A 72,089-nucleotide genomic window follows, 5' to 3' on the forward strand; every position below is an offset into this window, starting at 1 on the left:
CCTAAAAATGAGGTATTAGCTAAAAGCAATGAAGCAATGGTTGGAAAGACAAAATGACATACAGTGTAAGATGAAATGCTCCCGCACAGGCCTATCAGTGTCTGTCTCATTTTATGCATTTCTTCTACCCACCCACTCACTTCTGAACCACTCAGCAGTGACGTAACAAAACTTAAGGGGGCTCCCCTGCAAAGTGCGTGGAGGGGCCCCCTTCTGGACTTAACTCCGGAGCTCTGAAGCCATGGTACTGTGCTGAGGGGACCCCTGGAGCTCGGGGGCCTTTGTTATGCCCCTGCCACTCAGGTAGAACTTCACCCATCTACCTTCACCAACTTACCCAAATTCACTCTCCTGTATTAAGCGTTCCTGCTCACATTCACCCACACTTTGTCTCACATCCACTCACCCACTGGCTCGCCCCTTTAAATAGTCACACACACATTCCCCTACTCACCCATCAGGTTGGAAGCACATCCGCAAGGAAAAAGCTACTTATTGGCCTTGACACTGGATGCTTCCGTTATGAAACAAGCTCTGGCAGTCGGATAAGCTGTCTTTACCCAGACCTAAAATCCCAGTGATGGTACTTGCTACCTTGAATTTGAAATTCTACTGTGGCTTTAAATCCGTGTGAATAACATATCAATCCTGCAGGAGTGGATCAAATGCTATAGAAAAGCTTGGCACTGCTTTAATATTCATTAGGTGAAACAAAACATTCCCATGCTCTTTAACCTTCCTCTCCGCCTCCCTGCTGAGAGATCTCAGGAGGTTCGTTCCAGAACAAAGACACAAATGCATGTGTGCTGAATTCCGCATGGGCTACCAGAGACTGACATATCCAGTGCCTGGGGTTTCTGCCTGCACCATTCTCATTATTGTTATATCCGTTGTACCCTTTTATGAGAATATACGGTATATTACCCGATTATCAAGTGTTAAATTTCAGTCTACAGAAATATTGATGGCCAAAATATCGATAAGCTAATCCATAGGTCGGTATCGATATAGCTTATGAGGGTTCTTATATATTATCTTCACAATTAATATATATTCAAAGTACAAAGATGTGGAGTTAACAACGGTAAGTCCATACTTTCCATTGTAATCTTACCACCATCATATTTTGGGTATCGATGTTTGTGTTCAGATATTCTTGTCAGGGTCATCTTAAGGCCATTTGAGGCCCTGTACACCACATGTTTTGGGGGGCCCTGCTTAGAGCAACTTTGGATGTATCTAATTTCTGCTAACTCAAGCCTGCATGATGCAAAACAAGCCTTCCGAAAGGGGTCACACAAACACCGCTTAAATATGTCTTTCCGGGGGTCCCAAAAATCCTTAAAATTATATTGGGCAAAGAGAGACAGGGCGAGAAGACAGGTAAGCACAGGGAAGTAGAGAGTATGAGATATATAAATAGAGGTGGGACAGAGAGAAAGTTCACTCTACCAGGGGACCCCTGGAAGGTTGGGGGCCATGGACAAATGCTCATTTTGGCAATGCCGTAAAAACCTTTCTGATGTCTGCAGCATGATATTTCTGTGGTCAATATTCAGACATGCCAGTGAATGGACAGCTTACCGGTGGAGCCGACTTGATAGTGGGAATGATCTTTGCCCACACGTAGGAATAGCTTGGAGATGAGCATTGTTACACACTTCATCTAGCAGTAATATTCAGGCACTTGGAACCATTTTATTTGCACGTACAGTTGTCCTGTTTCGCGCCCCTGTGCCCCAACCCCAATGAATGACTGGAGGAGGCCTGTATGGGTGTATAGACGCTTCTTTATTCCGGATCGTCAGCGCTGTGCACGTGCCAAGCAGACACCTCCTTCTCCAACTGTGGTCATTGCGCTAGTGTCCTTGCCCCTCTCCCTGACCGGAAGTGGTGCCCGGAGTCCAGTCCCCTCCATATTTGGTGGGTGTGGTCCTAGTATCCACCCGCCCCCGTCGTTCTGACAGTAGTGTCCTCCCCTTCCGTGGGGAAAGATGACTCTTCTCTCCGGAAGTGCCTTTAAATAACTTTATTCAGGTACAAGGGAGAGCGCCGGGGTCACTCCCGCATGTAGAGCCCTCCATGCGGAAATGGCCGCCGCCGCTCCCGGCATGCCTAAGGCAGTCACGTGGTGCGAGCACTAGAGCGCTACACCACATATCTCCCCCCTTTCATAATACCATGACCACATGAACTGTGAACCATATACAAAGTGCCAAGAGGTTCTGGTCCAGGCACTCACAACATAACAAGACTCAATAACTGTGAACAAGGGGGGGGGGCAGGGGAGGAAGGAAAGTGAGGGGGGGGCGGCCCAATCTACACCCAATTACAAATCATATTCTCTACATCGTTGTGGTAGTACCACTGCCCTGCCTGCGCGGGTGCGTGTAGTGGGTCCTTGTGTCGTGTGTGGGTGTCTCTCATGCGTGAACCGGTGTCTTCTGTACTCTTCTGCTGGTTGCTATTGAGAGCTGTGGAGGTTTGTCGCGTGGTGTCTACTTCACGGACATGGTGGCGTTCCTGAGGCCTAAGTTAACGTGTGGCCTCAGGGCTCCTCTGTTCCTGCATGCTGTCATTATCCTCTTCATTTCCTCTTGTTGTGCTGTTTCTCTGTGTGTCTTGCTCTGGTCCGTCCTGCTCGGTATCCGACTCCCAGCTGGTGTTTCCGGTGCTTGTTGATGGAACTTCCTTGTCCCATCCAATCACTTTGTTGCACTTGGCCATTCTGCTGTGGGACTATACTTTGCCGTCGCTTAATAAGGCAGATAATGAGTACGTTTCTTGGACTTGCAAAGGCTCACTGAATTTGCTGTCGCCTTTCCTGCGTAGTTGTGCCAACTTCACTTGGACCCATTCCCCTTTTTCCAATGAGACTTCTTTCACTCTGTGCTTCTTGTTGTAGTGTTCCGTGTATATTTTTTCTGGGCCTTCTCCAAGTTTCTTCGGACCACTGCTGGGGACCACTTGCTCTGTAGTGTCAGGTTCATACAAACCGTGTTGTCTCGTGTGAACGGGTCACGGCCACGAAGAATCTTAAACGGACTGTATCATGTCGTTGTGGGAGTTATGCGATAAACCCATACGGTATGTCTGATTTCCGTCTCCCAGTTCTTTCCCGCGCTGATGGCTGCTTGCACGGACCCCATGATCACGCGGTTGAACCTTCCCGCGAGGCCATTCCTGGCCAGGTGGTACACCGGGTGTGTCTGGTGATAATGCCATTCCGTTTCATTAAAGCTGTCCATTTCTCTGACGTGAACTGGGGGCCATTGTCACACGTGATGGATTTCGGAATTCCCTCTCTTAGAAATGTGGTTGTGAGGAAGGCCAAGATCCTGTCTGTGTCCACTTTCTCACGCAGTTCTACTTCCGGCCACTTCGAGTATCGATCCATTAAAACAATGGCGTAATTGGGTACACCCCACGAGTCTAGAATGGGGCCCAGAATGTCCACTGACAACTCTTCGCATGGGCTGGTGGGAGCGATGAATTTTCCCAGAGGCGGTCGCAGCATAGTCTGTGATTTGTCTGCGTTGCTGCACTGCACGTAGGCCCTCGCATGCTTCTCCACATGGTTGTCGACTGCAGGCCACCAATATGATTGTTTGACGCGACTCTTTGTCTTCACGATTCCTAAGTGGCCCTCGTGTTGGGGAGGAACTACATTGTCCCCTCTTAAGAGGAATATGGCATTCTCACTGATAGACAGTTCCTCCCGCACTTCCCAAAATTTTCGGAGGTCAGCGTCCAAGTGTCTCTTCTCAGGCCACCCTTGCATGACAAAATTTTTCACGCTCACCAGGTGGGGGTCTGTCTCATACGCTGCTTGCCATTCTTGTGCGCTTATGACCTCTTCCTGATCATCTGTGAATGCCATCGCATACTCGTCCCAGTCCGAGTGGGTTGGTGCCTCTTCCATTGCTGACGATCTGCTAAGGTAGTCTGCCACTTTATTCTTGTTGCCTGGTAAGTATTCCACATCATACACGTAATCCAACAATCTGAGGGTCATTTTCGCAATGCGCGGTGTAGCGCTGGCATGGCCACTGGAAGTAAGAACTTTGACTAGCGGCTTGTGGTCCGTCCTGAGGAGGAACTTTGAGCCCCAGAGAAATTGCCGGAATTTTTCCATCGCCCAGATGGCTGCCAGCATCTCTTTTTTTATGACGCTGAACTTCTCCTCATTGGGGGCTAAGGAGTGGGACACGAAACTGATGGTGGTCACTGCGCCTTCCATGGATGTTTGTGACAGGACGGCTTCCAGACCATTGTCGCTGGCGTCTGTGGTGAGGATGGAGAGAGCGGATTGGTCGAAACCGTGTAGAGGCACGGCCTTGCAGATATCATTTTTGATTTGTAAGAATTCCTCATTGGAGTCATCCGACCAGCTGAAAGCGTTTTTGTCTTTAAGTAACTGACGCATGTGGTGTGTCTTGGTGGCAAAGTTTTTTACAAATTTGCTGTAGAACTCAGCCAATCCTAGGAAAGAGCGAACGTCTTCTTTGTTCTGAGGAGTGGGTGCTGCTTTGATTGCCTCAACATTGGCTCTCTTCGGAGAGATCCCTTTTTCGCTTATTTCATGGCCCAAGTATGTGACGGAGTGAAGGCCAAACTTGCATTTTTTTCCACTCTGCCGTGAGGCCGTTCTGCGACAGAATCCATAGTACTGTGGCAAGTTTCTCATCATGGTCCCTCTTGGTTGTTCCCATGATCAGGATGTCGTCCTGGAACTACTGCACTCCACTGATGCCTTTGAATAGTCTGTGCATAAGTTTCTGAAACACGGCCGCTGCGGACGCCAGGCCAAATGACATCCATCGGAACCTGTAGCATCCAAATGGTGTAATGAAGGATGTTAGTTTCCTACTTGAGGGGTGCAGTGCAATCTGGTGATACGCCGCTGTGAGGTCGATGGTCGAAAACAATTTGATTCCCTTGGTCTGGGCCAATATCTCATTAATTTTGGGTAAAGGGAACTTGTCCACTATGATGTTTTTGTTCAGTTCCCTGAGGTCTATGCAGAGGTGCACATTTCCATTTGGCTTGCGTGCGACTACAAAGGGCGCCAACCATTCAGCGCTCGCGACTGGCTCGATCACACCATAATCTTCCAGGCGCTGAAGTTCCATCTGCACTGCCTCCCTGCAGTTAAATAGTATATTCCATACTTTGTGGCAAACTGGTGTGGCCCCTTCCTTGAGGCAAATTTTGTGCATGAATTTTGTGAGCTTGCCTATGGTGCCCCCGAAGACAGATGGGAAGTCATCCTTCAGTATACTTCCCTCTGGTGTTGGTGGGTTGTCTGTCATGAGGACTTGGGTAGCGCCTCCTGGGTTGAGTTGAATCCCTAATGCCCCTTGGTCTGCCCACCCCAAAACAGAGGGTCCCTTTTTCGCTACATACAGTTTCCCAACCAAGGTCCTTCCCTTGAACTCAAAGTGGAGTGGGCGGAACCCTACTATGGGGATCTTCTCCCCCGTGAAGGTGACAGGGTGGACGTCCGTGGGGTGTAGGTGAGAGTCTAGGGTGTGCATGAAGTCCCTCTCCCAAATGTTGCATTGAATTATGGTATAGGGGGACCCTGAATCTGCCACCATGGATACCTGTATTCCGCCTATGGACAATAAGCAGGAGGGTTTCTTAGAACTGTTGCAATCAATACCCACAATCTGGTCATCTATGCATAGAATACTGTCCTCATCTACGTCCCCTTCCACCCCTTCAGTGTCAGAATCCTGCATAACACATTTCACAGAGGTGTTGCTAGGTTTACGTCTACACACTTTCCCAAAATGGCCCATCACCCCACAAAAGGAGCATTTAACACGAAATGCTGGACATCGTCTATGATAGGCTACATGGGCTTGACTACCACATCTGTAGCAACTAATCTTGTGGTCACCAGGTGCTTTGTGGGGTCCAACTTCTTTCGACATGGGCTTCTTGTTGTACTTGGCCCCAACCGGGGTCGGGGTATTGGCATTGTGTGCTTTAGTGTCTTGCACTCTGCATACTGAGGCCTTACTGTCACTGTCCTTTTTCGCCGCAACTGCGCATCTTTTAGAAAGTTCCGCTTTCTTCACCATGGCAATTATCTCATTGAGGGGGGCATCCCCGCTAACCCACAGCTTCTCTTGTATATTCGTGTTGACGGTGTGCATTATGATCTGGTCGCGGACTAGATCATCGTGGAGGTGGGCAAATTTGCACGTGACTGCCAAATGTTTCCGCGCGGCCACGTAATCTTCCACGGACTCGGTGTACATTTGTTTTCGCTGGAAGAAATTATAGCGGTCTATTGCAGTGCAGACCACTGGTTGGTAGTGACTGTCCAAATCATCTAACGCATGTTGAAATATGTCATCGTCGTTGGCGAGCCTAGTATTTTTTACCATGTTTTCATATACCCTCAGACCCTCCAGCCCCAGATTATGCAAAATAATCTTTTTTCTGCATTTACTGGAAAATGCCTCTTCCCCTTCCAGAGCAGACAAATAGTTGAGAAAATAACCCTTCCAGTCTTCCCACTTCATGGCAGGCTCCCCCGGTTTCGGCAAGAATGGGACCGGGTTGGTGAGGGAAAATGTCTGTGCACACATGCTGTTTGGATGACGGGGTAAGGGTCTGCGGGGTGTGTACCTGCAGACGCAGTGCGGAGACTAGCCGGACTGATGAACCGGTCACTCCCAAGGCTGTAGGCCGTCGACTATATGTATACCTTGCCCACAGTTCCAGGAGGCTGGGGTCGGATGGGCGGGGACACATCTCTCCTCAACCCTGCGATGCCCAGGTGGTTTGCAAAACTTGAGTGCGGCTGGGATGGTCCCTGTGGGCGATCTACCCTTCGGACCTGCACTGGAGGACAGTCTGCTATGCTGCACAAGGCTGTGAGGCTTAACGCTGGCAGGATGGGGTCCCTGTGGAGGAGCCACTCTCTACAGGTGGACAAGCACCCACTGGCACTTACTGTGGGTGTGCAGGGCTACCAGAATCCGAATAGCAATGTTGCCAGGCTCAGTACACGCAGTACATGCAGTGCTGCTGGGCTCTGGGTTCACGGTGTGTCACAGGGCTGCTGGCTGCCAGACTCACTGTTCTTGACGCCTGTCAGGCGGGCTGCCAGACTCAGGACCCACGGTGCACTGCAGGACTGCTGGGCTGTGGACTCACTGTGTATCGCAGGACTGCTGGGCTCGAGGTGCACTGTGCTGCAATCACTGGTAGGTGTCCTTCTCCTGGACGTAGGCGCTCTGGGGCCCAGTGAAGCGTCTAGATGTCCCCCTAATCCCTCTGCCACGCTCTCCCTCTACTATGCAGGTCTGCACAAAGCGTAATGGCCCAATGCGCTGAAAAGCGCGACGCGCGCACCAGCCTCGTCGCCAATTTATAGTGTCCCCCCCTTATGTGGGGAAAGATGACTCTTCTCTCTGGAGGTGCCTTTAAAATAACTTTATTCGGGTACAAGGGAGAGCGCCAGAGTCACTCACCGCACGTAGAGCACTCTGTGCGGATATGGCCGCCGCCGCTCCCGGCATGCCTAAGGCAAGTCACGTGGTGCGAGCGCTACACCACAAGTATGATTTTTACTTTTCACATTCAAAAGTACTTCACTTCATATAAAGTAGACATTTTTGTACACGAATAAGGCATTATGCTTAAGTGAATTGAAAAAGCATGCCCTCTCTCAATTATAAAGCACTCTGGCGCCATTGTTAAAAGTCATGATGGAGCTAAACACATAGTAATTCAATACGAAATAGAAATTCTCGCCTTAAAAGTCAGATTTTTCTTTTCATTGGCAACTTGTGCCCACACATGCTGCGTTTTCTATATCGACTCACTCGCCCCACTGCCAACATGAATAGGCTGAGCTCAGTGCCCCCATCCAGCAGAAACTCATTTAGTGAGCAAATGAAAGCCAATCAGCGGCACCAGCCATGAAAGTCATGGCACATTTTATTTTTTATTAACGCATGGCATGGACATCAGGGATAGCTGCGTTTGGGCTCGAGGGAGGCTTTTGATAAACCCGTCCGATTTCTTCAGCACGGCAGGGATGCAGTCACGCACCTGGTTTGCATAATGGTGGTGGCATACGTGCCAGGAGAGCGTCTTATCGCTGTCTTTGGGCCTTAAATGTAAGCTCCTAATGAACTATCTTGAATAGAAACCTTTTTTCATGCACCCACGGGGCTTAAAACCAGGAGGGCGGAAAGCTCTGTGACTAAAACGCGAATTAAGACCGGCGGTAAGCCTGCCTGTGCCTCCTCAGACTCGATTAGCCAATTAACTGTCAGAAAAGTTCTGCTCATGTGTAATAAAATATGCAATACGATCATACTTTTTAAGTATGTTGCTGAAATATTCAGCTTGTGTAGTTGATTGCTACTCTCAGCAGGAGCACAATCCATGAGGGAGGCGTGAAGCCTCTTAATGTAAAGCCAAAAAGCCCCATTGCCTAAAATGTCTTCATCAGAGAACGCTCTGAACGCCAACCCATGCACCCTGCCTGCTATCCATTGTTTTCATTCATCCAAGATTCAAGGCAAGAACCTTTAAACTAAAGCCCTGTGATGTTTGTGACAAAAGGCGTGCTTACTACATTAAACACTATAATACCGAGGGCAATACTTAAATATGAGGCTATCATAAACTGCTTCGAATACCTGCAAATCCTTCATAAAACGAGATGCTGCGCTGTCCCAGAGGAAAGAATATAGGATCGCTTTGAAAATGTATTTATTCTGGATGCCAGTGAGAGAATTGGCATTTAATGTATTGTGCCTTATTCACAATCAAAATGTCTGCTTTTTATGGACTGAAGCACTTCTCACCGTGAGAAGTCAATATCACACTACAGCCACTACATGCAAATAATAATCTAGTCCCAGGAGTTTTGAAACACATTTGTAAAGAAGTCTTAGCTGTGAAATGCACTCAAGGAAAGAACACACTAACGCCGGACTCAGAGTTCCCCTACATTAGTTAGAAGTTGGGGAACAAATAGGTTCCTGATGGCAGAACCTCTGCTGGCTGTGACACATACGCCTGGCCATTGGCCATTCCCTCACAGGACCACTAGCTCAGAATGGCAGTGAAGCAATACTGTTTAGGACATGGTTGTCATTAACTGACCTCTAAATATGGATTCACCATCTGGTAGAAGGGGTAGGAGCTAGTGGAAGAAAACAGTACATCCTTCACATTACATCGTTTGACTTGTAGATGTCAAACGGGGCTCAAAGAATATGCTTTCACTCATTCCCAGGGTCATCCTAGATTCTCTGTCTCCAATCTAGGCAGTGGGGGCAAATCTTGGCCCTGACAGATGTCAGAAACACCATCTAAATAGGAGCGTGGTTTAGGGAGAGCTAGTGCCTCTTTGATCGAGGAGGGGGTAGAAAATTTACATTTGGGGTATCTGGGAATTTTTTTACGATAACGCAAGAGAAGTTGCTGCAAAGCGAGGTGATCATGGGGTGAGAAAATAGACAGCGTTGGGTAGGAAATATTATGCAGTCACTGAGCAGTGTTGAGGATAAGATAGGCAAATTACCACCATCTTGTCACAGCACTTCTTGACCTGGGACTACAACACCTACCGAATGAAGAACCTGCTGGAAACAGGAATCCTAGCTTCTGCTGGCACCCAGAGACTGGAACAACACTTCAAAATTAGAAGGCTGACTTCCTGTTTGGGTGTTCCATGGATGTAAAAAGGAAAGCCTCCTGACTACCAATCTGTTTTTTGTCCAATCTGAGGAATACAAAGTGCCATTATACAGGTTGTAGATGATGTTCTGTCCATAGTGCTAATAATAATCTACAATGTGCTTCACATAAGAAAACAAAACCCCCCATCCTCTAAACTGAATACATCTGATGAATCAAATGTCGAAGTGGGCGGAATCGGAGGGGCATGACGTGTGCATACTTTTTGTGATTTATGAGAAACCTTCCCCCTAATTTTTGTAAGGATACAACTGTCCCTGGACAGTTAATAGCGAAAGTTTAAATGCTTCAGCTGCAGTGTCATTCTGTGAGTCTCCTGTGCTGTGCAACTGAAGCAGCTAAATAAGCCTTCACACCAGGATGCCTGCTTGCTTGAAAGAAACATAAATGTGCACAAGCTAATCTGCAAATGTAAAGGATAATCTGCAAATGTTAAGGATGATTGGGAGCCTACGAAAGAACAATGGGCCGGGACTACAGCTAGATGCCTCACCCTTACTGTTATCTCCCCAAATGAGTGTATAAGTCAAAAAGTCCATTTGTAAATGTGTGCACTTCCTGTAGACACCCTCTGCCCAAAGAGTACCAACGTAAGTAGGGAAAACAGGTAAACATAGAAAACAGTGGTGCACCGCTTTAGCAATTTTTATATGTTCATACAAAGTGTATCAACAAGCTACTAAAGATGATTAGCCAAAGAAAACCAGACAACTTGTTTCTTTCACATACAGGTGGACTTCTTCAGGGCTGTAACAAATATATTAAAAACATATTTTTGCTGAAACAAGAACAGGAAACACAAAAACATGGGCCCGGGTAGAAGGTGTCATAGCTGAGTTGAGTCTGAGGGACTATTTCGAGGAGATAAACTTTCATCAGCTGTTCTCGGTTGTAGTGGGTCAATGGCATTGTAATCCCACTCGAATAGGAAGATAGTAATGGAAAGGAGGAAACCAGCTGAAGATGTTCAGGGTGGATGGAGACAAAGAGTTATATGGTATTGCATGCTTTGTTGGAGAGATAGGTGTTTGGAGGAGCGAAATGGACTTGAGAATCGGAGGCTGACTGTTCAAGTTTGTGTCAGCTGGGGCTGCGGTAATCTTCTCACCCAACGCTCAATCCAGTCACTGACTGCCTGACTGGAACACTCCAAACATAACTCAACCTTTCTTAAGCCTGACTCCCTACTGAGCAATCCTCATTTAATCTCTTCTATCCTTAATCTTCCCTAATACATCTCATCATTCAATATCCAATACTGTGACAATAGGACCCGTCATTCTAGCCCTCCTGCTCTTGTTATCCCTATCCTGCCCAGGTTCCCACCATGTCACACCACCCACATGCATCCTCAGGACACACTACACTGTACTTACGTTGGACTCAAATAATCACACAACACACAACCTCAATAAACTACTGGAGACTGTAGAACTCAAGTAGAAGGGTTAAGGACCCCAAATTCCCCAGGCACCCAACTCATATATACAGCCTGTAATAAAATGCCTCTTTTTTTTAGCATAATTACCCCTATTTCTTTTGGACAGACGCTGCCGGTTTTTATTTTACGTTGGCTCCTGGGACTCTGCTAACAAAGCCTCATTGCATGTGTTCTGACCCCTCTACCATGTCATATCTGGCTATACATTGTTAACCTAACTATAAGTCTCTAGTACATGGTACCAAGTGTACCCAGGGCCTGTAAGTTAAATATCACAAGTCGGCTGCAGCACATATTGTGCCAGCACTACAGTAACAATGCACATCATGACTGCAGTCTTGCAACCTGTAGCCTGGCTGTGTAGGCTTAAACTGAAAATTCAACTTCTCGCTATAACCCCGTTTGACAGGTCTAAGCTCTCCTGTTAAATATTAATAAGACTCCTTTAAGTTAGTGTTAAGTGACCATAGGGCAGAGTGCATGGCATTTAAGAGTAGGGGTAAAAGTTTAAAGTAAATCATATCCTAATAGAGAAAAGGCCTAAAAAGCTATTTTAAATGTAGCAGGGTTAGCTGTGCCAGAGGAAAGCATTGGGAATTAATGGTAAAATTAAACAATGTTCCACCTAGAAATAAGATCAAAAGTAACTTCTTGTACGTTTTAAAAATACTTATTAAAAATTGAATGCATTGCTAAAGTCGGACTAGTAAAGATTTTTACAAAAGGTGCTTTAGAGCCTCCAAACTCCATTTGCCTGAGTTTGCAACTGTTACATATTTACAAAAAAAGATATTAAATATATCGATTTATTTCGAGATACAATCCTATCTCTAATTAAATTGGTGTATTTAAGTCTGGGCTGTCTGTTTCAGGCTGCCTGCCCCGATCTGGAGCAGGAGATGGATGCCAGGCAGTAAATCGACTTTCTGTTTTAAAGCCCTTAATTGCCATTGTGGTCTAGGATTGTATGCACTCTGTAGGCCGGTGAAGCAATCAGCGTCAGGGTTTCAGGCGTCAGAGACTTCATCCCTGCGTGATTTCAGACGTTCGTCATTCAAAGGCATAGATCCCACCCTTTTGTCATACATAAGACTGGATGCAAGCACGTCTGATCTGGTGCCTTGTTGTAAGTGTTAATATTGTGTTATCTATATAGTGTGCTGAGACCCTTCATCACGCTAACCTCTCCACTCTGACACCCCAGACCCTCGCTGCAGATTGTTCGCTCCATTAGAAGTGGCGCTGCTATATTTGCTATATTTGTTCCCCCACTAAATGGATCCAAATGACGAGCAGGATTCTTGTTGCCTTACGAAATTGATCCAAATATCCGAGTCAAGCCCAAAGTGAGAGATATGTGTTTACTGTGGAACCTGTTCTTACAGTGGACAGTTCTCTGATGTGTGACATTAAAACTGGCCCTGTCTTCATGCCTCTAACTTATCCCTGATGCCAAAAACATGCGACTTGCAAAGTGTTAGACCTGGCACCTTGGCGTGGGTCTCCCTTCCATTTTTTGCTGTTGCCTCTTGTGTTTTTACTGGTGTTAGATGCTTTGGGCACTGTGCCACTGCTATCCAGTAGAAAAACAATCTTGGGTTTTGGCTAAATGGCAGCAAGGCCGAGCCACTCACATCAATAAACAAAAAGGTGCCAATGCTGCACTTTGTTCAACAGAAACTTGATCAAAGTGAATTGAATAAAACAATGCCACTGTCAACTACTTTTTCATTTGGATTTAAGCCAGATAATTTTTTGTCAAATTACATTAATTCTTTATCAAAAATATTTACACAAACCTGAAAGCAACCGACATTTTCAAATTAACCTACTGTTTTGGATAACACAACCTACATCCAAGATTTTTCTTTTTTATCATTCTCCATTCTTTATTCACTTACACCACAACCTCATTCGAAACCAACAATCATCCACAGATAAACCACATACTCACTGGTCAAACACACTATTTACACAACATATATATCAAATTGACATTTAGAAAACATCATAGTTAAATTCAACGAATAAACAGAAAGGCCATCAACAAACATCAGTTGATCGTAATTCTGAGAATTACATTCTGTTTTCTATTTTGCGAAATAGATTGGCCTAAGACAAAAAGGTCTACGCGTTTCAAATCCCGCCTCTTGTGGGGATTCTCATCAGGACCAATAATAGCTGAAAAACACAAACAAAACTTTATTTTACTAAATGACCCCGATACACCTTGGCTACAACCGCAGTGAACATGCTTACAATCTTACCTGCAACTAAATGCTTTCAAAGGCTCCCATGGTATTGCAAACATACACTCAACCTGGAAACATAATTATGACAGATTCACCACAACTTGTCTCACTTTGTCTAAGTCATGTCAGTTCTACTATTAGTGTCAAACGTAATCAAAATGGTCTTACTTGGAACCATTCGCGGTAGAAGGTAGATTCTTTTGTTACGCGAATAAATCTAAAACCGATCGAAATGCTTGGGTTAGCATGATTACTTAATAATAATGGCAGTGATTCATCATGGTACAAAAGTATAACATCCAGTGAAGTACCTTTTATGAAGGTTTGTGTTCTTTGAGAAGGCTTAATGGTTGGCCTCAAGGTGGACTTGCCTCGGCAGTCTAGGTGGAAAGAAATGAAAAAAAACGAAAAAAACGAAACCACCATTTTTTAGAATTAAGTGGCGGGTATGTCGCCCTTTTGTCTTCTTCTTAGGTCGATTTTTTTAGAAGAATTTGGTCTTACCTGGAGAGGGATTCAATCGCTCGCGGCACCACGGGCATACAATCAAACGCCCTGCTTGTTTGATTTAGACGACGCCGTGACCGGCGTTATCTATACGCATCACGCATCGTTCGTGCGACTGGAAAAGACTCATGGGAAATGTAGTTGCGGTATGATGTTCTCATTATTCTAGATGGCAGTCATGTTTAAGCCTTTCTTTATGCAGTCTGTACAACACTTGTGACTTACAAGTGTGTACTCTGTGCAGGAGTGCGCATCAATTTTTAAGAAGAATTATAACAATGGTGCGCAGGATTTTACTGCATATAACATGCCGTCTTTGGTATCTTGCAGTGGCATACAGATGGCAAGGATTTCAAACCTTCACCCTACTCATTTCCATCCAACTACATTTATACATTATTCTTAATTTGGTAATGTAGATAGATGATATCACTTCACCATCTACCATTGGCAAAAATGGAATCTGCATTAAAGATTATAGATTTCTGAGAGTTCGTTCAAGCCATTAACTGACGTGTTGAATTTTATGATAAGCTTTGCGTCACGTTTCAGTAATTTCAAATCCAAGTCGCCGCCGCGAGCTTCCTGTTCCACTTTTGAAATAATGGTCCATCTTAATTCGTTTTCTGTATGATTTTTTAGATGCCAATGGTTAACCAATGGTGCATTTTGGACATTTTTTCAAATTCTTGATTTATGTTGTATTCTGAACCGTATTTCCTGATTTGTCTGTCCAATGTATAACTTATTGCACGGACAGAAAATTCCGTAAGCAACAAACTTAGATTTACAATTTGAAAATGTTTCATGTTTCCAATGGATTCCATTGTGTGTAAAGAGATCTCCTTCTAGAGTTGACTCACAACAAACACAGGTCCCACATTTGTGGTGTCCTTTTATTGGAGGAAGGCTAAAAAAGCTTCTAATGGTTGGACCTTTTGTTTTAGGCAAAGCAGCTCTCACAATCTGATTTGCGATGCTTTTATCTTTTTTACACAAAAAGTGGAGCTTCTTTCAGTGTTATATCCAAATTTTTAACCAAATGCCAGTTTTGATTAATTGTCTTTTTTAGCCAATTAGATGTTGGGCCGAAAGTTGACACACAGACAATCCTGTCTGTCTTAGATTTGTCTTTTCTTTCAAGTAGAGTTTCTCGGGGGGTCCACCAGGCTCTCTTAATCGCTTTCTTCAGGAGCTTTTTTGGATATCCTAGAGCAAGAAGATTCTCTTTTAAATTATCTGCACGAAAGAAGTATTCGTCCTTGAATGAGCAATTGCGTCTAATTCGCAGAAATTGTCCATAGGGCAAATTCTCTTTTAGACTTCGCGGGTGGTTACTTGAAAAATGCAAGGCTTTATTTCTATCTGTTTTTTTCTTAAATAGCGTTGTTACTAAGTGGCCATCAGTCGGATAAACTTCCACATCTAGAAATGGCATTTTGGATTTTGAATAATTCAAACTGAATTTAATGTCAGGTGTTCTATTGTTTAACCAAACAAAAAAGGCTTGCAATTTATCCTCTTCCCCTGTCCAAATCATAAAAACATCATCAATGTACCGGACCCAGCTGCCGAGCCAGTCTGCAAAAGGATTGTTGTCATGTACAAATCTATCCTCATATTTTGACATATAAAGGACTGCTAGTTCTGGGGCGAAAGGACAGCCCATCGCTACACCTTTAATTTGGTAGAAGAATTCATCCTTAAAACTGAAATAGTTGTTTTTTAGAGCAAAGGTGGCTAGCTCCATGATGAATTGTGTAGGAACTTTTTCTGGTTTTGGTCTACTGCTAAGGAATGTTTCCAATATCGCCAGGCCTTCATCTTGCGGTATTTGGGTATACAATGATACCACATCTAGCGTCACTAAAAAGTGAGTGTTTTCTTGAAACTCCATTGTTTCTGATTTATTTAGAAAATCTGTGGTGTCTTGCAAGAATGATTTACCCTCTTTCATGAAGGGTTTTAGAAAGAAATCTACGAATTTCGAGGTTGGTTCTGTAAGTGATTCGCAGCCGGAGACAATTGGTCTCCCCGGTGGACAATTTTGATCTTTATGTACTTTAGGTAGTACATAAAAAATTGGAATCCGTGGATGTTTATTTCGGAGGTAATCATATTCCTTTTTGCCTAGGAACCCTTGGTCAAAACCTATCTGTAGGATATTAAAGAGTTTGCCCTGTAATTTCCACGTAGGATCATTGTGTATCATTTTGTAACATTGTTCGTTCCCAAGTTGTTTGTTGACTTCTGCTGTGTATCGTTCTGTTCCCCAGATGACAATAGATCCGCCTTTGTCGGCTTGTTTGATTATTATTGATGGATCATTTTTTAACTCACACAATGCCTCTTTTTGTATTTTTGTAATATTTGGTTTTATGAATCTTTTTTTCAACTTCCGCTATAGCTGACAATATTACTTTCTCAAACATGATTACCTCTTTAGGAGTTTTTCCTGATGGTGGACAAAACGTAGATTTCTTCTTAAGTCCTGTTGTTTCTGTATTTTCTCTTAATGGATTTTCCGTGAGAAAGGTTTTTAAGCATATTTTCCTGCAAAGTTCAATAAATTCCGCCTTTATTTGAACAAAATTGGTATCTCTTGTTGGAACGAAAGAGAGACCCTTTTCCAAAACACTCAATTGAACACTCGTCAAGATTTTATCTGATAAATTGTAGACAGATGATTTGTTTAATTCTTGTAATTGTGTCGTCTTGTCGACATTTCCCACGGCTGATTGTTGTATCTGGTTCTGCCTCGTGGTTTTTGCTGGCCTCTTCCTAAAAAAGACGGCTGTTGTTGGAAATTTTGTTGGAAGTTGCCTCATCTGTTGAAATCTGGATGGCTATTAGTGTTTTCTGTTTCACTTCCGCTGGATGAAGAAGATGTTTCAGAAAAAGTGATGAAATTGTTCCTAGATCTACCTTGGTATTCAGGAAGGAACTTGCGTGCTTCTGGTCTAGAGTAGAAGTCTATTTGAAGATAAGGATACACTTTTTCTAACGAGAAATTCTTTTTATCCTTTTCAAATTTTGTCCCTTTTTGATTAATTGAACAGTCCTTAAATTCTAAAATTTATTTTTCCACTTTTTCTAGGAGTGCCTTTGCGTCCGTAATTAGTTGGTTTGATTTGATTTCTGTTTCTAAGGTCGCAATCTCTTCCAGTTGTTGTTTGGAAAGTCTTTGTGCCGTCTCAACAGTGAGAACCATCAGGTCTCTGCTGCATTTAGTTTCAATCAAGCTGTATCCTTTTTTGTAGATAGGATCATCTGTGAAAATTACTGGTACATTGCGTATCTGGAGGCCACCTGGGATGGTTCCTGCTCTTAAATGTTCGACTAGAAAATGGCCATGAAGATCTGTCCTAATTTGTTTCTTTTTGAGTCTTATAAGTCTGTCAGATTCATTAGTGATTTTTGCTGTTGCACTCAAAGCGGCAGATGCAAACAGTGGGGGGTCATTTATTAGTTTTTGAATATGTTCTTCGCTATATGCAAAAGTGTCACGGTGTGTCATAGTCTTAAAACACAAACACCACAATACCTCACACACTCTCACTTATCTTTCAACCAACAATATGCAAACCAACTTCCAATATAAACTTAGGTTTGTGGCCTGCAACTTAAACCACTGTCCTAAAAAAACAACAACTCATAGAGAAACAATTTCTTCTCTCAAGCAACCTCGCGGGCCTGCACCCGCTAGACAACCAGAAAAATAATCTCGGGTTTTGGCTAAATGGCAACAAGGCCGAGCCACTCCTCACATCAATAAACAAAAAGGTGCCAATGCTGCACTTTGTTCAACAGAAACTTGATCGAAGTGAATTGAATAAAACAATGCCACTGTCAACTACTTTTTCAGTTGGATTTAATCCAGAGACCTTTTTGTCTTAGGCCAAACTATTTCGCAAAATAGAAAACAGAGTGTAATTCTCAGTATTACGATCAACTGACGTTTGTTGATGGCCTTTCTGTTTATTCGTTGAATTTAACTATGATGTTTTCTAAATGTCAATTTGATATATATGTTGTGTAAATAGTGTGTTTGACCAGTGAGTATGTGGTTTATCTGTGGATGATTGTAGGTTTCGAATGAGGTTGTGGTGTAAGTGAAAGAAGAATGGAGAATGTTAAAAAAGAAAAATCTTGGATGTAGGTTGTGTTATCCAAAACAGTAGGTTTATTTGAAAATTTCGGTTGCTTTCAGGTTTGTGTAAATATTTTTGATAAAGAATTAATGTAATTTGACAAAAAATTCTCTGGATTAAATCCAACTGAAAAAGTAGTTGACAGTGGCATTGTTTTATTCAATTCACTTCTGTTGAACAAAGTGCAGCATTGGCACCTTTTTGTTTATTGATGACTGCTATCCAGTGCCACAGTGCAAGTGCTCCCTGTTGGAAATTGATGTATGGATTAGTGATTCCATGACTGACTGATTTAGTTTACCTGTCAGACCCTAGTACGGTGCACCAGGAGTGCCCAGGGCTGTTAATCCAAATGCTGCTAGTGGGCTTGCAGCACTGGTTGTGCCACCCACAGAAGCAGCCTGTAAAAGTGGGTCTAAGGCTTGCCATTGCAGAGCCTGTGTGCAGTCTGGTACTGCCATGCTGACTGGGCAAGTGCACCCACTTGTCAGTCCCTAAACATTCCCTTTTCTTCATATCAGACACCCCTATGGTAGGCCCAAGGGCAGGGTGCATTGTAAGTATAAGGTAGGACATGCCCTGGTGTGTGTTGCATGTCCTAATAGTGAATTACAGCCATTTTCGTGTTTCACTCTTGCAAGGCAACCTGTTCCCCATAGGCCAGAATGGGCAGTTTGATTATTACATCTTATAATCCTAAATGACTCGGGAACATGGTAGAAATTCGAGTTTAGTATGCCTGAACTCAGAATGATAAAATACATCTTTTAGTTAAGTTTAACATTCTGTGTTTGAAAATACCACTTTTAGAAAGTAGGTATTTTCTTGTCTAACCATCCAAACCTGCCTCTGCTAGGCTGTGTATTCCTTGTCTGGAGTTTGAGTGACAGGGGCTGGGGGATTCTAGGAGACAGGGTGAGTCAGCACAGGGCTGAATAGAGAGATCTGCGTCTAGATGGGTGGGAGGAGTTGCACCTGGGACCTGAATAGGGCTGTGCCTTCCCTCCACAATGCTGGCTCCACCTCCTGTGGTGTGTCTGATGTCTGCACTGTGAAAGGAAAGAAGGAGTGATGTAAACAAAGTGCTCCAGCCAGGACTGACCAGAACTGATTTGGACTAGGCAAAGGCCTCTCTGCCTTCAGAGAACAAAGAGAAACTTAGTATAAATATTTTGACCCAAACCCAATAACTTGAGATCACTTTGGGAAACAAGAAGAAATCTTTGCTGAGGAGTGGAACCAGAGAGACTGAGGAGAGACTATCCCTAAGCTTGAGGGATTGGCCTGCAGTGGTTTCCTGACTGCCAAAGAGAGGAGAAGGAACTTTGTGTACTTTATTCAACTTGTGAAGGATCTCCAAGGGCTTGAGAAAAAAGCTTGCCTCCTGCTGAAGTCTCAGGGACAACAGACTTCACCCAGCAGCTCCCCATGAGTTTTTTGGAAGTGCCTGCTGTTTTGCAAGGCTTTCTGAGGGTCTGCACGTCGCAAGGAGCTGGAAGCGGGACTCACGAACAAGAAGCGTGTCGCCGCACTGCCGCTGTCGCTTCACAACGAGAAAGTGCCTCGCATCGCCGGAGAAGAGGATCCACGTCGCATCATGGCACTTCTTAGATTTATCACTCTGAGTACTGGCACTTCTCTAGTGCTGAGGAGAGTACCGGTACTCATGAAAAGGTATGCTCATTGGCTGCGAGTGCTGGTGAGCAGGAGTGGAACGTGTCTCTGGCAGCCAAGGCGCCTCTTCTGTAGCCCGGATCTGAGCTCCAGCTGAGCTATTCAGCAGGGCTCATTTGAGTAAAGTCGAGGTGCTCACCATCATGCCATGTTTGACAAAGCAGGGTCCGTTCAGGCCCTGTGCTGTCAATCACATTTACACTATCCTGTTAATTTATGCAAACACAGGAATCTTAGCAGCCCCCTGACAGTGGCCATTAAAAAAGCCATGATAGGTGAAGAGTATAACATGGCTTTTATCATACCCTAGTCTTTTGTGTGTCTGCTTATGTTTGTGTGTTTTCCTGAATTTGTATGCCTGTTTTTTGTAAATACAAAATGAGAGAAAGAGAGAGAGAATCAAGACACCCTCAGGAGGTATTTTAAAGACAATGGGTGGCACTTTGTGTGTACATGTCTGCACGGCTACAAAGATTCATAAATAATGTAAAAGGGAGGGTTGGTGGGTGGGTGAGTGAGTGAGAGTGGAAGGATGAGTGAGCATGGGTGGATGTATAGATGGATGGATGGATGGATGAATAGATGGATGGATGAGTGAAAGAATGGGTGAAAGAGGATGGATGATTGGATAAAACGGCAGATGATGGGTAGATAAGTGAAAGATTGGATGGATGAATGAAAGGGAGGGAGGATGGATCAAAGGGTGGGTGATGAATGAGTGAAAGGAGGGATTGAGTGAAAGGGTGGATGGAATGAAATGGTGGGTGGATGAATGTGTGAAAGGACTGACAGAAGAGCGAAAAAGTGGATAAAGAGATGGATGAGTGAAAGGATAAATGGATAGGTTTGGAGATGGATGGATGGATAGGTTTGGATATGAAGGGTGGACAGACAGAATGGTGAAAAACTGAATTATGGATGTAAGACTGAATAGACGACAGAATGTAAAGGTTAAATGGAGGACAGCAGCAGGTAAATAGTAGGATGAAAAGATGAATGGATAGATCGATGGAAGAACAAGAGATATCATCTGGGGAGGGTCATGATGATTTGCTTCACTTGCTTGGTGCCATAAGAGCTTTGGTTCGAAGTGGGGGTGTTTTCAGATTCTTCCTACCCACGTGCTTAAAAAAATATAGTACTGCGCCAAACAAAAGCAATTAACAGTATGGCATTAAGAAGGTGCAACTATTGCAAAAAAAAGGAAATGTTAACATATTATCGCATTTCTCTTTCATTTTGTGTAATGAGTTAACCTGCTTTGTTTATATAAACCCATTTCTCATGTGTTTTGGTATGTGCTGTAACTACTATAGAAGTCGTTAAGTATCATCATGTCTTGCCTTTAGCCCCGCCCCCTTACTACACCTCTAGCTCATTTTAATGAGTACCTGCACTTATTTTTTCTCATTTAAAGCACTGCTTATTTCACATGCTTTACTTAATCTTGCATTCCCCAAGAGTTAGCTATTTTATAATGTTGTTGTTTATCTGTATTTTTTTCTGTGCACACATTGAGCCATGCCAGGTGTTTATGAGGGGCTCTGATTGAGCGTGCCGGCACTAAGGCTGAAGCCAAACAAAGTGCCTGTCAGTGGGTTGGCCTCACTGCAGAGCACACAGAACAATGTTTATGTATTCCATTTGCAACTGAAATGCTATGGATATATGTGTGAAGGGGGTATACAGATGTCAAAATATTTGCAAGGCAAAAGTAAGAGAAATTAAAGTGCTTAAATTTGAGGGAGTGCAGTGCATGTTTGGAGTGGTGAAGTGACAGAGATGCGAGGAAGTGCATTCGGGGAAGAGTGAAAAGCGGATGCTGAAGAGGAAAGAGAGGTGGTTGAAGATGTGCAGATGGACAAGATATGCAGAGGAAAAGAGTATACATATCTAACATAACGCACACATAACTGAAGGTCAAAACATCTTCCACAGGCGTCAATGCTATTTAATTCATAGACTCACTATTTCAGAATTTAAAGATTTCTAATGTTAATTATTCATAAGAAATCATTGTTGTAACTCATTTATCTTAAACAGCTAACACCCATTGACAAAGCCATTCATACTGACAGGCTTTAGGTGTATGTTAGTTGTTGTGTCATTCATTTGGATAAAATTACATCTCAGAGAGAAACCAAAATACCAGTCAGGTGGCACTCTATGGGAATCACAGAAATGTATTTGACATGCTCTTTTATAGAGAGCCCCCAACTTTTTCATCCCACTTAAAGATCTGTCTGCACATATTTCTATATGACTGGTTGCAGCCAGCATCCATGGGTACTTCTCGAAGTCTGGTTAGAGCATATGTTTCCAAAGTTAATGCTGCATGCAGTGCAAGACACTGGGCAAGCATACATTTTTAAGGGTTAAACTTGTCATAGTGTAGAATTTACACATTACAGTAACTGTTGAACATATTAATGCAGGAAGATATAGGGGAGTTTTTAATGTGTTTAATATTTTAAGACTATACGTTCGAACTGCTTAATAAGTCTTGCTTTATCGCTTCATTAATTTGCTTTAAAATGCACGATTTGCCAATCTTTTTTAATTTCTTTCTCAGAAGAGGGATTCACCGTTGACCCCAGATTTGTCCATTGAACTTGTCCACATCGCTTGCTATATAAAAGTCATGCCCAAAGTTTACGGCTGACCACTTTCAAATGTCACCAGCCGCCACTGAACATGGTAAAACTGGTTTACACCTAATTGTCATATTTAATTTACTTGTATGTTCCTAGTAAATTGTTTTACAATTAGTCAGGGATTTGGATTGGGGGCAGATAGAAATATGCTGTTTACACTCAAATGAACTGTAATTTTAAATCCTCTGTATTTGTAAAGTCAGATTTTAAGCCACATATCTGAAACTCCCACTTTTAGAAAGTAGCCATTTTCTTGTCCTAACCATTTGCACCTGCTGCCAAAGTTCTGTGTCACATGACTGTGGATGGCTCTGCTGTTGGTTTTTTGTATTCCCCCCAGACAGTGACACAAACAGGACTAGATGTTGGCAGGATAGGGCATTCTGCAGGATGGTTATGGGTGGAGCTGTGTCCTGCCCCATGTACACTTCAAAGGGATTGCTTCCAGCACACACAAAGGAACTGGACACCAGCCTTTTGCCACCTCAGACAGTTTCGAGCCTTGACAGGGTAAGGGAAGAACTTTCCAAAACCAGATGTGTGGGTAGGACTAAGCTTGATCGATCAGCGGCTTACCATCAGTTAGAACTGGCACCTAATCTCATCACTTGACAGCATTTATGTCTCCCTAGGGGACATATCAGTATTGCAGTATGCCATTCTGTCTTGCATTGGCGGTATCTGTGTTTCAGATGTTCATGCCCATCCTACTCAAAGGCATTGATAATGTTTCAACTTTCCAAGATGACATCTTGATTTATGCAAGTGAATGTGGTGAACATGACAACATTCTGAGACAGGCCCTCAAGGCTTCTAATAAGGCTGGGGTGGTTCTCAAATGCCATTTTTAAGTCTTCTGTGGAATATCTGGGATATGTAATTTCAATTGATGGTGTTCAACTCAAACCAGGATTAGTAGAGGCGGTTTTGGATGCACCTCCTCATGGAGATAAGATAGGATTTAAGTCTTTTCTCGGCCTCTGTGAATGTTACTCATGATTTATGCCAGAGTTTGCCACTGGGTTCATACCCTATTTCCAACTTATTTCCAAAATGGAATTCTAGTGGGATTCTGATTGTATGGCTGCAATGGGAGACATCAAACAGCAGCTAACCAATGTTGGTGCTCTTAAACCTTACGAAAACACAATCTTAAATGTTGTTTAACTGTAGATGCTAGCAAATTAGGGTTTGGTGCAGTTTTGACACACAAGTCTGGTGAACAGGAGCACAGGATTGCTTCTAGAGTTCTCAAGGAAGCTGAAATTAATTATACATTCAGTTATAGAAGGGGGGAGGATGTAGCCTTATGGTTAGAGCTGTCAACCTCGAAGGTGAGGAACCAGCTTCGAGTCTCGGCAACAAAAATTAATGAATGTGTCCATCTGTAACGCAACTGGTGCTCATGTAAAGCGCTCTGATACCTGATATCTTCGGGTCTACTTTGCGCTATATAAAACAAAAAAAGGAAGAAAAAAAATAGAAAAGGAAGGCTTTGCCTGCTGGTGGGCCATCAAGAAGTTTAAAAGTTATTTTTGAGGAGGCATTTTGTTTTACAAATGGATTATAAACCATTGGTTTCCATCCTAAATGGTACTACCGTCAAGAGTAGTAATTCAAGGAGTGCAAGACTCTCCGCTAGGTTGCTTCAGTTAAACTTTGAGATTGTTCATATATAAGTGGGGGTGAGGAATGTTAGAGCTGATTATTTGTCTCAATATCCGATTAATGGAAATGATGAAGAGAATGACAAGCATGGGGATGAAAGTTGTTTAATTGCTGCAGTTAAGGAAGAAATTGCTAGCCCTTTCTCTGAAGTAGAATGGAAAACTGCCACAACGAATGACATGGCTTTGTGTGCTGTGATGAAGTGTGTCACAGTAGGTTGGCCTCAGGTTGTAGGATTGTATCATTCACCTATACAAGATTTCTGAAGAGTTGGCCATAGAGGATGGTTTGCACATGCGAGCTGATAAATTAATACCTCCCATGAATCTTAGACAATTAATTCTAAAAAGAGCTAATGAGGGACACTTGGGTGCCACATTAACTAAATGGTGGGTACGCATGTCACATTGGTGGCCTCACATGGATAGTGAGATGTATTTGTTAGTTAAAGAGTGTCCAATGTGTGCCACTTGTGATAAGTCACTTAAAACATCTACTCCACCGTTGTTGCCAATAGAATCTTCATCTGGACGCTGGAAGAAATTAGTAATGGATTTAGTGGGGCCATTTAGTGCTCTGGCTCACAATTCACGCTATGCTTTGGTCCTTATGGATTACTACTTTAAATGGCCTCATGCTAAATTCATTGGTGAACCTAACTCCAAATCTGTTCTGGCGTTTCTTAAGGACATCTTCATCAGTGAAGTTTTTTCTGAGGAGGTGATTCCTGATAATGGGGCATAGTTTGTATCGGTGTAGAATTTTTTAAATGAGAGTTCTATTAATCATCTCAAGAGTTCACTGTATCAACCCCAGACGAATGGCCTGGTAGAACGCTTTAACAGTGTCTAGGAGAGTGTATACAGTGGGCGTTGGGAAATAAGTGTGTCATTTATGCTGCTGTTCAAACTATGCTGTGGTTCTATAGAACCACACCTCATTCGACCACAGGTGTCCCTCCTTTTGAGTCTCTTAAAGACAGAAAACCTACAACTCAATTTAGACTTACTTGGATGTCAAAACTATTATAGAGTCAGTCATACATTGAAGGTCGTGATACTATTATTTATTGTAATGGTCAGATAGCTCAAAACAGGAAAAGGTTGTATTAGGATGTCAAAAAAAGTGTTAAAGACATTCCATTTGTGGTGGGGGATTGGGTGTGCATTAAGACATTGGGTTTTGTTAAGAAAGGTGACCAAATGTTCTCTGATCCAGTACTTATAGACAAAGTATGTGGTAATGCTGTAAGAGTAATGGGACACAATTGGAGGAATACTGCCAAGGTGGTCAAAGTTCCAGAGAGCTTAATGAAAGGGTGCTCAATTTGAGAACATTGTAACAACAGAAATTAAGATCACAATGATACGCTGTCAGATTAACACATTTTGCCAAATGGTATTCATACGGGCAATGTCAACCATCCAAAGAATGGTGAACTTCTAGGGGTAACTGTGGGGAGGAGTGTTAGGTTCCGTAGAGTATCGTGGTGTTTCAACTAGGCACTTAGCATTACTAGTGGTATTGGTATGAAAAGTATCTCAATATTTTCGTTGGGTTAAATGAAATGTGGTACTTTACATCCTCGTCCTATTATATATAATGTCTTACTGTCATCTTATTGTGATAGATACGTAAAGTGTTTTACTATCACATATAATGTATTTCTGTCATCTTGTTATTTTCGCTATACTGGTATATGGTGCATGGTTATGCTTTTTTTTTTTAAAGAAGAAGAAAACTCAATGTAGTATTCAAATAAATTACATATATGCATATTTTAGTGGTAAGTACTTTGCATATCTGGTTTAGATTACAGGGACATTTATTGCTATGTTCCTCACTGTCAATGTTCCATCATAGAATGTATTAGCGTTATTGGGTTCTTTTCAATGTTGAGGATGCAGTTTTGTCAGTGGAGAGCTGCGTCTCACCTGGAGCGGTTTAGGGTGATTTCCATTGTGTATACATGACAATAAATCTGCACCTTTTATCATCCGTGTGAGGAAGCTGCTTAATTTAGATTTCTCTGTAACTTGAGCAGTAGCTGTGGTTTCTGAGACTGTGATATAGATCTAACCTGCTGATTTGGCATAACTTTTCATTTTTTTAACCCCATCACCTGCAAGTAGATTCTCAATTTTCATACATGACCATGTATCTAACTGGAAGGGGCAAACTGTGTAAATTATGGAGAGGGAAAACAGATTAAGAAAAATTAAAACGTGAATCATCTTGAAAATGGAAGCTGGACATGTCAAAATTCCACTAAAACATATAACTTTTTTAGCAAAATGTAATTCAATTATGTCATGTCCCTACTGTTTTCTAAATAGGAAGAGTGAGACTTGACTGGCACACTATAAAAGTATTTCACTATTTCGCGAGGCCTCTTAAGAACTGAATGGAAGGCCTATTGCTTTTATTAGCTGAAAAATGTGAGAATTATCCAGTAAAATGCACAATGGAGTCCATGTTTTAAAGATTTCTTGGGCATGAAGAGTATCTCTCAATCTTAATAGGCAGCCCTTGATGAGTCAGACAAAATAATGGCACAGAGCAGCATAGAAGTGCACAGTATTTGCATCCATACTCCTCATAGGATCACATCTGAATGTTTGAGATTGTGTGTCAAAGAGGGATAATGTGTCGTCTCCCATACAAATCGCCTGCCCCCGACAGGCACTATCCAATGTATGCGCTGGGCATGGGAGGGACTCGGACGGTGCGCAGGCACTTGGAAAGCTCTACGCCCCATCAGTTCCAGTAGCTAATCACCCCTCGTTACTTCCTCTACAGGATAAAGGTGCTATCAGCCGCGCGAAGAGGTTAAATATCCATACATTTGCAGACCTGTATCCAGGCGACCGATTCCTCGAGCCCCTGGGGGTGCCTGGCACGGCTCCATTGGCGCATCTAGATGCTCTCCTTTATTTACGATTACGGGCAACATGTTGCGCACTTCATGACACATTGCCAGGCCTCCCGAAGACACTGCAGCCCCTGGAGTACATTTACACAACTCCCTCGCAGCACAAGTTGTTTACGTCCCTTTACCAACACATGCAACAGACCGCGCCGGTGACTATTCCAAAGACACGCGAGGCCTGCCGCCTGGAATGCAGACCTAGCACTCATGTCCGATGTGCGATGGTCGTATTGCTGCAGCCAGCTGGGATTGCTGTCTCCCAACTACCGATTGCGCGTGATTCATTTTAAATATTTACACAGGCTCTACACTACAGCACACAGACACAACCATATCGGATGGGGTTGCTTTCCGATTCCCATGGTCTGCCGTCATGCACCGCACGCCGATTTCATGCACCTCGCATGGCGCTGCCCTGCAATTGTGGTGTATGGGGTGAGGTCTTTCACATATTGGAAGACATTACAGGTATGTCAGTCACATTCTCACCATTATTGGGGTAACTGGGATACGTTCCAGGAGTTCCACAAGCTGGTTGCACTTCTGCTCCTCCTCGCAAAAGAGGCAGGTGTCAATGCATCGCGAGCTCCTAGAACTCAAGAGTGGCTCATAGATGTTGCCTACTGCCGTGAACAACAGTCTGCATATTGGGACTTGATGCCACAGGGGGGCCACCCCCATGATATCTTAGTAGAGAAGTGTGGCTCAATGGTTAGAGCGGCAGACCCTGATGCAGAGGTCTGGCCCGGGACCAGGGTTCAATTCCCGCCTTGGCAGGTCTTGGGCTCAATTTCCTCGGACCTGTTAATTCTCGCCTGGGTGCCTATTCTAATCAAGTGTACCACTCTGCAACTCTGGGCAATAGCTTGCTTAATCTCCACAACGGCCCCAACAGCACTGGGATGCCTGGCCTCCCAGTGCCCAGGAGTGGACATTTCACAGGGAAAAGCCAGGAAGGGTTCCACAGCGGTATGAGTACAGCGCCAGGACACCCTAGGGTAACAGTGCACTATACAAGTACAACACATTTACATTTATCCTATCTGCGACACCGCAACACCTCCTCCGCTGCACAGACTGTGCACATCTCATCGTCCTGAGGGGATATAGCATTGCTTACATAACCCCACCTTGTCATCTTGCACATGGGCTTTGTTAAATATAGACCACAGCCAGCGCATCCTTGGGTATGAAGGACACTGTGCTGCTATAAAATGGACAAGAAGACGGCGGGAGCACGTGGCCTTAATTATTACCTATACGTGTAATGTCAATGTAATGAGCAAGCTAGGAGTGCATCAGGATCCACTGTTCATGGATGTGACCATTCTTTGTAAATGGCCCACGGTTCTACTAATAAAATGTAAATAAAAAGGATAATATAAAGAAATGATGCCAACTGGAACACGTAAACATAGCAGTACTCCGCGCAGAGCCTGTCCTTCTCACAAGTCTGTCGTGAGGTGGCTATTTTCATATTGATAGCAAAAAAAACCGAATAAAATTCTTGACCAAACATTAACGGGCACCTCACAGTAGTTTGTGTGCTACATGCACCGCAAATAATCACGATGCCTGTAAAAAGTGACTGATATAGTAACACATGGTTTTGCCATTTAGGCCTGATTATGAGTGGGTTGGAATTCCGGGTTTGGTGCTACTAAACTCACCCAATAATCACTGGGTGTGTTGCATATCTCACCCCTTGTTAAATTTCGGCAAACCTGCCCGCCTCTAACAGGGGAGAAGTATATGGTATTTACCAATCCATGCGTATTTTAGTGCAGTAAGGACCAACACCTGCATGCCATTCCTCAAACCCTCATGGTAGGTGTTATGTTCTGCATCCAATAAATAATAAACCCAGCTGTATAATTATTTATGATGTACAATAAATAGCACCATGAGTCCGAAGAACTCATAACCAGGGCCTTAGTGACAAGCTTATTACTTCTCAGTGCCATTGCCATGAGTAAGATGTGCACTGCCTTCCCCTGTATGTAAGTAAAAATGATAACTTACTTTATTTAGTGCGTCAGACTGCATTTTTTAAAATTTCTATGTGCTATAATATCATTAATTAGAGTATCTTCCATTGCATTGCCCAGCACGGGACACCTTTTTTTAGAGCATTGCAATGCAGAAGAACAACCTTCTCTGCAAAGATTCTGTAATAGAGTTTCACTTTCACAGCTCCTAAAAGATGGGGCACTGGTCACTTGCCCACTCTGCCCATGTTTTGAAACATCTCAGATTCTTACATCACTGCATTCCAAACGTTACCAGCTGCATGTGAGCTTGAAGACCTCATTTCACAATTTATAAGGGATTACCCGGTTACATTTCAGAATAATTACAAGACCAGGACAGTTTAATACTATCAAATACACTAATATTAGATGAAAACCATCTCCAATAATATTTAGAAACCCTATGTACTTTCACTGGATTTAAATATCAAATCTGATTCACTTCCTTTTTATTTTTTTGCCAAAAAAATGTAATGCAGTTTTCAAATAAACAGCCCTATATTACCAAATATAGAAAAGCAGGTGTTCACAGTCAGGGAAATAGCTATTGACATATATGACAAACATAATTTGAAGAGAAAGAAAAGATGCAGAAAGGATGGAGTCAGAACATCAAGTTAAGGCGGACGCAGCAGTTCAATGTGTTGCACCATGACGGATGCATAGAGCTGGAGGCACGACCCCTAGCAGTAGCTCAGTGGTCTCCCCACACCCATCTCGTAGCCATCAGGCAAACTGGCAAATACCACTCAGGTCCTCACCAATGTAGGCAATCGAAGCAATGGTAGGGGACAACAAGGGTGCACTGGGATCCGGGGAGGGTGCCACAGAAACCTCCTCTTCAGACAAAATCTGCCCCTGGGCAACTTTTCTGGGGCATGCCACTTATATTGCATCCTTGGCAGGAAAAATTGGGACACTATGCACTACCCTACAATCCTCTCTCTGAAGCCCCTCTTTCTCACAATCCGCCCATATAGACTGCTCCTTCCCCCATCTACGCAGGTGTGGACAGTGGTAGATTTCAAAGGGCAAGGATAAGCGCCAAATCCGCAAACCTGCCTGTCGCCTTTTGGGCCGAGCTTCAAGTATGGAGGCCCAACAAGCACAGCTTTAAAAAGCAGTCAAATTGACTATCCGTGGCCAGACAGATAACTTGTAATACCGCAGCCCAGTATGAGGCCAGCACTGGGCAAGTCCATACCATATGATAGAACCTTGTGTCAGCTATGTGGCAACGAGGGCACGCTGACGAGCCCAGGGAACATTGTATGACTATGCTGTAGGGTGAGATACGCCCAGTGTAAGAAGTAAAACTGAATGAGTTTACATATAGCATTTTGGGGCACACCCGTCCCCCACCAAGCATGGATCCTACCCAGTAGAGCCATGTGCAACAGGAAATGCCCCACCAGGATGTCATACGTGTCCGTCAGGTCCAGAAGGAGCTAGCTTCACCCCCTGCAAATAGGTCACCCAGTATTGTGAGCCCTCCCGGGTGCTGCCAGTGTTGATCAATCATCAAGGAGAGCTCGCAGGTATACGGGACCCTAGTGTACACCTTCTATAATGCCTGTGCCCACACATACCCCACTTTTCTTTAATTGGAACCTAAGTATGTTATAATGGGATACTTTGTCAAAAACATGATGGACATATTACAAGTGCCATTTGCTATAATGCACCTGTAATACAGTCGACGAGACATCCGCTTTGTTTCTTACAGAGTATTGCGCCCGTCAAACTCTAAACAAGGCCCTAGATTACAATAGAGACAGCGGAATCCACTTTACAAATGCAGTACAGCATTACAAATACAGTATACACCAATGTTAATGGAAAAAACTGAGACTTAATAAGTAGGCGTAGCATGCAAACAATGGGGGATACAAGGTCAGATAACTGTAGATTTCAGTATGTAAGTAATTGTGAAATAGGCTGCAGGGGTGTGTAGATTAGAAACGAAGAATGGTGGAAGTTCCAGTTACAGGTGTGTCACAGAGATACAAAAAGGATCATACTAAAAGAAGCTGCTTAGAGCAAGATGGCAATGCAAAAATGTGGAGAACTTGGATGTAAAACAGATACTCAGAGGGCGAGCACAATAAAGAAGATGGGAAAATATTGAGAGTAAGAAGGCGGAGAGTGTTGAAGCAAAAATGAGCCATTGTAAGTCATCATGAGAACACCAGAGCCCCTGAGCTAGAGAGCCTAAGGACAATGCAGCGAGCAAAAAGGATGTTGGTAGATTTGGAAATGTCTTTCAAAGTGAAGTGTTCAAAAGTGAAGAGTTTTAAGACCCCTCTTTAATTTTGCATGTGAAGAAGTGATGTGGAGGGTGTTGGGGGGGGGGGGGGGGGATTTTCAAATTCTGACAGCAAATCCTGAAAAAGATTGGGCAAGTCTACATTGCTGTTGGAAAACTTTTGGTTCCATTTGAAGCGATTCCTTACTCAATATTGTCGTTGATACTCAGATTTTTTCAAATTTTTTGTCGGGTAAAGAGGCTGTCAGTATTTATGACTATAAGTAATGCAGACAGTTTCGTAGATCAATTGTTCTTCAATGGTAAGACTTCCTTGTCTCTGATGTTATTAACGTATTGAAGTTAACCTCAAATTCAGCAAGTTTTAGGAACTGTTGAGAGTCATATAGACTTTCTTTCAGGTGGCAATTCACAAAGGATCATTTTCCCAATCTGTAGTGTTGTAGATAATAGTGTTCCCTGATAATACACTGACGACAGTACAATCTGAAAGTGCATGTATGATATAAGATATTTGGTATAAAGTACCCACTGTTGTACAGCTTAAGGATATTGCAAGTAACCGAGGAGTTACATACTCATAAATAGGGACGAGGCCAAATGTTGTGTTCCTTTCTAAGGTTATGGAACTTCAAGGTGACTTGCAATATCCTTATCATGTACGGCAGGGTGTTCTTTATCCCTTATAATACATGGTCACACAATTATCTTTCCTATGAACCACTTAGGTCCTTCGTACATAACTCTTTCATGTAAAAAAGAGTGCATGTTTGCAACCATGAAGGATAAAAATAGAATCTCTACCGCAAAATTAAATACATCCCAAAAGCTGTGAGATAGCTGTTGCAAGAAGATATTAGAATCAGTTTATCACAGGTCATTTGCATTCTAAAAACAATGTGTAGTAGCTTAGAATCTGTAGAAACAGGCAGAAAGATTCTAACTTTTCTATAATTACATAAGGACTGCAAAAATAGGCATATTTATATAAATATCTCCTTTCTGGTTGCAACCGTACAGCTAGACAAACAGAGTAAAAGAAAGAAAAGCAACATTTTGCTTGTAAAATAAAATATCTGCTTTAATCATATTTGGTGACCTGGCTTGAATTTCCCCTTGGCCAGTGGCTCTGGCAGCAGGCATTATGACTTTAGAGCTCAACAGTAATAGGTTATTACAGTTTAGTTCAGGCGCCTTTTCTTTATAATCAGCCACTGGGGGAGTGTCAGTAGTCGCAGCTAATAAAGGAACTGGAGATGGGTTTTTGTTCAGGGATTGCAGAATCTCATATATTATTATCGGATTGCTGTCCCTGATGTTTGAGACATTTTTCAGGACCACGGAATCTTGCAAAACAACTTGAGTATTAAAATTGGCACGAGGAACAGTGCTCTGAAGTGTTCCCTTCTATAGTCTCAATATAGAAAATAAAAGATCCCATGTTCAACTGACTGCGATATCACATGCTATTTCAGAGATCTCAAGATTGTATCCAAACTATTCCTCAAGAGACTGAGGGCCAGATGGAATATGTGGACCGCCGGTCGCACACCAGAATGGTATTGACATTCAGTTATTGGTACCTTTGTGTATCATCACTTCAGGACATGTTGTTTAGGACAGCTCTTATCTGTGTGATTAAAAATTGGATATCTGCATTTGGCAAAATACCTAGTATATACATTTACTGCCCCAAAAGTGCCAACATCCTAGTTCAATTGTGGGTAAACTCTGCTAAAAACAAATAGGAAATCATTAAACTTTAAATGTGATTTAGTTCACTCTTTACCAATTACCACCGGACCTTCTTTAGCACATAAAAACATTTGTTTCTAAAGTAAGATCTGCCAGGTGTTCCAGGACAGGTATTTTTACGTCTGGTGAGCAACCTATGTAAGTTTTGCATATCAATGTTTTTAAGAGACTAGTCCCAAATCTTGGAATTCACTACCAGCTAACTATAAAAGGCCCACTTATTTTAGGAAATATTTAAAAACCTTGTTAGTTTCAGAAAAGTTCAATTTAAAATCTCATCTATATTTTGTTAATATATCGTTGTTTATAATTATGTTAATAAATACAAGTTTGCTTATTTTTCCACAAAGAACTGATACTTTTTCTTTACTAGGTTTTTGCATATTAGTTTGATAATTATATGTATTATTATTTTCTCTCCACTGTGTTTTATATGTTAATGTTTATGAGATCTTCTTATTCCTCTTTTACAATACATTAATAATCACTCCGGGATAGTTCGGTTTATGTTTGAGTAAAACTTAAACATTTATATTTAGTACAAAATGAAAGTGAATAGAAACATATTTATGTATACTTATCTTCCCCTGGCTGCACGCATTTACGATACTTATCTTCTACTAAAGCTGTTCACTCTTGCAGTTGAAAGGGGCTTGATTTAAATGATGCAGCAGGTGCAGTGGCGCTGAGCCCAAAAGATGTCATAACTCCTCTAAACACCTAACACCTAATATTGCTGTATTTTACTACTACAGGCAGTCACAATTTTAGTTACATTTCAGTTAAAAAGTGCATAATTTGAATGCTGCAGCAGGTGCAGTGGCACTGGGGCCAAAAGCTCTATGGACCCCACTAAATACAGATTACTACTAAGTTTTACTACCAAACAAGACAGTCACAAGTGCAGTTATCTAGCAGGCAATAGAACCAAAGGCTTTAGACACCCAATTAAACACCTAACATTGCTATATTTTGCAACTAAACAGGCAGTCACAAGTGCAGTTACCTTGCAGGCAACATGATCAGGATTTGAATTGTGCAGCAGGTGGAGTGGCACCGGGGTCAAACGTTGTCATACCGCCACTAAACCCCAAATATTGCTACATTTTACTACTAAGAAGGCAGTCTTTCTTTCTTTAAAATCTTTATTCAATCGCTTGTCAGAGATAAAAAAAAGCACAATTTCATTACATGCACATTAAATATACAGTACAGAAAATATTGCGAATCAGATAAAACTTTCAGAATCTTCATAAGGCTTTAGTTGAATGAACCAGGGATGCCATGTTCACATACATGAAATTCATGAATACAGTAATTAGTTGATTAGGTTCTCGGGATACCCTGGGCCTTTCTCTCTCTCATGCATGTCCACAGAAAAGTAGCTACAGAGAAACAGACAAAAGGGTCTGAAAGAGACTTTAAAAAGTATAGTGCCACCCTACATTGGGTAAAATTACGGCACCTTAAAATTTGGAGAATAAAAGCTTCTCTTTCTGTTTGATAAAATTTACAGAACAAAACAAGATGAAGGTCTGACTGGGACGACTGGCTTCGCATGGGCGTGGGATCAAATCTGAGTGTTTAAATTGCTTTTCTGGGAACCCTAGTATTAGAGGAATAGGGTTCATGTGAAAATGCAGGAGGTTGAATCTATGCTGTCTAGACAAGATGCTGGATAGATATGAAAATCCTTCCTCTGTTCTTTGAGGAATACGGTCATAAGCGAGTGACACTTTTTGAAGTCGATTTGTTTCTCTACGGAAAAAGTTTACCTTCTGCATAAATGCTTTTTTTTCTGTTTGGAGACCCTTCTGCAGGATGCAGGTTCTCTGAATAGTTCTCCCAGTCCAATTGCGCTGAGTTCTACCTCTACATATCTGAGTCAGCCAATCTTATTGTAAAGCTCCAGCTTCAGGCAATCACCAATTATACACTGCGTTAAGTTGACTGTGGTCCTGCGCCAAATAGAAAACCATAGCAAAACTGGCGTAAATCTGATAGAGTGCCATATAAGGCAGCCCCAATTCGCTACGTAAAGGTAATTGGAGAAGCAGTGGGGGAGCGGCACCATTTTAAAAAAAAAGCTATCTTCTATTGTTTGGAGTTTCTCAATCTGAGCCATCCCCCAGACACCCACCCCGTAAATTGCAGCTGCCTTTGTTTTTGCAAGGTATATCTCTTTAATAGGGTCCAGGGGACTTGCCCCTAACTTTTTAGCAACGCCCTTGATGGCTTGAAGACTTCTTTCCATACCTAGGGCTCTTGCAGTCACCAGGTTTACCCAATAGTGTTTTCTGTCGAATAATACACCAAGATATGGAAAAGATTCTACTACCTCAAATTTCTTTGATCCCAGATGGAAATAAAGGGGTTTTGATCCTTTGCCTGCTCCTGCTATGATGATGAAGGATTTTGATTCATTCACCCTTAGGTCTAATGAGGCCATGAATGACGCACATTATGTTATTAAGCCTTGAAGAGCTACCCCTGTCCTGGCGATTAAGACAGCATCATCGGCGTATGCCAATTTAGCGAGGGGAGTGTTTTCAAAGATGGGCATGTCCCGGTGGGAGCCAGTCAGGGCAGCCTCCACCCCGTTTGTGTAGATGGAAAAAATAAACGGGGCAAGGACACAGCCCTGTCTGACTCCTCTCTCGATGTTAGACTAACGTGTGCATTCCCCATTGATGCCATACCAGACACAGGCGGCAGCATTGATGTATAGCTGTTGGATGAAATGAATTATTAGTGGGTTGATCCCCATCCCCTCCATCATGGGCCATAACTCATGGTGAGATATGCAGTCAAAGGCCGCTGACAGGTCCATAAAGGCCATGTAGATGTTCCCGCCTATGACTTTGGTATATTTGTCAATGCAGAGAAAGAGGTTGAGGCATTCAGAAGTGAAGTTATCTATCAGGCACTAAGGACATGATTTCAATAGTGCAGCAAGTGCATTGGCAATGATACCAAAAGCTCTAGGCACCCCACTGAACACCAATCATTGCTATATTTTACAACTAAAAAAGCAGTGACAAGTGCAGTTATCTTGCAGGCAACAGAGTCAAGAATAGAATGGCGCAGAAGGTGCAGGGTCACTGGGCCCAAAAGTTGTCAGAACTCTTCTAAACACCAAGGCCTCAATTATGAGTTTTCGTCGGAGTAGTGGCACGGCACGCTTGCCCGTCCACCCTATTACGACTACACGGTAGTCATCCAGGCGGGCAGAGTGAGGGTCCCATGGCAGTGCCTCTGTTAAAGGAGGCACCGCCATTAAAAGAGGCACCGCCATGGGACCGCACTACGAGATTCCTGCACGGCATGGACTCGTAAGTCCATGCCGTGCAGGAACCTATGTGCATGCACACAGGGGGGGCACATGCCGTGCCCTCCTGTGTGCATCCACATATGCATGAGACACAGGGGGGCCTGTAGGCCCCTCTTTATTTCCTCTCAGCCAGGCTTTTCATGGCTGTAGAATCGTCATGAAAAGCCTGGCTGCAAGGAATCTCGTAATATACATGGCAGGACCGTGGCGGTCCCACTATGCATATTGCTGTCTCTCAACACCGCTCGTATGCCAGGGAATGGCGGTTACCTGGCGGAGCAGGGGTCCGATTGCCAGACTCATAATCGGGTGGTAGGACCGCTGGTACAGCAGTGGCTAGATCCGCCACTGCACCACAAGTATGGCGGTCCTCTGACCCCCAGACTCATAATTAGGGCTTTAATATTGCAGTATTTTACAACTAAAGAGGAAGTCATAAGTGCAGTTATCTAGCAAGCACTAGGGTCATGATTTCAATCGTGCAGCGGGTGCACTGGCACTGGGACCAAAAGCTCCAGGAACCCCACTAAACACTGATTATTGCTATATTTTACAACTAAATAGGCAGTCACAAGTGCAGTTATCTTTCAGGCACTAGAGTCATGATTTGAATGGTGCGGCATGTGCATTTCAATGGTGCTGCAGGTGCAGTGGCACCGGGATCAAAAATTGTCAGAACTCCTCTAAACACCAAATATTACTATATTTAACTACTAAACAGGAAGTCGCAAGTGCAGCTCCCTTGCAGGCACTAAGGGTTGTGATTTCAATGATGCAGTAGGTGCAGTGACACCGGGGCCTAAAGCTCTAGGAACCCCTCTTAACACCAAATATTGAAATAATTAAACTATTAAACAGGTAGTCACAAATACAGTTATTTTGCAGGCACTGGGGGCATTATTTGAATTGGGGAGCAGGTGCAGGGGCCCAGAACTCCTCTAAACATATAATATTGCTATTACATCAATGCTATTATTGACCTCTTTCATTTAATTATTCAAAATGTTGCTCTTACTCACGCGTACTATACCACTAGTAACAGCACAACATAGTGCCTTTTTGTACATAAACAAGTCGTAACACCTTAACAGACTTTCTGTGACTTATATTGTACAAGTGCGCAGCAAGCTACAACTTACAATAAAAAAAACTGCTTGTTATTAATCATATAGGTGAAACCTAATGAATTTACCAATGCTTGTTTCTTATTTCTATGTGTGCTCTGCAGCACACTTAGAAAGAGTAAAAAGCCTCAGCGGATTGTTTTTGTGCAGGAAGTTGCCCCTTCCCGTACAAAATCAATCCACCTTACAACGCAGGCACCCTTGCGCCATGGTGCAAGGGTGCCTGCGTTGGCGATAGGGAGCCAAAAGGGTAGCTTTGCAAGGGAAAAGGCAGGAATGCGCCATATTGACCTAAATACGGCTCATTCCTGCCTTTTCCCTGTCACGTAGTGCAGCGCAGCAAGGTGACTTGAGGTGCTGCACTGCGTGACATGGCCATCCGCATGGCCAAAAATTACCAAAACAAGCAATAAAATGCAAATGTCTGAGCATTAACAACGTACACCATGACATTCCATTGTTGAATGCATCAAAGCAGCCTACAATGTTCTATGTGTTTTTGCTTCATAGATCATTACAAAAGAGAGATCCCCAGGAACCAAAATTTGAAAATGAAGCAATAGAAAAAGGACTGGAGAATCAACTATGTGGTATTGTGGGCCCTGGGGCCACATGCTGCACGAAATGATCACACTGACACTGTAGTAAGGTACTGGAACTGGCGCTGGGCACGTGCGCCCGGACCCTTTTATTTGCAAGGTCACCTGACCGGTGACGCCTGTGATGGGTGGGTGTATGGTGTGGGTACAACAGGAAGCTGAACACTAGAACGAGTCAAGCAGGACACTACAAACTATTCTAGAAATACAATGACGGCAAGACATATGTTGAAAAAACCTGCTGACAGCAGACAAATCTGTGTATATTTTTCTCAAGTTCCATGAACGTTTTTGTCCAGCAGTGTTGACATTATCCACACTTCAAAAGCTTTCCCAAGTTGAGTAAGCAATACATAAGTGGTCAACAAATATGTGATTGCTCAACCAGTCCTGGCATGCCAAATGCTTTTGCGGGACTAGACAAACAGGGCCCTTCTTAGTTTTAACAAAATGTTCTGTAGATTAGAATGTGTAAAAATAGCTACCCCGGCTGTTGGCGCCATCTGCTGGCATTATCTGTACTCGTTGCTAAGTCATTAATGAGAATTGCTTTGATTTATTTAAAATCTTTAAATAAATGTTAGTGGCAAGAGCACGTGACTCTCTCTCTCGTGCCGGAGACGGGCTAAAAACAACCAGCAACCCCTGAGACAGGCTAAAAACAGCCAGCAACCTATTGTTTGATCGCGAACGCGGTAGCTGGCAGCTTTCCTACCACATGGATTAACCTTACTCACGAAGAGTCAGCGTGATGACAGGCTCATCCAGCAAAGCAGCGGGAGCTCCCTTTGCTGAGGTAATAATCCTCTTTAGAAGTCACATAGAAGTCAGTGCATGGCCTTGTTATACACTGGCTGCAACGCCGCTGGCACGCTGCACCGCCAATCAATTACCACAGCTCTACAACTCCTAGCAAATCACGAGAGAGAAGACACATATCCTACTTTAATTATTATGCAAATCTGTGCAAGGCAAGTGGATCACAGCAAGAAAACATTTGTTTCTAATTGCTCGGTAATTAGTGAACCATTACCAAATTTCCTGCAAATGCACAGGAGACACAAGCGAACAGTACAAATTGATTTACATTTGTCTCAGAGGCGGTCTTATATATATAAACCTTGCATTTCCTTGCTTTAAAAGATATGGGGGCATATTAACAAGGCGGCGATATGAAATTATCGCCGCTTTTGCGTCCGTTTTCGGGTGAAAAGCGGCGATAATTTCATCGCCTTATCAGCAAAGACACGCTATCGCGTGTCTTGCTGACAGCGCCCGTTTGCAGCACGCCTCCGATCGCATCGCTAATGAGATGCAAAGAAGGCGTGCCTGACAAGACTCCCTTGGGAAAATATCACGATATTAACAAGGGAGGGTAGCGATTTTTAAAATCGCGTTAAGTATGCCTTAACGCAGGAAATGAACGTCTGTTAAATTCCTGACTAAGGCATACTTAACATGGGGGTGGATTTTGTGGCTAAGACCACAGGCCCTATCATCTAGGATATCGCCGTTTTCCACCATGGAAAACGGCGATATCCCAACTATCTCTGGAATTTTTATCGCCTCGGCGATGCACGTTGTTAATAACGCGCAAACCGGGTGATAAATACCAGAGATAGCTGGCGATAAATATGCAAGCGCTAAGCGCGCTTTGCGATATTTATCGCCGGCCCTTGTTAATATGCCCCTAAGAAAGGAGCGGTGCGTATTATGAACTCACCTACAGTTACACACAGGGGGGGGGGGACTGACAATGTGGGCCCTCCTTGAAACGTTAACTGTAAAATGGTAAAATGTGCGTCTACACTTGCCTTTTTATGTCTCCCAATATTAGACAGAGGAATACCATGGGGATATAACTGTATTTAATAGTACGGATTTCTCCACCAGGACTGTGCATAAAACAGCAGTAGTAAATCCCACACAAGGTGTGGGCAGTGGGCGTTCCCAGACATGATTTGCCTTGGAAGTGTGGGAATGGCTACAAACACCCACAGCTGTGGGTAATCTCATACTCCTCTCTTACATCTCTGGTCCCTTAAAATAGTCCGCGATGTAATCCAACCAATGACTGGCGTTCCTCACCTTCCATGATGGAAAGAGAAATGGGCCATCCCCAGGCTTGCCGGAGGTATGAGGGAAGGGCTTTCAACACTGGAAAAGATTGTTCCGGTGGAATATGAGGGGTATAGGAGCCTTCAGAAAAGGTCACGTGGCATTCAACAAAGTACCCCTTGCAACCTGACCTTGGTAAAGCTTTGCACGCCTACTGCTAAGCATGTTTGTGGATTGGGTTGAAGATTTAATTCTCTGCCTGTTCTTTTGCCACTTTTTTCATGATTATATAAAGAAGTAAGACAGCGGGTTGTTAGCGAAAGCACTCCCTGCACAGCCCAAACAAACCTTACTGACTCCCAGGCGACTGTTTACCAGCTCATTGACCTGTATATGCCAGTGATTCGAAAACGGAGAAATCAGGAGCTGGTAAATGAAAATGCTGAAATTTACGTTGTTTTAGGCTATGCCTCTTATTTGCCTTGATTTATGCGTTTTCCACACTTTAGAGATGTAAGGGTATGCTACAAACAGGTAAGCATTACCCATAGATTCCATCAGACTGTGCTTTGTTTTTCCCATGTTCTTTGAGAAGGTGGACAGGTACTTTTGATCTCAATGTGGATTGGTGTTGTCTCTTCATCCGGAATTTCGTTTACAATATACATGGGAACAGGGTAGCCCCTGAGTGGTAAGGGAGTGCAGGACGTGCCAAGAGTTAGCCCCTGTGGCTGCTATGCCGAATCTGGAACCAGGCTCACAGAACATACTGGTGCTGGGTCACCCCAGGCAAATGGTATAAACGTGAACGTGAACAAGCCCTGCTGGGAGACTGAGGTATTGGGGTCTCCAACCTTTTCCACAACAAGAGCTACTTCTGATAGATGAAAATAGTCCCAAGTTACTAATTACATTGACACTGTTACAGTAGTGACAATATCAGAGACAATCACAAATGTGGCCACACCCTGCAAACATACTAGTAGTGCCACCCAGATATATGTCATAATACTGAGTGATGCAAAAATATGAATTCCAGAATATTGACTAATACTATATCAAGAACGTACATATATAGGCAGGCCTAGATATACAAATCTAAACTCCACATATATATTACTTGAAAATATATCTTCAAGATAAATAGATGTGGAGATGAGAACATAAATAAAATTATACTTACCTTTATATACTTACCTTCATCATATTGTGGTGGTCTGTATGCTGCATGATATAATTTGGCTTGATAAAATGTTGAAATAGATATTGCAGTTGAGCACCAACCACTTGTTACATAAGACGGGGACACTAAATGCAGTGCCAGGAAAGGCTTTGTAATAATAAAATGCCTCCTCCTGCAGTCACGGCTGGCATGGCTCGTGGGTGGAGGGGGGGGGGGGGGTGGCGGGGAGGGGTGGTTACATTTAATATAAAAAAAAAAAATCAAAGTTACCTTTCCACCGGCCGGGTCCCATGTCTTCTCAGCTCCTACTCCTGCTCGCCTGCCTCCCGCAAGAACAGAAAGCAGGCAGCCAGGCTCCCTCCCCATAGCTAATCACAATGCTGCAATGGCAGCGTGGTAATTGGTGGGGACACTGCCCAGCCAGGGGCTTACGGGGAGGCCATGTTCGCTATGCAGGCTGCATTGCAGCCTGCATGGAGAAAGGGTAGAGTGCGCATGACTGGTTTGAGCGGCCCCAGAGGGCTGACCAAACAGTCATTGCGCCCTCAGGAGTGGGCACACCACTCATCCCCTGCCCTGGCTGCTTGCAGAGCAGCCCCGCCCACTCACCCGCCCGCAACAAAACATAAAATGGTAATAACGGAAAGTTATTACCATTTTATGTTTCTGCTTCTCACACTGGAAAAAGCTGTGGTGCAACGCTCCTCCACCCTAGTAGAGGAGCCGCCCATTTACTCATGGCCAATGACATAAGTCACAGCAGTAAGTGGCCACTCAATGATTAATTTGAGCCGGTGGTTTCCGGTGCTCAGCACCGGTACATTATTGTCAGCACCTGCACTTATGACAGTCTGCCACATGGTCGCGCCTTTTTTCTAATTTAGAGATCAGCACAACTATGGCTGTTTATTAATTCAGTATACTTTAAAATGACTAATTCCTGCCGTCCAAGCCGTTCTTATAGTTTTCGGGAACTGAAAAAATCTAAAATGTCACACTTGTAGGAGTGTGATAGTTGGTACTGTCTTTGGCAGCGCTGGTAGGGGAAATGGGTGGTTCAAGCTCCTGTGGCCTACTGACGAGGGCCCTGACATTTATTTACAAATTTAGCACTGTGCCCACTGTCACAAAAGAAATACTGAAAGCAATTAATATCCATGGCTCTGTATCAGTTATCATTCAGAGAAAAGTGTAAATATGATTTGTAGTTTCAGTCTTTGTGTTTACAAACCTCAGCATATCAATTTTTCAAAATACATGGTTTTCTAATAAATATACACTTTCCATTTTGGGTTACTTTACCCAGATAAATTCTTGTATTTTGCTTAGAAAGATACCTTGTTTAATATGGCTAATTAAGTACTGTCAGGGGCTGCACTTCAGAGAGCTACTTCCAGTGTACCGGAGAGCTATGAGTAGTTCGCGAGCTACCCGTTGGAGATCCCTGTGCCAAAGCATATGCCATTTCCAATGCATGGACAGTGTGGAAGGACAACATAGAGGACATGCACAGGATGATGGGGTTCACGTCATACTTTGAAGCCATGGAATCTCCAACTGACATTGGGGCTTTATCATCAGGGAGAGAGGGTGCAAGGTGAGATACTCATTTTTTATGCCTGATAAATACTCTCGCCCTCCATTAGGATTAGTTCACGCACCCGCAGACGTCAGGATCCAAGGGAAGAGTGTTACCCGTCAAACCTCTTGTCTTATTTCTACTGTCCCGCATTTGGCACTACGTCACCCATAATGCTCTGAGTCGGGGGGTGGAGTTGTGTACCTTCCCATGCTGCCTTGCGCGGTCCGTTTAAACCAGGCGTCTTCCCTCGCTACGACGCTTGGCTTTCTTCCGCTGTGTTGGACCACGCCTTGAGTACTCTCCCTGTGTTCCCATCCGCTGCACCTTGCCACGATAGCGGTAACGACCCTGTGAACGCTGCTTTCCTACCGCGGCATCCTGCAACACCGTTCGCCGATCCCTGTCCTGAGGACGCTCGCCTGTCTCGCTCCACCCTTAACCCTTTGTCGAGGCTTCGGCAGAGGAAAGCGGATCCTTTGGCTGCTTGACACCCTCGAAGTCACGACGACCCAGGCAAACGAACCACTTCCCCCTTCGCTGGGAGTCTATCCCGCACTATTGCCAAACTAACAATTGACACGCCCTCTTTGCTTGCGGAACCTCCAGCGAACTGTCAGACGACAACCCTGTCTTCCACGGACTCGGCGTGCCTGCTGAATTCCAGAGTCCGGTATTTACGTTTTGTGCGAAGTTTATGTCTTGCTTATGCCGATAGCCCTGAAGTGGCTTGAACATTTATTATTCCTAAAGACAATTGGTGGAAATACCTCACTTCCAAGAGTCTCCCCAACGACTGTGTTTTGAAGGGAATTCTTTCATAGACCTCGAGTGAAGTCTAACTCCGGGTCAGAGATTTTTTTCCTTTTTATTATCTGGAGAACTAGCAGGATATTGGGACCTTATTTAATGTCTGGGAAGATTTACCGCTTTGTAAGTATGAGGGGGTACACAACTATCCTAAGTTAAAAAGGGGAACTTTACACACGACATCTCTCAGTCAGGAACTAACCTGTCCCCTCTTGTCTTTTGTCTCTCCTGTTTATTATTTTGTGTGCTACAGCATATCCATTCAGCTCCCTGTCGCCCTTCTGATCACGTGGTCCTGTTGTCGTCTCCTCCCTCCCTAGGGGTATCTTTTCCGGTTGTGGGCTTTGCCTGTACCTACCGGTGGATCTACCTTACGGGAGGGTGGGGATCCTATTCCTCGCTCCTGTGGACCTGGCTTGTCTCCCCGGATCTCACTTCCTGACCCGACAAAGAGGACATGACTCTCTCTTTCATGACTGCAATCAATGAACTAGAAATAAATACCAGACATTTCAGCACTGACCTAGCAATGAGCTGAGTCTGCGTGCATGCTGCACCTTCATTTCAACAGTACCAAAGTAGTACTCTGTGGTGTAAGCATCTGTGCCATCTAAACACACAATTCAGGCCCTCTGCATGCGGTGGTCTGGCACTAGCAGTGCTGACAAGTATCCTTTTTTCGCCTCTATGGTGCTATGAGCGGCCTTAGCAGTAAGTTTTAGATGTATTCTGGGCCTATCCCTCATCGAGAAGGGAGCCAAAATGAATGCATGGGTTTACGGCAATATACTTATTCGCTGTAGTATTTTTATCTACGATAAGACTGCAATCAGGACCATATCACTATGTACTATTTCTCTCTTTTCATAATAATGGGTCCCAATGCTATGGGATCACCAAAAGACTCAACAAGTTTGTGTGAGGAACTGAATGGGATTGTTCATAGTTTAAATACCATCTATGAATTCTTGTCATTAACTTTTTCTTAAGGATAGTAAACAAACCAAGTTATATATCTTTAACAGGTCTGTATTTGAGCTATATATTATTCAGCAGCACACAAACTGAAGTGATTGTACCTATCCATCACGGTTCTTTATCAATGTGAGCAAACTCACTTATTCCAAAAAAAAAAGACTGACTAATTCAACCCTGTCCAAATATCATGATCACAGCAATGTCATCAATAATTTTACTTACAAAAATGTAGTGGCTACAAGCAATATATCTCTAAGATAGCCATTTCTTAAAGTGTTGATTTTTTACACTGTTAATTATCCTGTCCCATGATGTTCACTGGACTGAACAGGCCCATGCGCATTCTTTTTTAATACACTGGGGCCGATTCCGATGCAGTCGGAAATGGCTCCGACCGTCTGTCGGAGCCATTCCGGCTGCATCGGAATTGCCCGTTCGGATTCCTTTCCGATGACCCATTTTGATGGGGTCAGTTGGAAAGGAATCCGAACCGGATTTCAGAATGATCTCCGATGGGCATGAAGAGCCCAGCTGCCGTTCAGAAATCCTCCATCAATCCCTCGGGCAGCTCTTTCCGGCCGAGGTATTCCGATTGAAGATTCCCACAGCCTTTCTGTGCTGGCCTTTCTGACACAGAAAGGCTGTGGGAATCGTACTTTGGGGCCCCCAGCAGAGCCCCGATCGGTGCAAGGCCTCCGAATGGCAGCCTAGGGGGCACTTTTGATGCCCCCCCTGTTGATCACTGCACCGGTTGGCAGGCACCTTGAGGTGCCTGCCACGTGGTGCAGGGATGAACTGCACCTCTGTTCTTTGCAATGAGAGCATGCATTCTGTTCAGAATGCATGTTCCCATTGTAAGGAATAGGAATGCGACCGAGCAGGGTTCGTCGCATCCTACTTTCTGGGCTGGAACAGACGTCAGGAGATCGTTCGATGCAAGTTCCCAACCGACGTCGGACCGACTCCGGTCTGTCTGACATCGGAATCGGCCCCATTGATGTGATCCATTAATAGACAAGGTCAAGGTATAGCTTTCTGTACACCGTGCAGAGCAATTTCGGATTGAGAAAACAAATCTATTCATATTCAGTAAACTAAAATATATCCTTAAATTCTGCAGATTGCCTCAAGAGGGTGTTTATAAATCACTGAAAAAAAGTCTCTTTGTCCTCTCAGGGTCTTGGCCGTTTTGCCCTCTTATACCTTGGTGACTGCCTTCACCTTTGGAGGTATCTCTCCATGGCTTTCCTCATTCATGCCTGTGCTCACCTTCATTTACAAAAAGAACAATTGATAGACAGAATGCAGATCAATGTCATACATTCACCCCAGTACAGAGATCTGGGCCTAAATCCATCGTTTTTTTGATTACCATGCCCTTCCAGTTTGGACCCAGCCATATGCAAACCAGTATTGACCCTGCACCCAATGGGAACAGTCCAGCCCGAACTGCCAGGCCAGGTCCTCCCTGGACTGGAAACAAGCATCCTAGGACCAGTTTCAGGCTTTCAGCCCTCATCAGCCAGGATAGCTTGACTCCAGTGGCATGGAGAGCACGGGACCCACGTCTGGGCATACCCGTCCCACTCGAGGTGACAAATGCAAAAAAAACAATTGATGGACAGAATGCAGAACAATGTCATACATTCACCCCAGTACAGAGATCTGGGCCTAAATCCATCGTTTTTTTGCTCACCATTCCAGTTTTGACCCAGCCATATGCAAATCAGTCTTGACCCTGCGCCCAATGGGAGCAGTCCAGCCCGAACTGCCAGGCCATGTCCTCCCTGGACTGGAACCAAGCATCTTAGGACCGGTTTCAGGCTTTCAGCCCTCATCAGCCAGGATAGCTTGACTCCAGTGGCATGGAGAGCACGGGACCCACGTCTGGGCATACCCGTCCCACACGGAGTGACAAATGCAAAAAGACCAATTGATGGACAGAATGCAGAACAATGTCATACATTCACACCAATACAGAGATCTGGGCCTAAATCCATAATGTTTATTGCTCACCATGCCATTCCTGTTTGGACCCAGCCATATGCAAATCAGTCTTGACCCTGCTCCCATTGGGAACAGTCCAGCCCAAACTGCAGGCCAGGTCCTCCCTGGACTGGAAACAAGCATCCTAGGACCTGTTTTGGGCTTTCAGCCCTCATCAGCCAGGAAATCTTGACTCCAGTGGCATGGAGAGCACGGGACCCACGTCTGGGCATACCTGTCCCACTCACGGTGACAAGTGCCAAAAGAACAATTGATGGTCAGAATGCAGAACAATGTCATACATTCACCCCAGTACAGAGATCTGAGCCTAAATCCATCGCTTTTTTGCTCACAATGCCATTCCAGTTTGGACCCAGCCATATGCAAATCAGTCTTCACCCTGTGCCCAATGGGCACAGTCCAGCCCGAACTGCCAGGCCAGGTCCTCCCTGGACTGGAAACAAGCAAAAGGGGTAAGCTTACAAGAGACATGTGGGAGATGGGCCTTAAAGGTAGCCCAGTGCCAGAGCTGTAGATAATAGAACTCGTCAGTTCGAGGAAGGTCAAGGTCTTGGCGAATCCGATCAAACGGGATGATGCCCTCGAGATCAAATAAATGGCCCAAGCGCTTACAACCAGCTTCCCTCCATCTCTGGGCAACTGCAGTCTTATATCCCGGAGGAAAATCTGGGTTGTCCACCATCGGCGTCATCGGGGAGGGAAAGGTAGTAAGGCCTTTCGAGAACGCCACCGCATCCTACACTTTCATTGTCGCTGCCGTGACTGGGGAGCAGTAAAGGCCCCACGATCATGATCGGCGGGGAAGCCAGATTTCACGCCAGACATTCGCACCGGCTACGGGCTGGTCCATAAAGGTCCAGTGCTTCTCAGAAACTGGACGGTTCCACTCCAGCACATATCGAAGGTGCGCGGCCTATAGATATCTGTGAACAAGCGGCAGGTTCACCCCACCGTCACCTTTGGGGCGCGATAATTGTGCCACCGAGAGGCTTGCCTTCTTATTGCCCCGAAAGAATTTGCTCATAGCAAGCTACAAGGCTCGCAGGGCTTTAGGTGGAGGTATTAATGGGAGGGTCTGAAACGGGTAGAGTATTTGTGGCAGGATCGTCATTTTTACCACGGCAATGTGCCCAAACCAAGATAAATTGTGTTTAGTCCACCCGTCCAGCACCTTCCGTGTTTGAGCCACCAAGGTCGAGTAGTTCAGCTCCAGTGTACGTGGGAGCGAGGGGGTAAGGAGGATGCCAAAGTAGGGCACGGGGTCGCTAGACCCGTGCAGAGGGAGAGTCTGTCAGAGGGCCTCTACCTGTATTTGAGGTAAGGACAAATTGAGGACCTGGGACTTGCCATGGTTGACCTTGAAGCCAGAGAGCTGTCCAAAGGACTCAAGTTCTCCGACCAGCGTGGGGAGGGAGGTTAGAGGCTGCGCGAGGGAAAGGGTGACATCATCTGCATAGAGGCTAATCTTGTGGATGTCGCCTCCGAACTTGAGACCCTGGAGGTCTGGGCAATCGCGAATTTTCTGCGTGAGGGGCTCCATGTAAAGTGCAAATAAGAGGGGCGAGAGTGGACACCCTTGTCTCATGCCCCGGGCGATCTCAAAAGGGGAGGAGGATGCGCCATTAACTCTAACAAATGCCCGGGGGCACGGTAGATGCACTGCACCCATTGGATGAAGCGGGGGCCAAACCCAAAGCTCCGCAAGACGTCGAAGAGATATTTCCAGCATATTCTATCAAACGCCTTTTCGGCGCCAACGGAGAACGGCAGTGATGAACACTGTCCATAAGGTGGAGAAGGCGAGTGGGAATGAAACCCGCATGGTCAGGTTCAACTGAGACGCCAGTATGCCCGTGAAGAGTTTTGCATCGATGTTAAGCAGCGAGAGCGGGTGGTAGGAACTACAGAGCCCTGGTTCCTTATTAGGCTTAAGGATGATGGAGATCACTGCCTCGGACATAGAGTCCGTCACCGCCCCACTGTATTGAAAGGAGTTGAAAAGGCGGGTTAGGAGGGGAGCTAATTCATGGCAGAATGTTTTATAAAACAGGGCAGGGTAGCCGTCGGGGCCCGGCGATTTGTCAAGCTTAAGCCGAGAGATGGCTGAGATAACCTCCTCCAGCCAAATGGGATCCTACAGGGGTTCTGCCTGTGCTTCAGGGAGGCGAGTAAAGTCGCTTGACTCCAGGTTGTTCCACGCGTCCGGGGGACCATGTGCATCCGCACTATAGAAAGATTGGTAGAAGCGTCAGAATTCCTCAGCAATCTGGGAGTCCAAGTGGATCTCCTCGTCTATAGGCCGCTTGTGGGAGAGGGGATAGTCCCTGCTACTGCCCGGGCACGCAATTTCTGTGCTAACATCTTCCCACATCTGTCACTATCCAAATAAAACTTATGTCGGAGACGAAGCAAAGCATATTCCGCCCTGTCAAGGTCCAAACGTTTAAGAAGCATCCGCTTCTTCTCTAATGACCGCCAAACCCTCAGGGCTTCGGTGCGTTCATGTATCGCTTCCAGTTCTGCCACTTACTTTTCAAGGCCCAACCGGGCTTCCTTACGTCGCCGGGTGTCAGCGAAGGAGATGGCCATAAATTCCTCGTGGATCACCGCTTTGAGGGTTTCCCAAACAGTAGCCAGGGATGTCTCACCAGTGTCATTGTGTTGGAGGTATTCCAATAGCTTGGCCGCACACCCTCAACAGTGTTATGGGAGTGTAAGAGACCTACGCGCAGCGGCCATCTAGCAGGGACGTGCCCGACCCCTTCAGGTCGTAAGGAAATGGAGATATGTGCATGGTCGGAGAGGGAGCGTGTGGCTATAGAGGCGTCACTGATCCGTATTAGAGACCAAAAACATATCTAGACGTGCATAGGATTTGTGCGCTGCAGAGTAATGGGTGTAATTGCGCATGTCCGCATGCTTACGGCGCCAGACATCGTGAAGGCCGCTATCAGCCAGCCATTGCTTACCCTCCGGAGAGAGGGCTCCCACCTGAGTGTAGCGGTGCCCGAGCGGTCCCAGTCGTTGTCCATGACCAAGTTTAGGTCCCCACCCACCACTAATGCAGAGTGTGGGGAGGCCAGACCCTCTGTAACATGCCAGCGGAGAAAGGGCTCTTGATATGCATTGGGTGTGTAAATATTAATTAAAGTGAGAATAGTGGACCCCCATTGAATCCGCAGAGCTAGGACCCTGCCCTTGGACTCATAAAAAGTAGACAGTACCTTGCCATCAAATTTAGCCCCCAGAAGGAGGGCCACCCCATGCTTTTTTGCTGCTCCCGAAGACCAATATTGACAAGGGAATCGCCGCGTACGCATGCGGGGAGAATCTTTAGCAAGCAGATGGGTCTCTTGAAGCAGACCTATATCTCCTTCGGACTGTTCGAGTAGGGAGAGGATCGCAGTGCGTTTTGTGGGGTGGTTCAGGCCCCGAAGATTAAGGCTCACAATTTTCAGGTCTCTAGTCATAACAGATGGGGGTTAGCATGCAAGGCGCATCCATAGGGTTTAGAGAGCGAAGCGCAAGTGGGGGTCTGGAGAGCGCGTGGGCCAATGGGGAGGAGATGTAAGCGCAGGGCCTGGTACGGGAAACCCCTAAAAGAAACCCCAACAAGTATACATAAGAAAACATCTCATAATAACTCAACCCCAAAAAAGAACAATAGAAATAAGTCAGTTTGCAAGGAAAGACCAAAAGGGATCGTGACCTTGGTGGCAGACCGCAGAACAGAGTACCTGGAGAACCAAGAACTGCGTAGGGGCATTCCGCTGAACCAGGAAAGGTAACCGTCCCATGTGCCCCTCCGGCATCACTCCGTGACATTCATCCCTGCACTCTTGACTGGGGTGATCAAGGGGAACACGGACGTTTGTGGGGCTGAGAGAGAGAGGAGATCACAGCCTCCCGCTCTTTCGCCATCTCCTCCGGGTCAGGTTTCGCAGAAACCGACGACTTAACAGTTTGCCATCCTGGAAGTCTCCGTGCAGCCCAGTCTTTGGGGCCTTCCCTCCGCTCTGTGTGCACAGTGTTGTCCAGCCCCAGCAGAGCAAGAGCCTCAGCGAGTGAGCGTACCTGTCACAATTTCCCTTGGTGCTAAAAGATGATGCGAAAGGGATGGCCCCATGAGAAAGGAATTCCATTGTCGTGAAGGTATGAGGTGACCACTCGGAATGCAGATATTGTTCCTCTGTAAGCAGTTCTCTAGATCCTCCGTGTGGGCCTGCAGGTCCAGGTTTTGATCCCGCAGCCAGAGAACTTCCTGTTGTAGCTGGTGCAGGTCGTCTTCCCGGGTCAGCTCATGCTCCTCTAGGACAGCCACCCTTTCACCTACTTTGTCTATGTCCCGCTGGACCTCTTTGAGCTCAGCAGAGAGTTGGCCCTTCAGGTCCAGTATGTCCTCTTTGATGGCGGAGAATAGCTCCATCATGAAAGCTTTCGAAGCCGGCCCGTCTGCCCCGTCCAATTGTTCCGAGTGCCCCGGATCCCGGGGAGCTGCGTTTGCTGTGTCAGGGCCATTTGACTGTTTCAGCAGAAAGTCCCTTCTCCCTTTTCGCTTGGGCTGATACCATGGCACCGTGCTGAGCTCAATTAGGAAGCTATAGGGGGACCGCGGTGATGTAACCCAGTAGTCCCTCTGGGTCTGAGGATACTACAGCTCTGTGGTACTTGCCAGAGTCCGTGGAGGGAAGCCATGGGGCCGGTGTCCCATCAATGTGGGTTGGTGGTATGCAGTGAAAGTGCTCCCAGTCTTGCAAGCCTTCCACGACCAGGCCTTGCACCTTCCAGGCGGCCCTCTCGCTCCATAAATCCCATGCGCCCACGTGGCAGGGAAGCGTGTGAAGAAGCCCAGGTCCACTCGAACCGGCAGTCGAGTGAGGGGCCCGGTGGTGTCACAGGCTAAAGAATGGCTTGCACAGAGTACACTTGCAACTCACGGTCCATAGCAGATCAGCTCTCCCACTGACCAAGGCAACAGGCCCTCAGTCAGTCCTCTGTCAGCTGCATGGGCCCCTGGGTGTGGGGGGGCCACAATGGTCAGCTGTGCCTCCCCCTAGAGTCAATGCCGGGCTTGTGATGCAGTCACTTTGCAGCCAGACCCTCTGCTTTCGGCAGGCTCGTAAATGGCAGACAGATCCCACCTCACCAGTAATGTAGATGTCCACTGCAGCGCTCACCAGAAGATCAGCAGCTGTGGCGGGCGCTCACTCCTGCGCTGGGCCAGACAGTCCACTGATACGGCCTCTCCTGTGTGCCCCGTGAAGTGATGCTGGCAGGCTCCAGGCCCAGCGGCGCCCAGAGCGCGGCCCATCCAGAGCAGGAAGGGAGATAAAATGGCGGGCGGTCTGGAGACCCGTGGCACTCCCCAGGAGGTCTGCAGCTGCGGTGAGGGCCAACTCCTGCACTGGGTTGACAGTCCACTAGTCTGCCTTCTCCCCTGAGCCCCGTGAAGTGATGCTGGCAGGCTCCAGGCCGAGCGACCTCCAGAGTGCGATCCCGACCGGCGCAGGCAAGGGGACAAAATGGCGAGCGATCCGCAGGGCCTGAGCAAAGCAGTTGCGGCGTCCCCACGCCAGCCTGTAGTCTCTCCGGCTGCGGGCCATCTCAATCTCCCTGGACAGCACTCAGGCCGTGCAATGGCCCGGGGGGTCCATGCAGTGCCGCTGTGGGCTGCTCCCGGGTCCATCAGGAGCGCAGCTGCAGTCGCCGACATCACCGCTTCAGGGCCTCCGTGGTCTGACCAGGCACAGGGTCAGAGAGCACCGAAACGGCTGCCAGCTGCCTCCACACACAAAATCACATGTCCTACCGTGTCGCCATCTTGGCCACATCCCCCCTTGGTATATATTTTAAATGTATGATATATTTTTTTTGCATAAGTATTGTTTATGTTTTTTAATATATGTGTTACCTTTTTAGTAGTTATTAATTTTATTTTAATTAAATGTTGTGTTTTTTAGTTCCATAGTGGATTGTGGGTTTATAGGGGAAGATGTGGGAAATAATTTAATTATTATAAATTAATGAGTATTTTTTAGTTATTAATATTTATTTAATTGAGATTTCATAATGTTAATTGTGTTTTAAATTTTTCGGGGTAAATGTTATGTGTGGGTTGTGGGGTTTATAGGGGTATAAGGTTGGAAGTACTATATGTTTAATTATTAATTAGTTGTTAATATTAATTGATAATTAATTACGGTAATTGTGTAATTAATTTTAGGTGCAGGTTGTGGAGTTTGTAGGGATAAAGGGTGTGAAGTAATTTATTTTTAATTAATTAATAATTAGTTGTTAATATTAAATAATTGACAATTAAATATGGAAATTGTGTAATTAATTTTAGTTGCGGGTTGAGGGTTTTTTAGGGGTAACGGGTGGGAAGTAATTATTTTTGATTAATGAAAAATTAGTTGATAATTAATAATAATTAATTAAATAATAATTTATTAGGGTAATTGTTTACATATTTTTTGTGTGGGTTTTGTGTTTATAGGGGAGAAGGGTGGGGAGTAAATTCTTTTTACTTCATGTACAATTAGTTGTTAAATACTATTGGTTATTTAATTGAAACATGTTTTAATTGTGTAATTAATTTTTTTAGAGTTTAATTTTAGGTATGGGTTGTGGGGATTATAGGTGTAATGGGTGGGAAATTAATTACATTGTGGTGCCGATTCCGATCCGTGAAAAAAAAATTGCGTACGAATCGTATCCGTATATTTTCACTAAGAATCGTACAAGTACCGTACAAACTGCGAAGTACGATTCGTACGTGAAAAATACATACGTATTGCGTCGGGAAAATGGTCCGAGAGGGAGCCGTAAATTTTTACATCCGTGTAGCGTCGGGAAAAGTGTCCGATAGGGAGCCGGACATTTTTACGTGCAAATCGTAAAACAGAAGTCCGAGCGCGCAAGTACGATCGCGCATGTAAAAGGCCCCGTACGGAGCGAACGCTGTAGCCTACATGTACACGGGTAAACTTGTGCCTGGATATGAGTCGTACAGCCCCCCCACCCCGCACATGTCAGCACCGTACCCCCGTATGTCAGCACCGTACCCCCCCTCCGCACCGTACCCCAACACTGTAGCACAGCCCCGCACCTGTACGGGCCCTACCCCAGGCCCGTCTCCCAGCCCTGCACCTGTACGCCCCGTACCCCAGGACCATACCCCAGCCCCCCACCTGTACGCGCCGCACCCCAGGCCCGTCTCCCAGCCCCATACCTGTACGCACCGTATCCCAACATCGTAGCCCAGCCACGTACCTGTACACACCGTACCCCATCCCCGTACCTGTACGCACCGTAACCCAACACTGTAGCCCAGCCCCGTACCTGTACGCACGGTACCCCAACACCCTAGCACATCCCCGCACCTGTACGCACCGTACCCCAACACCGTAGCACAGCCCGCACCTGTATGCGCCGCACCCCAGGCCCGTCTCCCAGCCCCACACCTGTACGCCCCGTACCCCTGGACCGTACCCCAGCCCCCCACCTGTACACGCCGCACCCCAGGCCCATCTCCCAGCCCCATACCTGTACGCACCGTACCCCAACACCGTAGCCCAGCCCCGTACCTGTACGCACCGTACCCCAACACCGTAGCCCAGCCCCGTACCTGTACGCACTGTACCCCAACACCATAGCCCAGCCCCGTACCTGTACGCACCGCACCCCAACACCGTAGCACAGCCCCGCACCTGTACGCACCGTACCCCAACACCATAACCCAGCCCCGTACCTGTACGCACCGTACCCCAACACCGTAGCACAGCCCCGCACCTGTACGCACCATACCCCAACACCGTAGCCCAGCCCTGTACCTGTACGCACCATACCCCAACACTGTAGCCCAGCCCCGTACCTGTACGCACCATACCCCAACACCGTAGCCCAGCCCCATACCTGTACGCACCATACCCCAACACCCTAGCACAGGCCCGCAACTGTACGCACCGTACCCCAACACCGTAGCACAGCCCCGCACCTGTACGCACCGTACCCCAACACCGCACCCCAGCACCCTCACCCAGCATCGCGTATGTACGGACCGTACCTATGCGAAAAAGACTCGTACAGAACCAGGACACTGTAAAACAGCACAAGGAGGGTCAATTCGACTCGCACAACACCACAAAACACGTCAACATGACAAAATACATCTCTATGACTGACCTGGCACATCCAAATAGGCAAACAGAGGCCCTAAATCACAACCACCTCTTATAACACACCCAACACAAATTCAAACACAGCCACACCCACAAATGGACCAATAAAAAGGGCCCACACACAACCCATGAGCCTTTGCAACAGACCCACTGCTGACAGACACCACAGACAAACAACTGCACCTTACTTACACCTTAACTACACCTTAACTTACACACCTTCACACAACCTCCTTCACAAACACCCCCTCTTCACCTTCACACACACACTGTCACATTCACACCCACACACCCACAACCATCCACACCCACACCCCACACCATGCCCACAGACAAGAATCCAAAGTTCACAACGGCGGAGCTCCTTGTCAACGAAGTCATCAGATTCGAGCCACAGCTGTTTGGAACATTGGTCAGACAGACCAGCATAGCCCAAAAAACCAGCCTGTGGCAGAGGATCGTTGATAAGGTGAATGCTGTTGCGCCCATCCGAAGGACCAGGCATGAATGCCAAGCCAGGTGGTACGATCTGCGCAGGGCAGTCAAGAGGAAAATGAACGAGGAATACGCCCAGAGTAACATCACTGGAGGTGGGCTGCCCCGCAGACCCGTACATTACCATCCCTGGGAGGAGAAGGGGATGGCCATGCTTCCGCCGGTGGGAGTACACGGAGTCGAAGGAGTCGCAGAGCCTGGTGAGTACACAAACAACTCACGTAACATGGGGGGAATGGCATCCACACCACAAATACACCAAATGCACGCAGCTTCCCCCAAGCCCTCACCGCACACAACCACACCCAAAAACCACGCTCATGCCACTAACGTCTCCATGCCCCATTCACAAATAAAGGCAATGCCATGTCCCAGGCCACACCACCACAAACCCAAGACTGGATGTCCGGGATGCTGGGAGGGTGGGGCTCACACAACACATTGTGCAACTCAGAACCAGACACCAATGCCCACAGCCCATATGGCCTAGGTACATACCCAAGCACCATGCCCAATGCACAGGGACTGGCAAAGTACTGACAAGGTAGCTGACACTTGGCCCTGCTGTAGGCAGCACAAGGCCCTCCTGTGACCACTGTACACTCAAACAACAACTCCACTAGCTCACATACCCAGCACAGGAACTCACACACACTGTCATACCAGCATGCACCATGAGGGGACAGACACATCACCTGGGAGACCCAATGACAAATCACACTACTCCCAACAGCAGGCCCGGTCACCCCCCCCCCCACTCACGCAAGCACACACCCCCGGGGCAGGCAACGGATTTACCCACTCTCACAATGGACATGTGACACAACAAAACCAATCCATAGCCAAATAACCATACCAGCCAAAAATCTACTGGCAAACCCTCAGGAGCACATACCAATCTGTCCCCCGCAACATACCCATCCCCAAGTGTACATTGAGAGGAATGCTAGGCACATCCGTCTCTTAGGATAGAATCTTATTCTATACTGACTATACTGACTGTTAGTGCGTGTACAAGCGTCTAAGTGTCTACACTAGATGCGAGGGGGTAGGAATATTCCATGGTAACAGGGCTATGAATTACTTGCATGAGGGCAGCGAGGCCTGGCCCTTTGCACGGTAGCTGGAGGAATCTTTACCTAAACTGCTAGAAAGGAATGCATCAGATGAGGAGCGGAGCAGAGCAGATAATCTTGAAGGTGAAATACAGTTTTTGGCAGGCAGACAGGCCGAATCAGGCACCGTTAGCCGCGCAGGGAGTAAGACAAAGTTCATGGTCACAGATGCAGGCTCAGACTGGAGCTTTCAGAGGCAGAAGGCAGAAAAGGCTTGATGACAGAATCAGGGCCTACTCGCCTGGACTGTAAAATGGGATAAATGAACCATATAAAGCCGGTGGCCTTTCATACTTAGGAATAGAATATCCGGCCCATTCATGGCGGATCTGAAAGAGGACATGTTGACGGTGGACGCACATGTGTTTGCGTCTTCATAACTGGAACTGGAGGGAACATACATGTACTTGTGATTTATACATGAAACCGTTGGGGTCCAAGATAGGGGACATAACCGACCATAAAAATCCATATTTCCACACACCTGGAGGAACTGTGACTACTTGAATATGTATGAAACATGGATGTGGCATGAAACAGCATTAACATTGTCTCTCTCTCACACACAGGGCAACGTCATCGACCTCCCCCCAACAATGGGGGGGAACAATCACAGTCCTAGGGTGAAGATGATCCCACCGGCAGCGACGACTCCCACCACTCCATGGATGACCCCGACCAACCTGGCCCCTCTGGTGCCCAAGCCCCTGCAGCACCTGCGTCAGGTACATCTGTGCCAACCACCACCCCCATTCCTGCCACATCCCAGGAGCCCTGCTCGCACTGAACAACACAGCCAGTCTGACCAGGAGGGACAAGGTTCTCCGGGCACCCAGGAGGAGGCAGACGACCACGTTAATGCCATCCCTCAGGGGTCCCGTAGACCTGATGTGCCCACAACGGCAGGCCAGGCTCGTGTGGGCAGGGGTGGTGGGAGTGGAGGCAGGCGGAGGCGAGAACCTGACCAGCCAGCTGAGGGAACCGGTATGGCACACATGCACCACATCCTGGACACATACCGGCGTGACACCAGGGGCATCAGCCAGGTAGTGTCGAGCCTCACAGAGATGAAGGGGACCCTCGACGAGATGAAGAACCTGCAGGCCGAGCAACATGCCAGTCAACAACAACACCAAGGACGGATGGAGGCAAGACTGGCTGAGCTCCTGGCGGTGCAAACAGGCATGAGCCGTTCACTCTGTCGGATCGCCGGCAACATGGGCAACCCTCCCTGTGCCACCAAGCGAAGACCACCACCAGCCACAGGGAGGGAGGAGGAGGAGGATTCGTCCGACGGAGCATCACAGACATCGTCAAGGCCTGCATCTGAGGGTCCCACAAGGAAGGTGGGTCGTCCACGGAAAAGACCGTGAGAGTCAGCGGACCATCCACATCTCCCAGGTCACCTGGCCTGGCACCTGGACCTCTGGCGCAACAGCAGCACCTCACCCAATGACATTCTCTGCCACATGGACTTGCTGGTCACAGTCTGACCAATGATGACCAACACTGTGGTCTGGACTCTGATGACTCCAACTGACAAGGATGCCATCTCCCCCTGTGAACTTTGGATTCTATGCACCCGGTAGAGCACCTTAGCACATCTACCAAAAGACTCACCCCACCAAAAATAAATTCCTTTTTTCTTGTCATGAGATGTTGCTGTCATTTGGCATTAGTCCACAACATATGTGTGTGTAAATGTCTAACTATGCCTGAGTGTTGAACCAACTCCACCCATCCATACCCTGGGAGATGAGTCTGGTACAGGACACACATGGGTCACAAGTTATCATTCAATGCAGACATGGAGCACAATACTCACCTGTGATGGCCTCAAGCTGCTGAGGGGGTGCTAGGGAAACTGTGAGGACACACCTATTTGGAAGAGTAACATTAAGGCGTAGAGGTCATGCCTCATTTGGAGGTTCCCGGGGAGGGAGTCCCAGGTATGTGTTCCCAGGTGGGAGAACTATGTCCTGCATGCAGGAGTACGGTGGATCTGAAGAATGGTGGTCAGGTCAAGGTTGGATGCACGGATATGGCACTACGGGGTCTCGGATGACAGTGGTACAAGGTTGGTTTTGGGTCAGGGTTGTGGCCTGCCTCCTGAGTGTGGGTGAGGAGTCTAAAGGTCATCCTGCAGCACACAGTGATCCATTGCAGCTATCTCTGCTGGACAGTGATGTGGCTGGGGCGCGGGATGTTGCAGCTGAGGTGTGCAGATGCAGCCTGGATGTGGACAAGTGTCCCTGGATTTTGGATGTGGCTGCTCCTTAGAGGGCAGGGCAGTATTTGACACGGATGTTGTCGTGGACCTGGGGGATGGTCCGTCTTACCTTGGAGTGGATCCATCTGTGGATCATGTGCATAATGCTGAGAGTGTGGAAGTGTGAGGTACAGATGCTGGTGATTACCATGGCAAATGTGAGCAAGCAATCCATGATGCACAATATCTTGTGTGAGTGGACACTGGGTGCCTGTGCAGGGCTTCTGTGGATGGGACACAAGCAGTTGACCCAGCTGTAAGGGGACAATCCTCAGATGTTGACCTCAGTCCTGTACAAGTCCAGCCTCAGGTGGGTGCTGTTCTGCCATTCATTTATGGATCCCATGCAATCTTGAATATTGGAATTGGAAATGTCTGCGTCCTTGGTGAGGGTGAGGAGCGCCTGGCTGTCAATGGCATACGAGTTGATGATGAGGTTGTGTGCGCATGTGATGGTGGATAGGGGGGTCCTGGACACATTGTAGATTGACACGCAGAGAGATGATACCTGTGCCATGTGCCTCACGACGACAGCATACTACATGCAGAAGCCTTGAGTCCCACTCCCATGGCCTTGCAGGGGTACAGAGCCGGTGGGGAGTAGGAGGGACATGACCTGGTGGGTGTGACAGATCCTGGAAGGTGTGGCAGCGCTGTGTAGGCAGAAGGAGTTGCACACTCATCATGCAAAGGTGTTGTGTGTGCGCTCAGTGCATGCCTGAGAGCAGGCGGGAGATGTGTGGATGGACCTTGCTTGGAGGGTGGCTGCAACATCAGACTGTAGTGTGATGTGGGTCATGCAAGGACCTGAGGGTCGTGCAATGTGCACGTTGCATGTGCAGACGGTCCAGCCTTTGGTATCGTGTGGCCGCCACTGTGGCACAGACAAGCTGAAGACAGCCAAATGAATGTGTTGAGGGAGGAAGGGAGGAGCACCTTTGATGTGTGTGTGTTGCCAAATCTGGAAACTATGTGTGCCCTTGCTGCAGTGGCTGCAACAGCAGGCGGCATGTCCTGGGAACTATGCCACAATATCCACACAAAGACTAGGATGTCAGAAAGGACTACTGCAACAGGTGTATGTCAAGGAAGGAGTTAACGGTTTTCAATGGCACACCCAGAGACAAAGGATGCACAATCACCAAAGATGACTGATACCGGATCATGAAACTGAAGGCTGAGCTGCGTACAGGAAACACACCCCAGAAGGTGTTGACGGCCCGTGGGGGGGACTAACATGCCAAAACACATACACAGCCATGGACATCATGCACAATAGAGAATCAAATACATGAAGAACAGCATGCAGGTTGCTAATCTACACATAGACTCATATGCACAATCCTTGACAACCATGCCAGAGATGCCGCATGCACAGTGGCAAGAGACCTGCATTGACAGAGATGAGGCACCTTGGAGGCTGAGGAACACCTTTATTACTCAGTCTCATACCTATGCAAAAGCATCAACATTAACAGACTCACAGGTCTATTGGATTAACATGTGGGACCTACACCAGACACCCCCTTTGCACCACAGATGCTGTAAATCCATTGTACTGGCACACAAGTGAAGGGGTTGAGCCAAACATCCCCTGCTGCACACGGAGAGGCTGCAATTCCCCATTGAGCATCATATGGGGATGTCCTGCAATATGTCCACCCGTAGCCTCCCGTATGTTTCCGAGGGAAGTTGTACCCACATTGATGCCTTCATCACAAACCACAATCCCATAACAGATGACTGTCACGAAGTGTGACTATCAATTCATGTGAGTCATGCCACATGTCATGTGCCCTATGGTGAGTCGACATGTATGCATAGTAACAAAACCTGCACAGGAGCAGTGCCCACACATTACAAACAACTACCACACCCAAAAAGCCTTGCTGCAAACCTTACCCAAAGGAGATTTTTCACAATGTCCGTGCATGTAACGCTGATTCAGCACACGTTGCATTACTCATGAGGAATAGCAGGAGCACAACGATGCCACGAGCAGACAGCATGCGCAACTACCTGGGGATGAGAGACACACAAGAAGTCAGGAAAAACATAGTCATCCGCATGTATGGTCATGTACTCTACATGAATAAGGTTGACACCATGCTAGTTGTCAATTGAGTGTGTCAGCTAAAATGTGTGGAATGACATCAGCACTCGAGTGACACATCAGCACACACCTCAAAGTCACTTAGCATACAGTCAGCTGGACACACACATTGCAACACATGCCACACAAGGCTCCAAGCGTGCACACTCAGACCCAGGGACTCACCATTATGAGAAGAAGTTGCGTATGAGCTGACTCCGGATGTCCTCCTCCTCCTCCTCCTCCTCCTCCTCCTCCTCACTTGCCTCGTGACCAAGGCCGTCATCCTCCACGGGTGGATGTTCCTGCTCATCGGGATCCAGGATGAGTGGCACAGCTTTCTCCACTGCCATGTTGTGCAGCATGCAGCACACGAGGAAGATTTTGCAGACCTTCACCGGTGCATATGGGAGGGACCCGCCGGTCTTGTGGAGGCACCGGAATCGGCTCTTCAGGAGGCCAAACGTCCTCTCAATCACTCGCCTGGTCTGCCCATGGGCGTTGTTGTAACGGTGATCTGCAGCTGTTCTCGGGTTGCGGAGAGGCGTCACCAGCCATGGCATGTTTGGATAGCCAGAGTCCCCTACATGGAAACATCATGTAAAGAAGTGGGTCAGGAGATGCCGTCACATACTAAGATACCGCTAAATACTGGACAAACAGAGTCTACTCACCAACAAGACATGCTCGTTCGTTGTGCAGCTGCAGCATCATTTCTGCCGCCCTGCTACGCCTCATGATGTAGGCATCGTGTGCTGACCCTGGAAAACGTGCACAGACATGGGAAATCACCATGTTAGCAAGACACACCACAAGGGCATTAATGGAGTGGTAATGTTTACGGTTACGAAAGGCTACCTCATGTGCCTGTGGTGGTACCAAAGCCACATGTGTCCCATCAATGGACCCAATTACATGGGGCATCCCTCCCAGGGCATAGAACTCACCCTTGATACCTGTCAACTGCTCACGAGTTGGAAAATGGATGAATTCATCCAGGTGCTCCAACATGGCTTCTAAAACATCATGCAGGACACGGCTGAACATGGTCTGGGACATGCCACCCACATCAGCTATGGTCAATTGAAACGTACCGGTGGCAAAGAAATGTAGGGCTGACATCACCTTCATCTTGGGGGTCAGCGCAGTCGGATAACTGTGTCGCGGTTGGAGGTGTGGTGCCAGCCTGTTTGTCAGGTCCACAATTAACTGTTGGGGGAATCTGTAGTGGCGTATGCAGTCATGTTCCCTCATGGCAGCCAAGTCTGGCATTGGTCGGGGGAGAGGCGGTGCCCTGCAGAAAATTGGAAGGGATAACTAAGATTGAGTACTTTACTACACCAATGTCAATGAACTGAGCACATGTTCAACAGCTAATACACATATGCTACATACAGAGTCTGGTCTGTGCAATACATCCTGCACATGTATGCCAGCCAGGTGATACTCCTACCAAGAGCCAGCTACAAACATGGATAGTCAAGGTCTACATGACATGCCATGAAAGTAGCTGTGGGCCAGTGTGAGTGAACACCCAGACACATTACAGGAGTGACATATATCCACATATGTGCATTTGAAGGATGTCATCTCATACAGACAGCTGATGGCAAGCTAGACGCACAGGTCACATGTCATGGAAAAAGGACAGACCACACACCTTGCCATGAAGGGGTACATGTCAAAAATGATCACACAGACATTGAGACTAGGCAGATATGTCCTAAGCTCGGAAGTCCCTGTTAGATGCATACAGACACACGTTACGTGTTATTCCACATGTGTCCTGGTGTGCGTAATAGTGTGACATGGGCATCTACACACAGACACATGTTGGATGCAGCTACAGCAGATGCCGTTGACGGAACACCAACAGCAGGATCATGGGAACACATGACAAACACATGACATAGTCACATCGTGGCACGCTGGTAGTGAGATGTCAGGTATCATCCTCCGTGTACCTGGCATCAGGGGTCAGTTGCGGGTGTTGGGGACTGTGCCATGCCAGTGATGCAGTGCTTGACAAGATTGAACTACATGCACACATGTAAAAGGTGTGAAGGGGAAGTGCGCCACATGGTGCCCCATCACACATGACATGTGTACACAGGTCATCACACAACTATTGGGTTAAAACATGAGGAGACATGTGCCAGCTCACTGCCTGACACACCTAGGCCCTACACATGATGCACTGCACTGACAATGACTTGATGTCCATCCTTGTGCGAGTCAGACACCTCCATTCCATTCCTGTGCACCTCCTATCACCAGTGTAAGCTGGGAAACGCACCGTACACACGCTCTGAGGGCGTGTGTACGGTCGTATCACTATATGGGGTTTGGGTAGGAGTACGCGTGTGTGCACGGACCGTATACACGTACGTGTACACACTGGTCCTATCCCTATGGTAGTGTTGGCTTAGGCGTACGCCATAGAGATACGGCTCATACCCGCGTGTGTACGGCCCGTAGCACTATGGTAGTGTTGCCGTAGGCGTACGCCATAGTGCTACGGGCCGTACATACGCGGGTACGGCCCGTATCTCTATGGCGTATGCCTACGCCAACACTACCATAGTGCTACGGGCCGTACACACGCGGGTACGGCCCGTAGCACTATGGTAGTGTTGGCGTAGGCATACGCCATAGTGCTACGGGCCGTACATACCCGGGTACGGCCCGTAGCACTATGGCGTACGCCTACGGCAACACTGCCATAGTGCTACGGGCCGTACATACGCGGGTACGGCCTGTAGCACTATGGCGTACGCCTACGGCAACATTACCATAGTGCTACGGGCCGTGCATACGTGGGTACGGCCCGTATCTCTATGGCGTACGGCTACGCCAACACTACCATAGTGCTACGGGCCATACACACGCGGGTACGGCCCGTAGCACTATGGTAGTGTTGGCGTAGGCGTAGGCGTACGCCATAGTGCTAGGGGCCGTACGTACGCGGGTACGGCCCGCAGCACTATGGCGTACGCCTACGGCAACACTACCATAGTGCTACGGGCCGTACATATGCGGGTATGGCCCGTAGCACTATGGCGTATGCCTACGGCAACACTACCATAGTGCTACGGGCTGTACACATGCGGGTACGAGCCGTATCTCTATGGCGTACGCCTACGCCAACACTACCATAGTGCTACGGGCCGTACATACGCGGGTACGGCCCGTAGCACTATGGCATACGCCTACGGCAACACTACCATAGTGCTACGGGCCGTACACACGCGGGTACGGCCCGTAGCACTATGGTAGTGTTGGCGTAGGCTTATGCTATAGAGATACGGGCCGTACCCGCGTATGTACGACCCGTAGCACTATGGCGTACGCCTACGGCAATACTGCCATAGTGCTACGGGCCGTACACACGCAGGTACGGCCCGTAGCACTAGAGTAGTGGTGCCCTAGGGGTACGTGTGAAACGCACCGTACCTGTGTGGGGATTTGAAATTTACAATGGGGACACATAAGGGACAAGTATTAGGGCCTACATGCATGCTGGTTGTCATGGATACCCAGTTTGAAGTTCAAATTTTTCCATCATGTGGCCTGGAAAAAGCAGTTGGCCACAATATACATTGTTGCAAAGTGGTTGTTGACTTGACATGATGCTGCAAATTTGAAAAAATGCTAATGCTGTCACTGGTGTATGTTTAAAGGGATTGGAGGAAACGTAGGATGCAAAGGAGTCTGACCAATCACTCTGCACTCCTGTTACTGAAATAGGCCAGCAAGGCAGATATAAGTCAGGCAGAACCCATGAGAGGGCACTTGCCTACACAACCTTTGATTCGACACCACTGCTGCTGCTTGTGATTCCTCTGGCACCATGTCGCAGTCTGTGGAGAGGGCCCAGCCTTTCACCCAGGAAGAGAATGAGGTGTTGCTGGACGTCAACCTCCCACAGTTCCCCAGCCTGTATGGTAGACCAGGGGTGCAAGTGAGTGCTGACTGCGCTACCTTTGACTGTGCCCCTTCTTTTTGTGACTGGCACTTCTGGCATTGTGTCCAGGTGTGACAGACATGAAATGTTGTTTAGAGTGGGTCCGGGGGGGGGGATGGCTCATGTCTGTCATGCAGAAAATGATGTGGTTCATGTGTGCACTCCTCACTTGCATTGTGCTTACTGTGACATTCACTGCATGCTGCATGGCACATTCAGCATAGCTAATCCTCTTGGCCCTCCTTGTTCTATAGTCCTGAGGTGATACAGTTTTCCCCCGTGTGACAGGTGACTGTACCCACAGATGTGTGTAAGTTGAGTGGAGCTGTGGTGAGAGTGTCCAAAAGATCTGGACATTGATGTGTGTGAATGTTCCTTGTCATGTGGGTGAGTGTCTATGTGTAGTGTTGCACCACAGCTGCATGGAGGAGGCAACAGATCGACCCATCTGATGTGAGAAGTGATCCGTGCTGTGTGTCTGACTTGCTGGGCTAGCCCCACGCCTGTGACACCCCCCAGGCACGTGGCACATGTGCAGAGTGAGGTTTGTATCGGCTGTTGCCACTGGCATGTGAATGATCTGTGCCTGTGTGTGTCTGTGTAGTCTGCTGTTGTTGGGTCAGTGGCCTGGGGCATGTGACTGCTTGGAGGTGCTGGCCATCTGCTTTGTGTTGCTTGTGATGTCCAGTGTGTGCCATGATCAGGGAGTGTGTCGCACCCCTCATGCCACCTGTGTACTTTCAATGCCATGTAGTGCATTGTGGCTTCCACAGAGCATAATGTCCCTATGACAAAGGTGCTATTCGTTGGCAGCATACTATGCCCTGTTCAACATATCAAAGATGTTCAAATGTGTGTCTCTGTGACATGGAGCAGGTGTAGTGATGTTGTCTCACTTTGTCATCCTCACAGGTAACCGCCTACGAGTAGGGGGAGATATGGAAGCGGGCCGTCAGGGCCGTGAGATCTGTGGAGGGTCGCAGTCGGCGCCTGGCACAGGTGAGGAAACGCTGGCAGGACATCCGGTGCTGGACCAGGAGGATCGCCCGGGTCCTGCTGGGGGACTCACCAGAAGGCAAGAACCGCGGGCGCCGGCGCCTGACCCACCAAATGAAGCGTGTCCTGGCGGTGGTCTTAACTGACATTGATAGGCGGTTACAGGCGATGCAGCAGCAGCAAGGGGGTAGGTACATGTGTGTTTGTTGTGTGTCACCAGCTTTGGGTAGTGCCCAGTTGCATGAATACACTGGCAGGGTTAATTTGTGCATTGCATTTCCTGTTCCCCAAAGTCATACGCTGCTGTTCTTCCTCCTTTACCCTCCTTGACATGTGTTCCCTGGTCTGTGTGTAATCTCTATTGCACATGGTCATCTAGGCTGGTGGTTAATCCAAGTGCACATTGCTGTCTGCATCATGTGGGGGTGGGGTCGGAGACATGTGTTGTTACCTTGCCTGTGCCCTGTCCTGTTCAGTCATTTGGGGGTCCATATCAGTTGGCACTGATGCTCAGTCTCAACATAGGAGTGTGAGTGTTCAAATGAACAGACTTGCAGCATGCATGACCGATATTGTGGCCTCAGACATGATGTGCATGAGTGGGAGATATGCATAGTGCCCATTCTCAATATGTGTTCAGCATAGTTTTCCCTCTGTGGCATTGTTCCCTGGCCTCATTTGTATTTATCTAAAGTGTGCTACATGTGCATATTGCACAGGCTGACCCCATTTTGCTTCTGCATCCTCACACTGGCCAGTGCCTGTGTGTCTATGTTCAACAATCTGTTGAGGTTTTTTGTCACAAATATGTGTTGGCAGCCTCACGGGGTGATGTGGAGTACATTTAGGATTTCCTGATGCACTTTTTAGTAAACCCAGATTGAGAGGTGTCACTTTTTGAGCTGTCTCAATCACATTGTCTCAGGTATGGGTCGTTTTTGCGGGCAAGGACTACATGTCCATACCTTATGTCTCCTTGCCAGGTCTGAACAGTGTGTGATGATTGTCTGGACAGGCACTCAACGTGCAGTGACGCAGGCATGTTGTGCAGGGTGTCATGTTTGTGCTTTGCAGCATGTGTCACAAGTTTAAAAACATGTTTCCTGCTCATCCATTATTGGCACCGGTGTGGGCTCCAGATGCTATGTGGTTTGGTCTGTGTTTGCTGACATCTGTGTGGACAATCTTCGCTCACATCAGGGTGTCTCCTCAGTGCAGGTGCTCCTTATCCTGACACACTGCAGGCCAATTAGCTAATGCATTGTCCTGTGTTTGGACATGTGTGCCACTCCACATGACAGGTAGTGTGTCAGATGTGTTACCAACTGTGTCATCATGGTACGGATGGCCATGTGACAGGTGGCATGTTTTAAGTTGTTATTCAAGAAGGCATGTGCCCTGCACTCACTACACTTGTCAACATGTCCCAATAGTGTATATGCTTCACTTTGATTTTTGTGAAGGACAATGATGTGCCTGCATGACAGAGGTCTCCCAAGGGAGTGCACAAGTACCACTTGTACACTTTTGTGGAACACGACGGCACAATTAGAACATGGGCACATTTCAGGCCAAAAGTTGTTTAGGATTTATATTTATGTTCCCACAGTGTTTCAGAATTTGGGTTAGTCCTTGGTTGTTGCTGAAGGCAACTTACTGGTGTCAAGTCATCCCGACCACCGTGGTGCCATGTATGTGTACTTCCTGAAACCACATTTCTTCTTAACATTGGCTTCTTGCCATTAGGCGGGCAGCTTATACTATGACTGTGTAAATGTAGTTTTGTGTGCACCTCCTTGTGTGACTTCTGATATTCATGCACGTGTGTTCTGTTCCACAGGTGGGACATTCACACATTCCAAATATGTCAATTGTGTAAAGTTTTGTGCTTCCCAATGGATCAGATAGTATTACATTTGCTTTTCTACAGTACTCACAGGTCTATGAGTGTGGGGACCCCTTCAGCATTGGCGTCTGTTATTTGGCATTGGGTGCACCAATACTATTTCGTTCACGGTGACCAGGAGGTGGCATGCCGTCATGGTCTGCCTGTGCTCCACTGTTCACAGACACTAGCTTCTCTGTATAATTGGATATCCTGTTATTTGCTGTGGTGTCCTGATTTTCATTATTTCAGGGGGCATGTTGGGTGAACCAACTGGGGAGTGCAGGGCTTATATATGTGCTGGGTATTCTAGATGTTCCTCATGATGCTTTTCATGATATGCACTGTGACCTATTTAGTTTGGACTCATGTGTCAGATGTACACAGGTGACTGATTATTTCCTGTCTCTTCACCTTGCCCACAGCATCATCGGGGGACACCGAGGGGGACACCTGCACGGACGTGGAGGAGGGATCCAGCACCAGTGCCACCACACCTGGCGAGTCGGCAGCATCAAGTGGCACGGAGGGCGAGGGGAGTGCGGCGGAGGACCTGGGTACTACCACCACCGACTATGATGCAGACGGCTCCCTGAGGGGGCGGAGGCTGCTCCAACAGCTGGCAGCAGCACTGCAACTGTCACCGCCCCCTCCATTCCCATTACCGCCCTCCCACTTGCTCGGGTCCCTTCTGTCCGTGTAGGGCAACAACGTGTCTCCTTCGTGCCAGGCACCGCACCCCCTGTCCCTGTCTCCCCTGCTGCCCTCACTGCCGAGTCTGTGGACATTCAGCGGCAGTTGCAGGTTGGGGAGACATCGATCCTGACTGTCCTCCATGGCCACACCAGACTGCTGACACAGCTGGTGTCGTACATGGAGGGCATGTCATCAGCGATGTCTGACCAACGGATGTTGCTGAGGTCCATGGACTCGTCACTGACGGCAGCAGTGAGTCTCCTGCAGCGCTTCGTCCCCCACCTACCCCTGCGCCATCCACACTTCCCACTCCCATTCCTGTCCCAAGCACACACACACCTTCCCAGGCAGGCACCACACCAGATACAGGCAGCACACCAACAGGGAAGGGCAAGCGCACACCTCCTGTCACGCACACTCAGGGGGAAGAAGGCACACCCACTGGGTCTAGGGCACACAGGCGGACACGCAGCCACAGTAGGAGTCCGCATGCCTCACTCCCCAGTCCCTCCGATGTCACTCCCCTTGGCTCCCCTGCCCCACAGTCTGAGAAGGAGACCTACTTGGCTGTGCTGGGCCTCAGCCCCACTGTTTCACCTTCGCGCAAACGGGCAAGGCACTCCACAGGTAGGGGAGTAGAGTCCCCCCCCCTGTCCACCACTTCCCCCAGTAGCGCTGCAACCCATCCCTCCGACCCCCATCCTCCTTGGGGCCTGTGGTTCCTTCGGTTGCAGGGGAGACGCTGCAAGATCTTGCGGACGTGTGCAGCGCAGTACTGACCTCCACCTTTGGCGCTGCCCCACCCCCTCTGGTTGAATCGTCCGTCCCTGCACCCCCAACACCTGCCCTACCCCCTCCTGTCCCTGCGGTGCCTGGTCCTTCCCCACATGATGCCCCCACCCCAGTCGATCAACCAGAGGTATCTGATGTGTAGGCAAGCTAGAGGAGACGCATGGCCACGTGTCCACCCCCCCAGGACTTCGTGTCTGGACTGGCCTATGGCCTTTGTAAATAGTGTCCTTTTCTACTTTTTGTTTTCATGCTGAATAAAGCATTTTGTTTTTCCTTTGCACACAATTGCTTTTCAGGTATTGCTGTTGGTGCTGATGCTCCATGAGTTGGGGTGGTGATCATGTGTTGGGTATCTGGGAAATGTAGTAGTCTGCTGCTCATGGGGTGGACCCTGGTATCTGCGTGGCATCACAAGGTCTCTGCAATGATTCTTTGGTCGTGTATGCTCTTTGTGTTTTGAGACATTGTCCCAAGGAGTGTTCCTTCCTCTGTGGCACCTGACATCTTCCCTGCAGGGAGTTGCACCATTGTTGTGCTGACCTGTGTCTACATTCCTTTGGTGGCTGATGGATCCCTTCAATTATGTCCATGCCTGCTCAGCAATGTGTCCGGCTGCATCGTCTGTGCCATCCTTGGTAGTCACTGTACTTGTGTATAGAGTATGTTGCCATGCCTCCATGGGGAAATGGTCCCTTTTCCGCACTATGCATGTGTGTACTCCCAGCCTAGCACACATATGGTATTTGTTCTGCAGGGTATTTGTTCACCTGACTGACAATTGTGGGCATTGTATCTGTGGGAAGTCCTCCCCATTCCTTCCATGGGAGACAACAACTTGGTGGCTGTGCCAGCACCTGTACATTCCTATCAGTCCTGGCATGTGCGTGACAGTGTGTGTTCCCTTTGGCTCTCTTAGTTTAGTGGGTTTCACATGACTATACAGTCTTGTGACATGATCTCAGTGTGTGTATTGTGCAGCCTCTGCAAGGGGTGGGTATGCATGTGTCATTTGTCATCACACCCACATGTGGTGTGTCATGCAGTGGGGGAATGACATCCATCCTCATGGGAGTGGGACACTGCTGTCAGTGATGTGTTGATATGGCACTCTCAACATAGTCGCACATTGGGGATGCGTTCATGGACCCATGGAGTTGTGGTCATCTGAGGATGATGCACCCACCCCTCATATGTCTGGGCACTGCTGGGAGTCCTCTGCACCCACCCCTCATATGTCTGGGCACTGCTGGGAGTGATATGCACCCACCCCTCATATGTCTGGGCACTGCTGGGAGTGATATGCACCCACCCCTCATGTGTCTGGGCACTGCTGGGAGTGATATGCACCTACCCCTCATATGTCTGGGATCTGCTGGGAGGCCTCTGCACCCACCCCTCATATGTCTGGGCACTGCTGGGAGGCCTCTGCACCCACCCCTCATATGTATGGGCACTGCTGGGAGTCCTCTGCACCCACCCCTCATATGTCTGGGCACTGCTGGGAGTGATATGCACCCACCCCTCAAATGTCTGGGCACTGCTGGGAGTCATATGCACCCACCCCTCATATGTCTGGGCACTGCTGGGAGTACTCTGCACCCACCCCTCATATGTCTGGGCACTGCTGGGAGTGATATGCACCCACCCCTCATATGTCTGGGCACTGCTGGGAGGCCTCTGCACCCACCCCTCATATGTCTGGGCACTGCTGGGAGTGATATGCACCCACCCCTCTGTGGAAATATGGATTTTTATGATCAGTTATGTCCCCTATCTTGGACCCCAACGGTTTCATGTATAAATCACAAGTACATGTATGTTCCCTCCAGTTCCAGTTATGAAGACGCAAATACATGTGCGTCCACCGTTAACATGTCCTCTTTCAGATCCGCCATGAATGGGCCGGATATTCCATTCCTAAGTACGAAAGGCCACCGGCTTTATATGGTTCACTTATGCTATTTTTCAGTCCAGGCGAGTAGGCCCTGATTCTGCCATCAAGCTTTTCATGCCTCAGAACGCTCTGAAAGCTACAGCTACGTATCCTTGGCCTTGCACACTTGGGCCTCAGCCAAAGGGGCCCTGTCACAAGGTACTGAGACAGTATTGAGCACGGTTATCTGCTTACTCTTACTGAAACCAATTCTTGCCTGGTGAAGGAGGAATGAACGCGCCCATCTGCAAGGAGGGAGCCCAGCCCTACTGTCTCTCTTTGTGAGATTGCAAAGCTCACGTCAGTAAAAAGCCCATAGCCCCCATGTAAGGCTTCTGCAGTAAATGAAGTAAATGAAGAAATAGATGCCACATCGGCTCTTGGTGATGAGCAACCTATGTCACAAATCAGTCCCTGCTCCAGACAGCGGATATCAGATAATACAAGATGTGCTGGTCGTCTTGACACTGAAGGCCTCACTAACTGAAGGCCTCACTTCCAGACTTGTTCGGTTGCATAGCAACCCTCCCCACGTCAGTTACACGTCATGCTCGAGTTGAGCACAAGTAAGGCAAAGTTCCAGTACAATTCCAGCAGATCACGCAACCCCCTCTAGGTATCCACCCACACATGACAAATTACCCATTATCATCAAGTGGACGCCCACATGGACGCCCACCTTCACGCCTACTTACACGCCCACATGCTCTTATCTCATTCTCTCTTGCTCTTTTGCTTACGTACAATTGAGAAATGTATATATACTGTACTCTGTGAATAATGTTTTGAGAATATATTGAGAATACTTTTGAGCCCCTTTCCAGATCCAATTTTGGTGATGGAAATATTCTCCCTTTGACTCGAGTTATTGGAATAAATCCCTTTATGAACCTGATACCACAGACTCAGCCTCTTGCTTTATGCATGATCTTATTTATATT

Source organism: Triturus cristatus, chromosome 1_2, assembly GCF_964204655.1.
Source record: "Triturus cristatus chromosome 1_2, aTriCri1.1, whole genome shotgun sequence".
Classification (NCBI taxonomy): Eukaryota; Metazoa; Chordata; class Amphibia; order Caudata; family Salamandridae; genus Triturus; species Triturus cristatus.